Source organism: Nanorana parkeri, unplaced genomic scaffold, assembly GCF_000935625.1.
Source record: "Nanorana parkeri isolate BGI_ZX_2015 unplaced genomic scaffold, ASM93562v1 scaffold613, whole genome shotgun sequence".
Classification (NCBI taxonomy): Eukaryota; Metazoa; Chordata; class Amphibia; order Anura; family Dicroglossidae; genus Nanorana; species Nanorana parkeri.
The window spans coordinates 610,018-682,106 of record NW_017306881.1 but is presented as its reverse complement, the minus strand read 5'-3'; positions in this window follow the sequence as shown (position 1 = coordinate 682,106).

The window sequence follows — 72,089 nt, the reverse complement described above, 5'->3', positions numbered from 1 at the left end:
TCCTTTAAGGACTTGTTCATAGTATATGAGAGCACTGAACAACGGCAGTCACCTCTAGGGCACAGAGAAGACAATTGTTTTCTATGCGCCCAATTCATGCCACAATGTGGGTGTGATGAGCGGCACACTTCGAAAACATGCAAACATGCTGCATTTTTTTCAAAGCACACAGCGCAGCATACCACTGCATACCCACTGGACCTGTCACACCCTACTAGCCCGCGCACTAAAACTAGGCACTTTAGCGTGTGCAAACACTTTAGCAAACATGCTGCATTTTTTTCATACCACAGCGCAGCATACCACTGCATACCCACTGGACCTGTCACACCCTACTAGCCCGCGCACTAAAACTAGGCACTTTAGCGTGTGGGCTAGTGTGAACAAACCCTAAATCAGAATTTAATTCCAGCTCTTTTGTGAGCTGCTAAAGAAGTAAATTTAATGTTGATGCATTCAGGAAGCCTGCACTGCAATCCACATACTAAAGAGTAAGCATCTAAGATCTAACACAGAAGCCTGCAACACTGCCCTCAAAACTCAATGGAATGAAGCAATGTTGCAAAGAAAAGTGTGTCAAAATCCCTAACAACAGTTTAAGAAACTGATAAAGTCATACAGAAAATGATTACTTCAGCTATTGAATCGTAAGGTGTACTTAGTTTTTCACACTTGGCTTCTTCATTTTGGCTTTGTTTGTAAAATAATAATGACACAGTGTAGATGACTGACTGACTCACAGATACTGACTGACTGGCTTCCTGTTCCTATTTAACACACCCTCTGGGTGGTGGGTTAGCCCTTTGATTACCAGAACTGGCTGTAGTCAGGGATGGAGGCTCTGTCCCACCCAAAATCTCTTTGAGCCTCCGGATTCCGGGATTCATGTATGTTTAACATACAACCCGGAACCTCTCACCCTGCTTGGCGAGAACCCTGAATACAAAGTGACCTTAACGGGACCACCACCTTCGGCTGAGGCAGGTGTATATAGTTTCTTCAGGACTATGTGTCAAGATGGTGCCGGGGGGACTACAACAAACCTCATTGATTTCTTAGGCTTCGTGTCAGGAGGTTATTCCGGATGGAATGTGGATCATCAACTGTACATATTTTTCAAAGTTTAAATGGACTTTTTAAGATGGGATCGATTACAGTGGGAGCAGAGTTTTACTCCTTTGGAAGTCAGGCTCTGGCCTCATGCAATATACTTTGATATATACCCATAGGTATAAGGTAATGCTACTGTGGTATATATCCTGCTACTCCTTCTCTTCTCTTCTCGTTACAGGCAGGCGACTTGAGAACCTGAACAGCTGCTGTAGGATATCAAGGATAGGAATGTGTTCTATAAGGTTAGGATAAGATAAACTACTCAGACAGAAGTGGGGCTCTACTTCAAATGTTTACTGTGGTAATGATTCATCGTCAGCGTGTCTCTCACAAGATGGCTCATGGCCCAGTAATAGCCCTTAGTCTGATACTGTACAACTACTAAGCCAATTTGGTATGTATTATTTCTATAAGATATTACTTGAAAATATTTGGTAGGAAATGTTTAATCTTTCCCTTGCTTCCCTTTCCCATCCCATTTGTACTTAGACATCCTCTCTCAGGATGAAAGTACATTTTTGTAAATGCTTCAGACTCTAGAACGTAGTCTTTTAAGGGGAGGGGAGGGGGATGTGAATGTAGCCCCCATCACCTTTTTTTCAGGTGGCTACTAGGAATGTAGTGATTGCCAGAGCTGTAGTCAGTCTGGATGAATTATAGTTGGTATTTATCTGGTTAATTCCAGGTGTTCTGGCATTGATTTTACCTGCCTGAGTGGATTGTAACTCTGCTGCAGTGTGTGCAGTTCACCAGCCAATCACTGGGGCACTCACAGCCCATGCTGCATGCTGGAACAGGGCATATATACTCGAGGGAATTGCTATGTGATCAGAGTAGTCTGGCTCCAGCCATGGATTAGTCCAGGTTGTGGTGCTTTCCAGCCTGCCCCCCAGGTTAGGCCTGGGGGGTGGGAACACTTGCTTGAGTGCTGGAAGTGTTTCACTAGGCCTCAAGTCTGGAGGAGGCCTCTGCTATTGTTGGAGGAGGAGAACCAGGGAAACTGATGGCTGCTGGAGGTGCCTGGAGTATAGAGGACCTCAGGAGTAAGTCTGGTGTCTCTCCTACTGAAGATTCTGTGCCAATCCCTATTCAACCATGCTGCAAATGGATTTACACTGAATTACTAAATGGGACTGGTGAGTATGGTGTTTGTGTCTGCTCTACCCTGGATGTCTAGGCCCCTATACCCTCTCTCCCAGTTGGAGAAGTTAATAAAGTAATTCAGCATCATACTTTCGGCCTGGATCTCAGCTTTGTTGGTCACTAGAAGAAGGGTGGTCAATGCAGCCACAGGGCAGTTGGGGGCAGCCAATTGCTAAAAATCCCCTAGACAGGCTAATTAAGCATAAGTACTCGGGTATATTTTTGCGTCTCCTTCGGGGTGTGAACCCCAAGGGGATCTTGTAAACCACTGCAGTAGCCGCACTTTAAACAATGCTTTATAGCTATCTTCCAGGTCCTGTACAGCTGTGCTGTCACGTACCTGGTTGGAGACTGAATGTGTGAGGAGGCCTCCCTTGCATCTATTGTCCCAATGACTTTGGAGTTGGGGACAGAGTCTGAGTGGACAGCAAGACAGCACAAGTGCCAGTGGTGATCACACCATGCAAGCTGGAATCCAGGTGCTGGGTGAGGAGCAGAGCAGAATCCAAAATAAGGGTTAAAACGAGCCAAGATCACACCAGTCGGGCAGGCAAGGTACAAAAGAATGAGGCAGAGGGAAAGTCCAGTAAACAATCCTGCGTCAAAAGGCAGGCAGCAAACAAGAATGGTCACGATCAACCCGGGTCAGAAGTCCAAAACAAAAATGGAAGACACAGGAACACAGGGGAACTGAAAGACAATCCAGCAATTTGGACAGGCAGGCTTGGTTTAAATAGTGTAATTCATTAGGGCACCACGTCACTTCCTGTGCGCCGCTTGTAGTGCTTTCTTGTGGCCGTTCCGTGGCACATTCGCATGCGTGCAAGTGCCCGTCTTCCAGTGGTATGGAAAATGGGACCCCGCACATGTGCAATAACAGGTGGACTCTGACATGTGCTGTACACTTTTTCCAATGCTGTTAAACCACAGCGGGTCACTTGCTTGGCACAGTGGCCATTCAGCCAATGCCTAATATATCGATGATTGAATACTAGGTGTTTTTTTGATTGATTGATTGATTGAATGAAGGGCAGTGCCGTGAGGTCATTACTAGGCATTTACTGAATAGCCATTGTGCCGAGCAAGCAATCCGCTAAGATTTACCAGCAGAGGGGAAGCCGCTTAGTATAGAGGCTATGCAGGACCAAGAAGATCACTGTAAAGCACCGTAGTATCTTCAGCTTCTACAGTGTTTTACAGGATCTCCGTGGCCCTTCCAGGTATAAAATATATATACTTAAAGTGTACATTGGGCCAAGCTGGACCAATGTAAGTATATATAAATATTTATAAGTGTTGCTTCCTCCTCTTATAAGCATGTCCCTGTCATAAACTTCTAACCGTAGCTGTTTTTATATGAAGCACTCTAGGGATGCAGCACATTTAAAAAGGTTTTTGTCTTCTTGTCCAATGATAGGAATGGTCTTGGGTTACAGCATTAGGATGTGAGTAGCAGTTATCCTCCTGTAGACTAGCCTATTATCTGAACTCACCATTGTTTTTTTTAATTAAACAAATGCATAATTTAGTTATTTTAAGTTTTTGTTTTCTAAAATCTTAGGTTTTTTAATTAATGCAAACACTCTGATATTGCAAAGTCAAAAATAGTTCACCCTTTTTAAAACAATGACCTGTTGGTGCCAAAATTGTACCTTGGGTGGGTGGGAATGAACCTGACTGTGACCCTATTAAATGCCCAGTTTGATTATATCACTTCCCTCAAATGGTACCATCCCTTCATCAACTCCAAATAATTGCTGATGTCTAGAAACTACTGAAAATAAAATAAAATTGTCTGGCTTATTTCCCCGAGAAACGTATAAACAGTATTGAGATTAAAAAAAAGTAATACTATAATAATAATAGATTAAAACATATGGCATACGTTTACTTAGATCTCCAAAATATAAACATTTATATAAATATTAAAAATATTTGTGGTCACAGAGTATTAAAACATGGATATTATGTTTTGATCTTCATATACTTTATACTATATACTATATACACTATCCACATAAATGAATTGCAAGTGTTTGCCTTTACCATTCAGGTCCTTAATTCAGTCATCATGTATGTCATGTGAAATGAATCATAAACACTCTGGAAACCTTGTAAAGTAATTTAAAGGAAGGTCTGCAATACACTGGTAATCCCATATGACATAATGTTTTAAAAAGCTGAAACTGGACACCTAACAAATTAATTTCAAATTCTTTGTAATCTATACATTTATTGCAATAAACAGATTGAACTCTCATGGGTGAAATTAGTAGTTACAAATACTTTAAAAAATACATTAAGCTCACTGATATGCTACATTAATATAGAATACAATATATAAAAAAAAATGATAACCCATTGGCTCTACCTTAGGGGTATGTTTATAAAGCAGTGAATGTGACATTCACCAAATTCACTGAAGGGGTATCTTTCTGGTGCAGGCGTTTTAAATTACAGTGATGAATTCACACACAGTACATGTATGGGTAATGTCACATTCACTGCTTTATAAATTTGGCCCTGAAAATTGGCAAAACATGTTTAGGCCCATCAACCCTGTTGTGGTGTGTTAACTCCAAGAGTGTGGATCCCAGGCATGTTTGGTGCAATGCATTGAGGCACTATTGTGCAATAACTGTGCATGTGCAATTTTTATCGCATTCGGGTACATTGCACATGCAACCCATCGGACCAGAACAGATTGAGGGGAATTTATCAGAACTGGAGCAGAGAGACTCTAAAGCAGTTGTGTGTGGCAACCAATAAAATTCTCTCTTTCATTTTCAAAACTTAACTGAACAAACTGAAATGAGAAGCTGAGTAGTTCCCATGGGTAGCTATATACTGTATATTGCCACAAATTGGGACGCCTGCCTTTACACGCACATGAACTTTAATGGCATCCCAGTCTTAGTACGTAGGGTTTAGTATTGAGTCGGCCCACCCTTTACAGCTAGAACAGTTTCAACTCTTCTGGGAAGGCTGTCCACAAGGTTTAGGAGTGTGTCTATGGGAATGTTTGACCATTCTTCCAGAAACGCATTTGTGAGGTCAGGTACTGATGTTGGACGAGAAGGCCTGGCTTGCAGTCTCTGCTCTAATTCATCCCAAAGGTGTTCTATAGTGTTGAGGTCAGGACTCTGTGCAGGCCAGTCAGGTTCCTCCACCCCAAACTCGCTCATCCATGTCTTTATGGACCTTACTTTGTGCACTGGTGCGCAGTCATGTTAGAACAGGAAGGGGTCATCCCCAAACTGTTCCCACAAAGTTGGGAGCATGAAATTGTACAAAATGTCTTTAGTATGCTGATGCCTTAAGAGTTCCCTTCACTGGAACTAAGGGGCCAAGCCCAACCCCTGAAAAACAATCCCACACCGTAATCCCCCCTCCACCAAACGTTACACTTGGCACAATGCAGTCAGGCATGTACCCTTCTCCTGGAAACCGCCAAACCCAGACACGTCCATCGGATTGCCAGACAGAGAAGCGTGATTCATCACTCCAGAGAACACGTCTCCACTTCTCTAGAGTCCAGTGGCAGCGTGCTTTACACCACTGCATCCGACACTTTGCATTGCACTTGGTGATGTAAGGCTTGGATGCAGCTGCTCGGCCATGGAAACCCATTCCATTAAGGTCTCTGCGCACTGTTGTTGTGCCAATCTGAAGGCCACACAAAGTTTGGAGGTCTGTAGCTAAATACTCTGCAGACAGTTGGCGACTTCTGCGCACTGTGCACTTCAACATGCGCTGACCCCGCTCTGTCATTTTACATGGCCTACCACTTTGTGCCTGAGTTGCTGTTAGTCCACTTTGTTATACTACCACTAACAGTTGACCGTGGAATATTTAGTAGCAAAGAAATTTCACGGATGGACTTATTGCACAGGTGGCAACCTATCACGGTACAACGCTTGAATTCACTGAGCTCCTGAGATATGAACAGTGGGTGCATGAAAAGAAAACATACAACTGATGTATTTGATAATAAAAACAGTAACTTTTGAGAGACTTACACATAAACAATTTTCATATTGCTTTCATTGAGCCATAGGAAAAATAACATTTGAACAACTAAATTTGTGGTACCCTATAGCAAGCAGTAAGGAAATAGGGATGCACCTTTACCATTTATTCTAGACTGAGTATAAGTATCGATACCAATTACCTATACATTTTTTTTAAGTGTCATGAAACCTTTTTTCTAAAACAATACAGGCTAATGATTTTAGGACAGTGGTAAACAGCCAGGGCTGGTCCCAGCTGCAACCGTTGTGCCCCTGGTAGTTCTGCCACTGACTTCAAGCTGTAGAGGGACTACAAATCCCAGCAATACATTATGCAACAATGCAGAATAATACCATCAGCTACAAAGGACAACAAATTCCAGCGATACATTATACAACAATGCAAAATGCCATCAGTTATAGAGGACTACAAATCCCAGCAATACATTATGCAGAATAATACCACTATAGAGAACTACAATTCATTTTTACGAGTACGAGTATTGATGGAAATGTCCAGTATCAGCACCGATACTGATACTGGTATAGGTGCATCGCTAAATACAACTGTTCTTTTTTGACACACTTAAAGGCTGTTGTAAAGGTTTAGGCTATAGAGAAGGAGATTAGTTTATAAGTGTTATAAGTGTTATTGGGGTAATTGAGGTAATCCAAGCACAAGCCTTACCTCAAGTGAGAATACTTTTAAAATGTCCATACCAAGGAAGCCAAATTAAATACAAACGTTAAAAAAATGCAGCTATTTTTCTTGACACATATGAATAGTAATAGTTATTGTACATAGGATATATCATGTGTATAGTAATCAGTGATTAAAGATAGCCATACGTGGCTGAAATTTTGGCTAATCCCTGCTGAACTGGGTGAAATTCGAGCCATGTGTACCAACCGGCTTGGCAAACTTTGATAGCAAAATGGAATGAGCCAGGTGGAAAATTGTCCGCCGAACAGTGATCAGATGCAGTGACTGTTCGGTATTCAGACAGTTGGCATCGATAGCTGACAAGTGGAGATTCCTTCATCCACACATGAATGGAAGAATCTATTAGAATTGGTTGTCTTACATTGTGTGCAAATCCCCTACTGAACTCTATGTATTCGAGATGGGTCAAACCTTCTGCCAATTAATTGCACACTCATAGAGTCACAATTAACAACAACAAAAACAGCCCATTTCTTTGGCAGAGAGCACAGCATACATGATCTCAAGATTAAAGTACTGATAGAAACTTCAAATCACAGAAAGAGAGGTTGGAATGAGATTGTAAATGTATACACAAATTCAAAATGCTAGAATATGGCCTAAAAAGGGACAGAAATGTTATGTGCCACTAGGATTTTAATTGTAATCAAATGTATTCAAACATTTTAAAAGGACTCTCTTCCTCACTAATTTGACTGGTTTACCTGGACGCTATATCTCCTAGTCAGTTACCGAATAACTCTCTTAATATCTGATTACTATAGATATAGCCTAACTATTTACTATAACCATAAATATTCATGTGTTTCAAGAAAAATAGCTGAATTTTATTAATGGTTGTATTTAATTTTACTCCTTTGGTATATGGGCAACTCAGATGGCTCTTAATGCAGATGTGGATTGTGCCTGGATTTTTTTTATCTTTAATATAATTAACCCAATAACATTTGTAAACTGACCTCTGTCAAACAAAAAGTTTTATGTAAAAAATATATACAGTATATTTAATTGATCCTTCTTGTAACTCTGTGTATAAATCAGACATCTCAACTCTCCCAGATGTCTCGGGAGTCTCCTGCTATTAGATAGTGGCTCCCGGACACCCAGGAGAGAGAAATTTTCTCCTGGAAAGGTTTACTCTGCTCGATCTAGCAGAATACTAAAAAAAAAAACAGCAGACAGCAAGGGAAGCATTAGCTTCTTTGCTATCTGCCATAATTTCAGGGGGGTGCTCTCTTCCCTGTTGTTGCAACCCCAACCCCAGCCGGCCCGTGCGCGCGGAGAGGGGGGGTTGACAGAGGGCACCTTCCTGAAATGAGAAGGGCATCTCCCTGAAATGACTTATTTCAGGTTGGGATCCCTGATAAATATATGTGTTTTAGAACAGTTTCCAGAAATGTATAAAGCCTAAAAGATTAAATTTACCCTGGAAGCCTGCATCTTTAAAGACTTACAGGGTTATTCACAAAATGGTGAAAAGTTTGGGGAAGGCAGGAGAAGTGAACAATCTAGGTAAAAAAAAGATTGATGGGACTATTAAGTTTCTTTCTTTTCAGCTCACAGGAAGTGACCCGGACACTGCATTTCTGTCAAGATCAAGGGGTATTGTCTGTACTTTGTAAAAATGTTCTGAGGCTAAAAAAAGAAAAGTAATGCAGCCGCCACGTGTAAGATTTGGTAATCTACAATATATTACATATTTGTGTTTGGGTTTGGATAAACTTTAAAGATTTAAAAACATTTGTCTGTCTTTAGGTTAAACGTTACCATGAACACATTTCTTTGTGGTAAAGCAGGTGCTTCTTTGAACTTCTTCACCACAGAATCATGAGGATCAGTACAGATTTCAAAAAGACTATGCAATAGACTGTAATGTCTACCAACAGGGGGATTAGTTAGGAACATTAGGTGTAGGAAGCTTCTAGTTAACAAGATAAAAATATGGATAATACAGTATATAATAGCTGGGTAACTTTAATGCTACCATTTTATTTGGTAAATAAAATATGACTTTCAAATCCCTGTTTCCATGTCTTCCATCATAGTGATGCAGATCAAATGTGGTCGGGTTTGTATGTGAAACCAGTGAGAATTACAAGCAGTGGAATGTGTCACCTACAACAGTTAATAAAAAGAGGGATTTGCTGAGCCATACATTCCCTTCTTACAGCTGTGATAATGGTTACGTAAGGCAGAAATAATGACACAGCCACAGTGCATTCATAATCAATCAGTATTGCATTTCAAAATTACCAACTTTAGTCATCTATAGTTCGTGCTGATTTCTCATGAACATTCCATTCTTTACTCTTGAGAGAATACGTGAAACAAGTGTGCCATGATTACTTTCAACATTAACAGATTTTACAGTGTTCCCATGATGCTTACTAAAATGAGTGTATGAGATAAGAAATGCCACAAAGAGTTCAACTATTTTGATTGGATTTATTCCTAAATCCTTTAGCTCCAAAGTAGACAGTTATACAGTATAATTAAGTGGCCTCCTTTCTTATCTATGTGTCTTTATGGTGTGTGCCCGTGTCTGCTGCCAGTATCATAAGACCCAGTTGTGGCTGTCATCTCCATTTCCATCCCCCATGTGTGCCTAATGATGCTCCCTCATTGAGTCTGATGATGTCATAATGCTTGCAATGTCACGCATGTCACGTGTCATGTAATGACGTCACCCTACATGTTCTTGAAAGCCAGCACAGGCCACCAGAGATACTACCCACGCCCAACCTACAGAGGAGGTGGGGAAATGTCTAATTTACCCCAATGAGCATATTAAACCCCACCCAGATGGAGAGAAATTGGGTGAAAGGGTTGAGAAAAAATAGCTCAGAGGTGCTTCAAATGGGGGTTAAGAGAACACCCCACAACACACTCTGCCACAAATGCAGCCACTCTGCTCACAGCCCTGGTGAGATCCAAACACAGCCCTGGTGAGACCTGCATGTAGCCCTGTGAGACTTGCATGCAGCCCTAGTGAGACCCAAACGCAGCCCTGGTGAGACCCAAATGTAGCCCTGGTGAGACCCAAACACAGCCCTGGTGAGACCATACATAGCCTGTATAATTGCTGTATAATCATGGATTAATAGGATCAATGATTATACAGCAATAGAGAATGGCAACCGACTATAGGGGACTACAAACCTCGGCAATCCATGATTGCTGGTTGTCTTTCTCCATTGCTGAATAATCATGGATTGTTGAGATTTGTAGTCCCCTATAGCCGGTTGCCATTCTCCATTTCTGAATAAATATGGACTGAGTTACAGTTTTTTATAATTATAAAGAAACTGCCCTACAATCATTAGTCTGTATTGTTTTAGAAAAAATTTCACATGTCCCTTTAAGAAAAAGTATTGGTAATTGGTATCGGCAAGTACCTGAGGGAAAGTACTTGTACACAAATAGAAAGGTCATACGGTTTTGGGGGAACATTATTTATACTGTATTACCAAGCACTATTCATCATACAAATTATATTAAAAATTAACCACAAAAAGAATTGCAAGAGCAATATAGGTTTAGTAATTGTATGTGTGTAAAAACAGTAAATTGTTTTAGAAAGCGGAAACTAAGTCCTACTCTTATTCTGTATTTACATTTTTTCATCTTCATTCTACAGCAACCTGTTTAATCCAATCAACCTTCCCAGGAGTCTATGAGAGTCTCCATCTTGGAGCACATGGGGGCAGAAGATATCAAATTGGGTGCAGGTTTGTCAGGAGGACGCCCAACCTCCTTAAAGGTACAGAAACACACAAGGGATCCCGCACATCCTATTGGCAGCTGAGAAACCCCATGCGTCGCTGCACCAAATCAGTCAAGCAAAACAAACGACAAACGCACTCAACAATTTGTTACCAGTTATACAGTAAGGTGCACACGAAATGGGCCCCCATGTGCTCCAAGATGGAGACTCTCATAGTTTAGAGTTAGGACCGCACTATAAGAGGTGCCTTGGCGCGGCAGTGCGGCTTACACATCCTCGGCTGAAGACGTGTATCCAAACCTCTGTCATTGTCCTTAGTGGTGAGACAAGTTGTTTTACATGCTGGTTTTGTGAGTGTGCCATGATGCCTTTCTGCTGTTTTACTGTTCAAAGCCCATTTCGTGTGCACCTTACTGTATAACTGGTAACAAATTGTTGAGTGCGTTTGTAGTTTGTTTTGCTTGTCTGACGGGACACAAACCCTTAGTGGGACTTGAACCCACACCTCCAGGTAGGACTTTTCCCAGGTTTTACCGGGATTTGATCATGCTGTCAGCTTCAGACAACCACTTGGGAATAAAGAGTGACACCAAATTGTGTATTCACTCTATATTCAAAGGTTTATTGTTAAAACAAAAGGTTATATGTGAAACTAAAAGGGGGATGGCGGAGCACAGGTCAATAAAATTCATGCACGCATACAAAACTTATCATAATAGTAAGGATCATGAGACAACCTTGGGGGGATTTGCAAAGTGAATAACCAAAGACACAAACAAAGATAAAAGATACAATTTGCATAGACTAACATTTTAGAAACAACTCAAACTGCTTTCTGTAGAATATACTGAAGACACAAACTTTCAAACTCAGATATTAACTATGTATAACCAACTATGTATAACCTAGAAACAGGCCAATGAAACGAATCACCCTTTCATATTTGTTCTCACCCTTTAGTGGGTGAGAACAACTCTTGGGGCAAAGGTCTGCTGCTCTGTACACCAATACATTGGGACATGCCTGGCTTTACACGTGGTGCATAGATCTTTTCCTGTTTAAAGTAGGGTACACACAATACAGGTATCTGACATTCCCTTGAAGTAGCCCATGAGGCACGTGATACCAGTTCATTTTGACAGTCTGTTTTATGTACCACAGGAAAAAACTATGAATATTCTGCTTTTGTCCATGGAATATTCCATTTGCAAAAAAATAGAATTTTAATACTTGTTTTGATATGTTTTGATTTAAGATCTGCAATGTTTTAGTATTTTATAACTATTTTATAACTTCATATAATGGCATATGAACAGAATGACTTCTGTCTTATTGCTTATTGGCATGTTGTTAGAATTAGAACTATTTTATGAGTATTTTTTGATAAGTGAACTTTTGTCAGTCATAATTAGATGGTGATCAAAAGAGAGTTGAATGCATAATTGTTGAAAGAAAATTTTATGATGTTATTATCGGAAGAATCTACACACTCAGCAGGTTCCTTTTCATATCAGGACTGAATGCACTCATTATTGGAATGGACAGCTAATGTGTAGATGGAGTGATCTTCAGGAACTGGCTTTTAAATAACATTAATAAGCTCTTCCTCATGTCATTGTTGGACTTGTTAGATGTTAGATGCGTTTCCTGCTAAACAAATCTGTGTTGACAAGAGCTGCATAATGACCAGTTCTTATTCAAGAGAAATGTACTGTAACTGCTATACGTACGTAGACAAGGGAAACTGCAATTTAGATGAACATATAATACACACATTTGACTTCCGTGTGCATGGATATATCTCATTATGACTGTGAAATCACTTTTGAACATTTACTTGATGGATATTTACTTGTAGGGTAGGTGACAGGTACTCTTTATAGAGACATCAGGGATCTAGAAGACCCATAATGTGTCCCTGCCCTCTGATTCAGCCAATCAAGCACAGTTTATGCTTAATCTGCAGTGTACCCTGGTGTTCAACTAGCATTTTGAAAACTCTGTGTCCAGAAATAATTAGAACTGATCCCATCAACATTCAAACACTGCAGAGGACATTGGGCAATGGATGTCCCTCTATGTCCTCCCAAGCCTGCTTGTTGTGATCCCAGGCTCATGGGAGGAGTGGGAGAGCCAGGGAACCATAGGGGAAGGGTCCAGTGGGGAAGGCGGCACGCTGCTAGTCACATAAAGGTGGTTGAGGGGCTGTACAGCTGCCCAGATCATTTTAACTCAATAGCTGGGTGCTGGCTGATAAAATCAGAAACAAACTCATACCTGCTGATGCAGCTCCATATGTTCAGAATCCTTAAAGTGGAAATAAACTAAAAAAATGGAAGATATACTATGTTAGAGGGGACACCTAGAGGTGTTTATTGTGTCTAAGCAGTGCCCTGAAAATCTACCTATTGATCTACCTCTTGAAAAAACACGGATATTTCCTGGCATGTCAGACTGCCTTGGCACTTGTGCCTAAATCCTTGCAATCTGTATATCTGCAGTATAAGATCTAAGATACTGGTGCCTCTGACTGCTGTTCCCAGAAAATATGGAGTATGATTTAGTGATATCACTATTCTGCTGCTCACTATTGCTGACATAAGGAACCAAAGTGATGCCTCTACCATGATAGCCCCATCCATGTAGAGAAAAACAAGGCATGGAAACTCAATAATGGGGAAAGAGAAGCTGCAGAGAGACTATATACAATACTGGTGACTAGTTCTTCTTTAAGATTTTATTCACACCTTTGCATTGTGGTGGTTTCAGTAATGCACATGGGTTAATGCGTGTTTCTTTGTGCACATTAATGCATGTTTCAATATGGCAGCCTTTCAAGGGAATGAGCTAGCAATGCAGCACAATGTCCCAAAAATGGACAAATACAATTTTTGGCAATGCAGAGCGCCACAACACATGGTAGAGTGTTATTGTGTGTTGTGGGATCCTCTTGTACTCATAAGCTATCATAAGCCAAACACTGATCTGCTACCCTCAATTTGCACTGGACTACACACTACACTGGGAACTCCAGGATACTCAGTAGTACTTGTGTAATAGTCAGGTTTAATGCCTGGGTGAGCACCAATACATTCGTTATTTATTTAAGCTATTAAGCTAATATATGATCTGATATCTAATGACGTTTTTAAATGAATACTTAATGATTTTTAAACGAAATGCTATCCTTTTTAAGCTATTCCTCTGATGGATTGGCTGATTGTTTTGATTTACGTTTTTGCTATCTAATATGGCATTTATATAATGGAAATATTCGACCCAGAATTATGAACTACAATCCACTATTTTCTCATATAGAATTCCATGTATAAATCTAACTTCTCATATAATTTTATTACGGATGTTTCTATGAATGGGCTCTGTTTGGATTGACAATTTAATTGCATAATTGCTTTATTTATATATGATCTGATACCCAATGACGGTCCTTTTAAATGAACACCCAATGTTTTTTAAATGAATCCTTTGTAATTAATCTATTCCTCCGATGTATTGGCTGATTGATCTGATTTATGTTTTCTGTTATTTAACACTGTTTTTATGAATTGTTTTTATGGAAATATTGGACTCAGAACTATGAGTCACAATTCATTTATAATTCCTCACATAGAATCTCATCTAGTAATCTGACTTCCTATGTAATTTTACTATGGATGTTTCAGGGTAAGACTTTTTCTGCTGATTGGTTGTTCTTTAATTAGGACCAATTAGCAGAGTGCTTATATACCATCCACCTCATTGCTTTACATCTACCTTCTTTTTGAAAAAGTCAACTGACGAAACGCGTCAAAGAGGGCAGACGCTAGATTTGCACACGAGGGTTTTTAAAGTTTTGTTCCTGAGCTGCTTGTGCCGGCCGGATTTTTTTGCTTGTGTAAGTCACTATTTGTAATAAAGCTAAATGTTTTTGCACGCTACACTATGAGGGCTCTCCCCTTTTTTTTATTTTTTTTAATTTTTTTTATTTTTATTTTTTTATCTTTGAAATACTGCGAGACCACTGCAAGGAGTTTCGTTTGACACTGCGCCTGAGACGATCCAGCTTTACTTCTGGGATACAGCCAGCGCTACAAGGGAGAAAAACCTACCACTCACCTTGCAGGGACTGAGAATAAAAACAACTGGGTCCAAGCTTGAAAGCACGATTGCAGGCTCAAGTGTCACTAACAAAAAGCCTTTTGATCCAACTCCATCTGGTGAGTACCCACCCAAGGGGGCTGTCGGACCGCCGCCACGAAATACATACCACCATCAATATATATCATTAACAATTTTCTTTGTACACGTTTTTTACGTTTATTTTTCGTTGACCAATTTATTCCTATTTTTTGCACGGATCGTTTATATATTGTGACCTATTCGAGGTCTTTACACAGTGGTTGGAACTTTTTTATTGTCCCAATCATTTCTGTTTTTTTCACAGCACTATTGTATTATTAACTTTAATTTTATTTGTATTTATATATATTTTTTATGATTCTATGTAAGATATCACTTGTTTTAGGGCTAGACCCCCTAAACCTAAAATTTCATTATATCACTTGGTTATACTAAGTTTCTTTTTTGTTACAACTTTAGCGCTTTGATATACATTTTTCTCAACTGCTGATAGGATTCTTCTATCCCCTTTTTAGAGCTGCTTTAGGTCTTAATTTATTATATACTTCCACTTTAGTTTCCTTTCCAGAAGCGCGGATTATCTATCTCTCATTCTTTATTATGCTCTCCAGGCAGATCATCCAAAGTGCTTGCCATGCATCGCCTTAGCCTTGTTAGGCTGTTGGTTAGAAAGCCTACATGAATTCCAGGAAAATATCTTGCACCAGAAAAAGAAACTGCTCGCTCTAATACACTTTGAGCTGACTGAATCATCTAGAAGAGCAAGTATCCCCTTATATAGTATTTGGCCACCTAAACACTCCTTTTTGGCCAGAGGAGCCTGCTGCTTTCTCCTTCAAAATACAACTAATAAAACAGACCTTAGAAGGTTTCCAGAAAGAAAAAAAAACTCCTGAACTTGGACAGATATACAAAATCATTGTCTCTCCTGACACTTGATAAAATACGTTATTCCCTCAATTTATTTCTGCATAGACCACATTTTTTCAAAAACCCAGATAACATTCTTAATGTTTTCAAACAATTTGATCCTCAAAGTGCACATGTGCCTAGACCACAGACATTAACTTATTAAATATTTACATACAGTTAACAAGCAATAAAAGAGCTTTACAACAAGCCACCCCGAGCTGCTTTTAATGTGAAGTTAGTGTATTTGATCACAACAAAGAGTCCCAGTCAGTTTCTAACAGCTTAGAAACATGTCTAGAGAAAAAAAACTAATATTTTAGTGCCTCTGCTGTTATTTAAATGATTAATTTATCCACAATGCCAATAGCTACAAAGGTGAATGAGGGCTTATTCTAAAGTGCTTTTATGGCTCCTTCAGAATAAGTACATACTTTAGTTTGTATAGCCTGGACACAGGTTTACTTAAATACAAATATATCCACACATTATAAAGTAGAACATCTAAAGCACTGGTTCTCAACCTGGTTCTTATGGGTTGGACTTGATGATGGGTTGGACTTGATGGACGTATGTCTTTATTCAACCCCAAATACTATGTAACCTTTCTAGGGCCAGGACCCCATGGTAACATTTGCTAAGTTGTGGTGACCCCAGCGGTAAAATTTAGGGATGATGCGGCTGCTGCAGCGACATCTGGTGGCATGGCGGGAGAACTGACACTGCTGCGCTAGGAGAGGGCTGAGGAGGACTCTCACCTAGCACAGCAGAAATCACACAACGACTCACAGGTTGAGAACCACTGCTATAGGCAAAGACAGGACCGGGCTCTGCAACTGGAACTAGAAGAATTGGATTTAAAGTGTGTGGCTATATAACGTATGAGGTACATACTCCGCGGTACTGTCACTGACAGAGCAGCCCATAGAGTTCAGTGTAAACCGTGAGAGTTACCCCTGGTAAGATATACTTACTTCCCCTTCTCCAGTCGGTACTCATCCCTCCAGACTCTATTATGCTGGAGAACCTTGCGGTGTGTCACAATCATGTGACCAGCTCCTGGGGTGGGCGGGGCCGGCTGTGCTACGCCGTCAGAATAAAAAAAAATGGATGGAGAATTTCAGGTCCCACTCTGCTGATTGGCAGCAGCAGAGGGCGTGTGGAATAGCTAGTTTGCTATTGTCTATAGCCTGGTGAAATAGCCAATAGGAATCTAGCTTTGCATTCCTATGCTGGTTTTTTTTTTTTTTTCTGACTGACGGCGGCCTGCGGCCCCGATGTCAGGTAAAAATAATTAATAAACAGAGCGAGCAGAGTAAACCTTTCCGGGAGAAAGGCGACCCCTGGCAAATCATCATTCGACCCCCGACGGGGTCGTGACCCACAGGTTGACAACCGCTGATCTAGAGCATATTTGTAATATTTAGAATAAGTCTGCTTCTGAGAGCTTCCTCACTGATTAAACAAGAGCTAACCTATATACCTGTAAATAAGTACCTGTAATAAATAAATAAATAAATACATGTACTGTATTGTAAAAAAGAAAGGAAAAAATGGTAAGGCTCATAGAAACCAGACATTAGCTTCCATGTACTCCAAAAGTTTTAGGCAGAATCTAATTAGTTGTTATAGATTGCATAAAAACTTTTTGTTGCCTCAAACATTATGCCTGTGTTTTGTCTAAAGTCAGTGTAAACTAAAAAAAACGCCAGAAAAACATAACCTTTACATTCCTGCCAGCAAAAAAAAGCCAAACGAATCCTTAAAGAAGACTCAGTAGGACACAACTGAATGACTCATTCTAACACAGAAATGTTAGAAAATAAAGGCACTGGAGATGACTTATAATGTAATTCTAGCATATAATGACCAGAGTGCAGATGGACATCACAGTGAATGTTAAAAAAAAAGCAATTATAGGTGTTTAATAAATATTTATATATAATTTCTTCAGAAGTGCACACTGAAAATGTGCCTTCAAAGCACCACATCCTGTTTGAAATTAGTTTGAATTGTTAATTTAAAAAAAAGATTATTAAAAGCCCCTGCCATCAAATACTAGTAAGTGAACAGCCTGTTTAGAATAAGGTGTCCTGGTGATTTGTTGAGTGCCATTTCAACTCAATTCTTCCTACAGAGTTGTCACACTGAGGCAGTGAATTGTATTAGTTATAGCAAAATCCAATTTTTCTTTTTTTACAGCAAACCTGTATGTGTAAAGTTGATATAAACCCTAACTCAATCACAATTTTTTAAATAAAATAATTATTTTTGCCATATTTCCTCCTCCATTGTATTTCAGTGCTGTTGCAGGTTTCCTGATAATAACAATGGGCCATGTGTATGAAATGTGTTTTGAAACAGCCATTGGTAGCCTCCATTGGAAGCCATTGCAAAATGATTACAACCCAGATAGCAAGGATAACTTGCCACAAACTTGTGGCAGGGTTAAATTGTAATTCGTGTTAACTTGCTGCACACATTCCTGGCAAGTTGTAGACCTGCAGAACACTTGCAGCACAAGTTCTAGTTGACACTTTTTTTGAATTTGTAGCAAATTTGCTTGGCAAGTCTACAGCAAGAGTTCTGCAGGTCTTAGCAAGAGCTCTGCAAGTGTACAGCACTTTTGCAAAGCACGTTGATCTGGAGACTTGCAATGCAGACTTGCTGTAATTGTGCAACAAAATTGTGAAGCTTGGTATATCTGCAATAGTTTAGCAAGTCATTTTCAAACTTGCAGCTCAATTGCTTGCTATCTGGGAATGCACAAGCACAACTGGGAAACAAAGACAGAGCATTACAAATTACTAACAAGAAGTTCCTGAACAAGGACCTTCGTGACAGGATCACCAGGTACAATTTAAATGAAAGCTTTAGATTTTTTAAATATTGGAAAAATGACTTAACATGTTTAAACATACATAAGATTTGAATCATTGGAATTTACATAAACTTTAAAGAGAACCAGTACTTTGCCTATGTATTGCATGCAACTGATTCACTGTAACCCTAGATCTTGCAGCTGTCTTTACTTACTTTTCCTACATTTCTCTTCTTTGTTCACCTGCAGGAATGGAGAACTTTGGAGCATGTTGCTGTTGCTACAAAGAGACTTGGGACTCTATTCAGGAAACCATTGGATTTGCTAAGGTGTCCAGAGATAGAAATAATAGGCAAAAAGAAAAATTAAACTCAAAGTGGTCCTTTGGAGCTGCCTCATCTCACCTTCCCAAAGTACTAGCCCGCAATGTATGATGCTGTTCTATTTGAACTGCCCCCTTCAGTTCATATAAAGATGAATTAAGCATTCCTGATCTCACTGCATATACAGACATATCAACCTATGTCATAGAAAGTATAACTCTATTTTTTCTGACAAATGTGATGTTGGTAGTCAAGGCTGTTAAAGGTCAACTCCAGGGAAAACTTTTTTTGGGATCAGAACCTATTTTCATCTTATACTGCTTTCTGGGGGAAATTAACAAAGACAGATACATCAGTTTTGTGGTGTAAAATGGGTGCATTTTGCCAATTTATTAAGAAAAGTTCCATGTGGTTTTGCACCAGCTGTGACAAATGATGGTAAATGTGCTATGCGATAGTTTCTATGAATGTCTGATCACATACACCAAAATAATGAAGCCCTTGTGCCAATGTTCTAATTTAAAAACAGTTCTTAAATGCACACTGTTACCAGAGTGGTGTAAATTCAGTAGGGAGGAGGGGCAACAGCAATGTTCAGAAAGGCACCCAGGAGAGGACAAGGAGATTTCGGACGGCAGCAAGGTGCAGCAATGCTGGAAGTATAGGAAACAGGGAACATTCTAGGATGATCCCAATGGATGATTACCTCAGATTTGCACCACAACTTTGGGTAAAGGTGGCCATACACTCTACAACCATCGCAAGACTTTAGTCTTGCGATGGTTGTAAAGGGATTAAAAAAACGTACGATCTGCCTATCTTGGACAGGCAGATCGCACTCTCGATCATCGCAAGCCCGCCCTCCTGAGGGGCGGGCTTCCGATGACCGCAATGCTGAACGGGCAGTGTGCGCGTGCGCACACCGGCCCGTTCAGCATTTATCTTCCGAGCACCGTTCTAACCAGACGAGAATCGTACGATTCCAGGCTGGTTTTCGAACATGCTGGTTCGACAGAAGACGTGCGACCGTACAGTAGAAACGGTCGCACGTCTCCGTTCACACTGCTCGATTATCGTACGAAAACCCGATCGCATACGATTATCGTACGATAATCATGCAGTGTATGGGCACCTTAAAGGACCCGCAGTGAAGATCGGAGGACATCAGTGAAGATCGGAGGACATTCTCGGCTGGTTTTCGAACATGCTGGTTCGACAGAAGACGTGCGACCGTACAGTAGAAACGGTCGCACGTCTCCGTTCACACTGCTCGGTTTTCGTACGATAATCGAGCAGTGTGAACGGAGACTGTATGGGCACCTTAAAGGTGCCCATACACTGCACGATTATCGTACGATAATCGTATGCGATCGGGTTTTCGTACGATAATCGAGCAGTGTGAACGGAGACGTGTGACCGTTTCTACTGTACGGTCGCACGTCTTCTGTCGAACCAGCATGTTCGAAAACCAGCCGGGAATCGTACGATACGGTGCTCGGAAGATAAATGCTGAACGGGCCGGTGTGCGCACGCGCACACTGCCCGTTCAGCATTGCGGTCATCGGAAGCCCGCCCCTCAGGAGGGCGGGCTTGCGATGATCGAGAGTGCGATCTGCCTGTCCAAGATAGGCAGATCGTACGTTTTTTTAATCCCTTTACAACCATCGCAAGACTAAACTCTTGCGATGGTTGTAGAGTGTATGGCCACCTTTAGAGTAAGCAAGGTCAAATCTGGCGCACCACTACCACCATTTGACAACTTAACGAATAGGCATGTGCCACACTGTTCTCAGTGGGACATGTTTAGCTTTAGCTCCTTCCATCTTCCATGCATGGAGTCCCCGAGCAGTCTACAAGCATGCTGTTACATAGTTGTACAGACATTCCTCAGTTACCGACTTACCTGCTTTGCGACCACTCGCACTTACGACGGACCGCTGATCGACCTCCGACCTTGCGCGTCAGCGTCAGTGCGACGTGTCGCCGGCGGAAGTGATGTCCTCCGATCTTCACTGCGGGTCCCGGTAAGTATTTTCATTGCCCGATGTACAGTACACTGTTCGGTACTGTACATCTGGAACGCTATACAGTACTGTACTAATGCAGTACAGTACTGTATAGAGTTCCTCACTTAACGATCAATTCGTTTAATGACCTGGTCGTAGGAACGGAACTCGGTCGTTAAGTGAGGAATAACTGTATTAAAAAGCGATCTAAAAAAAAACAAACACCAGTTAATTCATGTATCAAGATAACTTTATAGCATCTCTAATTAGTCATGCCTGTGGACAGGTATTGGAGGCACTGAGGGGAATTTATCAAAACTGGAGCAGACAGAATCTGAACTTACCTTATTTGATGCCTCTTGATGCGATCATTTTCTTCATTCCACTAATTTTTGACAGTACCTCCAATGCCGGTCTTTGATCTCCTCACACTCCCAGTTGTGCCCATTCACTGTCAATTGTCTGTTTTCTGCCCTCCGCTCTACTGCGCATGCGCCTGCATACTTCATCCTTCAGATGTGTTCGGGAGGCAGAAGTTCTTCAGTTGGGTGCAAGCAGCGGTGGAACAGGTAAGTAATTAGATATTTGCCTAATTTTTTTATTTTTCTAAATCATGGGCATATATCTACTGCTTGCTAGCAGTAAATATATGCCAAAAAAAGAAAGACTTTAATTCTACTTTAACTGAACAAACTGAAGAGAGAAGCTGAGTGGTTACTATGGGCACCTACTCCAAATTTTGTCAGCTCCAGTTTTGATAATTCCCCTAATTGTTTCTAAAATCTGAAGGTATATTTGTGTTTATAGAATCTCTGGAGACAGGGCTTTCTACTCAGGATGTGCCTGCTTCTAGAGAAAAGAAACTGTAAGCCTAATGTGTGTGTGGAAAAACTTTTTCTGGAGCTTGCTGAATATCATATTTGCTCTACAGCTGATTGTGATTACAATGCTGATTGCTTTGTTACCGCTCTGTATATTCTGTGTTTGATCTCACTTGTTTGTTGCATCTGACAAAGGGGGGATTGTTCCCATGAGAGGTTATGTATTCTCGCTACACTACATCGTGCTGAGCTGAAGGATGGGATCTTTGCCCTAAAAAAGAGAACAGTAAAACTAGCCATACACCAGTAGAATGTCATGCAGAAAAAGTTGTTTTTGGAGTGTTCATCTTATTTTCTAATAGTTAATGGGGTTAAATTGAAAGGAGCAGGATGGAAAATTTGTCTCACATGAATGAAATTCTAACAGTGAATGTGGTTTTCATTCCAGAAACTCAATTATTTTCCAAAATCGAATGTGAAAATTGAATACAATTTTGAACAGCATTCTATGAGTCTATGATGATATAATTAAATGTTCTAATGAGATTTTTCATATGAAAGTTCAGTTTGAACACTGCTTGAGCTCCCCACTTTCTGAGCGCTAAGGGGAACAGCTCTAGGCCTATATACTCCTTATACTCTTGTATATATCATTGTGTTTTCAATTCTTTCTCTTTTTACTTCCATTGCCTCCTACTAGACTCTTCCCTCTCTACTTTCCCACCCTTCACCAAATGATTATTGGGTATTTCTATACCTACTTGTTAACTTGTACCTATGACTCTTTGAATGTTGTTAAATGTAATTATATTGTATACCTTCATTGTGTATCTGTTTTATACTTTATTCTTATGTATATGCTGTACTTTTGCTCATGTTTTGCCAATAAAGGATTGAACAATTAAAAAAGTTTGTTTGAAAATCTTCCAGTGTATGGCAAGCTTTTGTTTTGCCATTTATCAGTTGTTGGTACCTCAGGAGCCTGTGCATGTTTATGAGAAGAAACAGTGGTGTGTGTCAGAAATAGTATAAGGCAGACTGTATTGAAGGTAGCTGAAGATATACAGTATAATGCAGTTCTCAAGTACTTATATTAGTAAATACGGAATAAAAATACTAATGCTTTTCCTGAGGATTTTAAAAAGTGTTAAGCGAATTAGCTTTGTTCATTGAAAAATGAATTGGAAATATTGGACTGAAACTATGAATATATTGTTTCTCTACAACAAGGGCTCTTTATGCAAAAATGGCATTACATGTGAAAGGAGGCCGGGCAACATGATGACTTTCCATGTTTAGCCTAAGAAAATACAGTGAAACTGTGGAATAACAGGACAGAAGCTTGTGTGTTATGGAACATTTTGTCGTACTGCGTGCTAACTCTCATTCATTCAAAGCACCTTTATGAATCTTAAAGTTACAACTACCTGACTTGTGTATGGTTTTGTGTTTTTCTATTAAAAGTGATATATTGCAGGCTCACGTACAATGGGGAGTTTATACTGAACTCAGCCTTCTCTGTAGTGAGTTATCTGGAAGTACACACGCTACATCGATCTGTGCAAAAAGCAGCATTCATCTCGGAATTTTACAACCGCAAAACAGCCAGCTGGACGGGGATTTGTGCTTTTAATTAAAGCAAATGTAAACAAGAAACATGGAAACCAAGAGAGTGCTGCATGTAAAACAAAGTGATCACAGCGCTGGAGCCAAGGACATGAAGAAAGATGGATACTTCTTTAATTAAATACACTCTGTCCTGTTTTTTTTTCACTCCCAGTTTGTAACTGTTTAATGGGTGTTTTAGACATTAGGACATTGTAATGTGGTCATAATAGAGCTTTCTTAGTTTATGACAAGGCTGGACTCTGTAGAGTGCATTGGATCTAAACTCCACTGCTATAAATTATTTCTCTCTTCTGCTCATACTCAAAGGCACAATCTATTTCTCAGAAAAATAAATATAACTGTGGTAGCACTTAAAGATTCCCCCTTAAAGCAATTTTAAAGTCAAACTTTTTTTGTAAGCTTTCTCTGACTAAATCACTTACAATGGATGCTGTTCCTTGATGTTAAAAAGTTTTAGTTTACTGTAGAAGCAGATGATTCCCTGAGCACTGGCCTTGATCTCCTGTTGTAGGGTGGTTGCTTTCTCTTGCAGGGTCCTGTGGAACCACCTGTGTGTGCGCTAGTAAGCTCTATGTGACCCCAACAAACACGGAATTGCACAGCAAGGAAACCCTGCTCTCTGCTCTTGGTTCCTCGCTTCTTTTGTCGACCCTCACTCTTCTCTTCTCCAAGCTAGTAGATGAACAGCTGCTGCAGACTGCTCCATCCCTTGTGATCTTGTCCTGGACAAGAAGTTCACGGAAGTGGAGATGAGAGTTGGAGCCAGCTGTTTGGAAACCTGATGACTGTAAGTGCTTGGTCAAACATTTTAAGACATACTTTGCTGGGCAATGCGTATGTGTTTGATTCTGATTCATTATTGTAAAATAGATTGAGAGTTTAATACTACTTTGATTCTTTATTATTCACAATATCATGTAAACAATTGGCTTAGGTCCCATGCAGAATATACTGTATCTCCCCATACACACTCTCTTGTCTACCATTAAGTGTGAGGAAAATGTGTTCAATATATGTTTAACAGTTCCGCTTTCACATGCGCAACAGATATCATCTAAAAGATCTTTATGGATCCTCAAATTATGTCAAATTGTTCTTAATGCTGGCAAATATCATTGATATTGCCTAATTTAAAATATTGATATAGATTCATACTTTCCAGCTTTCGGAGATGGGATAAAGGGGCACCTTTTAGCACAAAGTACTGTATAAGCATGTAGAAAAAACGCCCTGGCTACACATCTAGACAATGAAGGATGAATATGCCAGAAATCATTAGTTAAACTTATAGGTACTATATTTCATCATTACATTTACTTTATTCTTGCAGAGGAAAGATGAACAGGGGAATTACTTCCAAAAGAGGGACTGTCTATTCAAATAAGTGACAGTTGGGATATACAGTATGAATAGTCACTCCACTGTAAAAGTTGCTGGCGCCGTAGACACCACAATGTTGTGTCAGTCTTATTCTTATGTCAAGATAGTCCTGCGATGGACACCTGTGAAAATATTGCAAAAGGCTTTCTATGGACTAGTCCATCCAGTGGCCTTTAAGTGTTCCCATGCCTTGACCTCCTATGCTGCTCTGCATGCTATTCCTCTTAGCCCAACTTCTCTGCAGGGTCCACTGTGTATAATGAGATGTTGCACACTGCCAACAAAGGGTTATGTCATCTGCTGAAGTCAGCTGGGTGAAGCTGTAGTTACATCATAAAACAATCGATTTTTCCCCAGTTCGCTTTTACTAACACCACCTGTTGCATACATTCCTTTGGTTAAACACTTTTGTATATCACATTTAAAATAAATAATATTTAAAATTTTAATAAATATAATATTTAAAATAAATATAATATTACAAAACTCATGTTTTTGTATTCATACATTTGTTGTTTTACTTTTTACAATAGAAAGAATTTAAGTAAATGTATGGGCAGTCTGCCTCTGGAGCTTTGCAGCCCTAAGCCAGGTCAATCTGGCCTAATAATCTCTCTTTCTCTGATTATGCATTCTCTTTACTTCCTTGAATTTTTCTTCAGAATCCTTTGGTGGTTCTGTAAATAGGCAGGCAGGCATAGGTATGAAAACTTGGCACAACATTCAGTGATACATCTGCTGCATGGCATGTGTTATCCATGACATATTTTGGTTTATATTTGGCTTGTCCTTAGTGTTCTTTTTAAATAAGTTATACATCCATTAGGTGTATCAAAATTATATACAAAATACAGCAAGATGTACAAACAGAACTTTAAACAGAAATCAGTTAGTTTTACTAATAACTTAAATGATAAATATGACATTGTTGTGACTAATATATCAAAGGAACAGCCAGAAATCCAGCTACTCTAATCCACACCTGCTACTTTTCTCCTGTTTAGCTGGTGTAGTACATAAAGGAAGAATGAAGTGATGCCAAACGTCAGGAGGAGTGGAGAGGCAACACTGTACCAAGAGGAAGATGGCTTTGCTAGGGGTAATGAGATAAGTTAGAAAGAAGACATTGAACAATGAGAACAATGTTAGTCAACTTGAAAATTACAGAGGGCATTAAGTGAAGCCGCCTACACTTACACAGAACTGCACAATAAAGGCACATTTTCGTGCATTGAGATGCAATGGGTCAAAGTAGGCAGTCCATTCAAAATACATTAGTGCCAGTGGTCTCAATGCATGCACAGTAATTAAAACCCCCTGCACTTGTTTCAGTGGAAGCAATAGTAACCCCCAGCATTGGTGTTAGTGGATGCAATCAAAACTGCCAGCAGTGGTGTCAGTGATGATAACAATAATTTTCAGCATTGGTATCAGTGATTGCAATTATTGACCCTAGCACTGGTGGCAGTCACCACAATAATAAGCCCCAGCGTTAATGTCAGTGACCACAATGATAAACCCCAGCATTGGTGCCAGTGGCAGTATTATCAACTCACTCTCCACAGTGGCAGTGACACTAAACTCAGGAGTTAAATCTTAAAAATGTATTCAAGTACCTTAACTATTAACAAAATGTAGCTTATTTGTGTATCACTCGGCTGTAGATCCTCAAATCATCTTGACACTGTCCTTCCTTCTGGAGGGTGGCTACTTTTGTTCCCCATGGTCCCTGTGTGTGTTGTAAAGTAGTAACCACTCCAAGCTCACTACCGTGATGGACTACAATTTCAGTACAAATCAGTAGATGAAATGTGAGAGTGTAGTCCATTACGGGAGCGTGTTTGGCTTGGCTTGGTAAGTGATGGCAACTGATAATAGAGACATTGCCCTGGTCACAGATATATCATATTCTGATTTGAGCATTACAGATAGGCTCAGAAATAGTCATCTCATGTCTACAAGTGGCTTAACATAGCGTTATCAGAACACATTTATACATGCTCTGTGTATTGTAACGAGTCCACACAAATGTACTCTGATATCATTATCGTACACTAATCTATTTACTCTATCTATCTATCTATCTATCTATCTATCTATCTATCTATCTATCCATCTGTCATTCAATAAACTATTGAGTCAGTATCGTACTTGATTACAGTAAACTTTAATATGTCTTAATAACTGTGTAAAACCATGTGTACATTGCACAAACTTTACAGCTCCCCTATAGGGTTGGTATGAATTTAAAGTTCAAAACTCTTACCAGCAATTCCTGGATAAGGATAATACGACACAGTTTTGTAAGAGGAAATCTATAACAGGGAATACATTTTGAAATAGAATGAAACAGGAATTAGATTTTGTAAAGGGTTAAATTTGGCAAACAAATAGCATTGGTAACCCAATAATCAGTCAGGCTTTGTGTTATGCTGTGCCAGCATGTAAAAGATACATTGGTAACAAAGGCATACATAAATTTAGTCTTTTTTTTCATTGCCGTGCTTTTCGATTAAAAAAACACAAACCGCCTTACTTAAAAAGCCATTGAATGATATGTAAATTATCCCATTCTTGCAATATTGAAAGCATACTTGTAGTTAGTGCAAGCATAGTAAACTGCCACTGGTATTGAATAACAGGCAGCTCCACATTCATGCACATTGGCTTACCTATCTCCTGGAATGCATTATATACAAATACTTAATAAAGGATATTGACCATTAGCCCTGCCTGCTAATGCCTCCTGCATTTTAGTATTGGCCTATCAGTTGGCCTTACTGGCCAATAGTGACGTGCGGGAGCAAAAAAGTAGCGGGCCTGGATCTGCATTTCTAAATGAAGATGGCATTTGCAACTTAGAGCGTCCAAGGCCCTAGAAAATAACCGAGACTATATGTTGGCACTTGGAGGTGCTTTACCATCCCTGTGGCAGTTGAATGTACATGTACTCACTACAGGTACTTTTCAAAGCTTATAATGAATCCCTAAAGGTAAATAGAGCCTTCAGTATTGTCTTATAATTTCAGACTCTGAGAGGGCTAAGGAGAGGCTGATTTCTCTTTTACTTAGTGGTATTACTGAAAGTGCACTGTGTGTGTCAGTATGAGTGTTGTTCTCACAAAACTAACTTTACTTACATAAATAACACCACCAGTAAGAGATTGATTGTGATTGGTTGCTACAGGTACCATGCTTTGGAACACAAAAAAGCGCCAAAAAGGACTACTCCGCCAGTATGGACCAATATAAGCACAAGTGTAATCAGAAACAAGTCTGTTAAAAAATATATAAATAATAAAAAGCACGTGTGTAGAAAGGTCTGCAGGATGCTGCCCCCAAACCAGCCAGGGAGACCGCAAAATCTAGGGAAAAAAACAGACAAATTTGACAAATTTATTAAGATCAGGATCAAAGGTAGATAAAAAACATACTCACAAAATTCAGCATGATAATGATATAAAAAGTAAGTCCATGGACCCAATAGAAAGTCTACGGAAGCTGCACAATTGTGTCTATGTGTCAGCAGAGGAGACTGTGTGATGACGCGTTTCCGGGGTCACGCCCCCTTCATCAGAAGGAAAGGGAAGATAAGTATCAGTCTCTAGTGGGGCTTTGAGTAAAGTGAACCTGTTGCTTTGGCAGAATAGGCAAAGTACAGGTTTCTCTCAGTTTGTCTTAAATTGTAATACCTACACCAGTCAGAAAATAAATCTGTTCTCCTAGGTGCTAACTAAACATACAGCTCTCCATTTTTCACTTCCAAATAGAAATACGCTAAAATCCTTATTAGCGTGCACAAACACAACATAACCCCACATTTAAACATTGTGCTAATGCAGAATTCACAGTGCCATGTGTAGCTATGCCATTAATTTTAAATAGCACCATCAATGCACCTTACCAGTGCACATAAATACATGTGCGTATTAGTGCATCATAATAAACAGATGGGAAACAGATGGTGTGCTGTGTAGAAAAAAGATTCACATCTGCTTTTTGTGAGTTATGGTGCACTGGCATCTGATGAAAAACAATGAGTTGCTGTAATACAATACACAAAAATGCATTAATTAATGGAGTTAAAGAGAGATTGTCACTCTGCCCATTTAGAGTAAAGTGACAATATGTGTGAAAAATCCCCATGACTTAGTCATAATAACATATTCTCTCAATACCCTAGTGCTCCTTCCTCTATTTCAGACACCATCGAAATACCCAGTGTCAGCAGATGTCAGAGGCTTGAGGAAACAATTACATCGCCCCTCCATCATGTGACAGCGCTTGTGCCTAGCGATTGGCCCTGATGTTTTCGCTTTGTGAAAGAGAAAAAGATCAGAGACACAAAGTCCTCAGTCTCCTTCTCCCCTACTGTCTGGCACTGACTAACACTGAACATCGAAATGGTCAGTACTGAGCTCTTCCATGTTTACTTGCAAACTGAAAGAGATCAGTAAACATGAGAGGCACATTTCTCAACCTCCTTGTTCACCATCTTGAATAAAAAAGTCTGTTATAAGACTGTCATAAAGCCAGGATGCTAATCTTATTGCCAGTAAAATGATTTGGTAGAGCACCACTGCAGGAAGAGGGTACCCAAAGGAATCAGATGAGGGGAAGTAATGGCAGAGATAGCAGGCAGCAGACAGTGATGGAGGAGGGCACACTGCAGGGCTACCATTGCAGAGGGGAGCGCTCACATTTTTATTGAATGGCTGTGATAGGAGACTTGTCAGTTGCCGATAACAATTATTTATGAATTACAATGCACTGGGGGACTACTTTGCTATTAGCTCATGGTCACTTCAGAATAGACTTGTGCGCCGTCAAAAAATAAGTTCCGTTTCGTTTCGTTCCGTTTCGTAATATCCATTATTTCGTATTTCGTAATTTGTATCTGAAACTCAATTCGGGTTTGTACGAAATACGTATTTTCGTCAGTTTCGGCACATTTTCGTAACTTTACGAACATTCGTTATGATGAAGTTAACAAGCAAAAATACCTTTGTTAATATTGGAGTCGATGTGGTAGTTGTTTTTTTATCCGAAATACGAAATTCCGTTGACGTATTTTCGTTCCATTACGAACATTCGTTATGATGAAGTTAACAAGCAAAAATACCTTTGTTAATATTGGAGTCGATGTGGTAGTTGTTTTTTTATCCGAAATACGAAATTCGGATACGGAATCCGTTAACGGAATTCATATTTCGTTTTGGTTGACCAATCAGAGGTTCTCTTCTGCTGCTGAGAGTTGCATTACAAATACAGGCAGGAAATACGAAATTCCGTTGACGTATTTTCGTTCCATTACGAACATTCGTTATGATGAAGTTAACAAGCAAAAATACCTTTGTTAATATTGGAGTCGATGTGGTAGTTGTTTTTTTATCCGAAATACGAAATTCGGATACGGAATCCGTTAACGGAATTCATATTTCGTTTTGGTTGACCAATCAGAGGTTCTCTTCTGCTGCTGAGAGTTGCATTACAAATACAGGCAGGAAATACGAAATTCCGTTGACGTATTTTCGTTCCATTACGAACATTCGTTATGATGAAGTTAACAAGCAAAAATACCTTTGTTAATATTGGAGTCGATGTGGTAGTTGTTTTTTTATCCGAAATACGAAATTCGGATACGGAATCCGTTAACGGAATTCATATTTCGTTTTGGTTGACCAATCAGAGGTTCTCTTCTGCTGCTGAGAGTTGCATTACAAATACAGGCAGGAAATACGAAATTCCGTTGACGTATTTTCGTTCCATTACGAACATTCGTTATGATGAAGTTAACAAGCAAAAATACCTTTGTTAATATTGGAGTCGATGTGGTAGTTGTTTTTTTATCCGAAATACGAAATTCGGATACGGAATCCGTTAACGGAATTCGTATTTCGGATATAAATTCGGAAACTGCCATTCGGATTTCGTATGCGTGCGAATCTACGAATTTCAGGAAAATTCGTACGTGAGCTGGGATGCTGCAAGCGGTTCTGTCCCAAAATAGTCCTTATGTCAATGTCAGTTAAAGGGTTATTTCTCTCATGAGAGAACTACTTAGGCTGCCATTGCTAATTTCTATTCATTCTGAGTTACTGACCCACAAGTAGTATGCAGCAGGGAAGTCAAAGTCAGAATCAAAACTCCTGATCCAGATAACAGCATTTTCAGAAGGAGGTCAGCGGTGACTGCCACTGTTTTTCTGTCATGACAGACTCCCCTAAGGAGAAGACTAGTGTTCTGGATGTTAAACTGACCGTGCACTATCCAATATAATTGTACAATCTCCTCTAGATTAGCTATGTAGGCCAAGGGCTCACCTGATTTTGTACAAATTGAATGGATTGTTAAGGCGTGTCCTTATACTAACTTATTTTGGTAAATCTAAAAGGATATTGTGCAAAGATTATACAATCAGATTGTAGAGTGTATGTCTATCTTTACATGGACATTAATACAAAAGATAATACAAAAGCAGATAGATTCTGTGTATTCGATCACTTTGAAATACTCCCATTATTCAAGGATTTTTATATGTATTTGTTTCCCAAAGTTCAACTCCAGACAGGTATAAAAATTAACGCAGCTCTGAAATCACAAATACATTCTTAAATGTATATTAAATGCAAACAGTGTAAGTATTGTATTTGACTGCCACTTGCAGTCTCTCTACAGCAGAGCTCACTCAGAGAGGTGGTGAGAGAAACAGTTAATGAGCCAAACAGGTGTGTTGTAGTGTAAGGAGCATACTGATAGGAGGAGAAAGTAAAGTGTGAGAGAGATGAGCTCTTCAGTCTGCTGCTTCTTCTTCACTGTCCTATCACAAGTTAGAGGAGAAGGAACTGCAGCAGGAACATATTATTTCTTATCCACTGCCAAGCATAACTGTGCAGTTGGGCAGAGTTGTGTAAATAGTCATAACTCATCCATTGACCTATGAAACTCTGACTACTGGAGTCTCATCAACAGTAAAAAGCAGAAACAATCAATAGCCTTAGCTTAGGAACACCTACAGAAAAATAGAAAAACAAAGCTCAGGCTGGCTACAGCCCAGCTGTACCTGGCGGACCCCAAATAAACTAGGGATCTGTGCTTAAAAGAGAACTATGAGGCGAGTGATTTTCACTCAGCCTCATAATCTGAGCCGAGCTGTGACAATGAAACTGTCACAGGTCGGCTCAGTAGATCGGGAAGTGAGCGAACACATACCGTTGCTCGCTCACTTCTTGATCTATCCCTGTAGAGAGCCGTCACTATCACTCACGGCTCCCAGCAAGGATTCCCCCCCTCCCCCTTCCGTTCCTCTAGCGCTGACTGACGAAACGGACGTGGGAGGGGGTGGGCACAGCTGGCTCGACCTATCCAGAGGTGTGTCAATCCCACAGCTGGGTGGATCCAGACAGTATTGTCGGGATCCGTCGCGGCTGCGGCGTCTCAGTATACCGCAAGCTGTAGCTCGCGGTATACTGAGCTTTGGGTTACGGGAGTATGCTAGTTTGTGTTCTCCCGTGACCCTTAGGAGAACTATGGGGAAAAGCCCTGACCACATAGTTCTCCTTTAAGGCAGGACCCTACATAATGAAAGGTGTCCATATCAGGTACGATTTGCAGAAGTGCAACGCAGGCCAGGGTTTAGTGCTGCGTAATTGTAAATGGGGCAGTCCACTGCATTTTGTGTTTTAACATATTTTGCACCGGAAAAATGGTAGCTGTAATTTTTCTTCTAGGGGAAACAGACCTTTTTTAGGTACTTTTAATTTACTGTTGTCTAACCTTTGAATTTGAATTCTTTCTAATGAAAAATATGGCTCTTTGGGGACTAGCTATTCATACTGCCTTAAAAAATATTTTTATTAAGATATATGTTGTCCTTGTATCAATTGTTTTGTATAAACTTGTGCAGTGCCTTGAGTGCTATTGTTCCAAAAGCGTTTTCAAATTACATGATCCCAGTCAATGTTATAAAATGGTTGTTTAATCACAGAACAAAACAAGAAGTGGCTTCATTTTTTTTCAATCATTCAGTGATCCTAATCCATAAAGACCTTATTCGTAATCCTGTTCTTTGTTTTACAGCTGCAAATTGTTACAGACTGACTAAGCATTAAGTGGAAAATGTAATGTTCTGGCATTTGAGGAAAAGAACATACAACATATTCAAATGCAGGCAGGTTTTCCCTCAGTCTATAAATATTTTTCTAAAACAATGACAGCATGAACTAAATATAGAAATTCTAAAATTCAGAAAGATATTATGTGCTTGCATTTTGCTTTTCTAATGATGCGTGCTAGGTTCTTGTATTATGCTTTTAGCATACACCGGAGTTGTAGTAGTAAGTACTTTTTCTGAAGTAAAAATGAAAGGTCCGCTTAATATTAAAGATGAGTTTTGGGTATGCTGCTGTTATGTGTTCAAAGCGAATCTTGCAGGTTTAGGATTTGCCATCCCAGCAAATATATGTGCAGATTCACAAAGAAGAATTTTGTTTCTTAAATCTGTTTATTTGGGATTAATAAAAGTACAAAAGTGCACTTTTAACAACTTAGACTAATTATGGTAATTTCTCAGTCTCTGGTGTGCAAAATAAACTCTGTGCAAAACTGAGCTTTCCTTGGCCTCTAGGGTGTAAAATAAGCCCTGTGCAAAATTTTCAAGTGGATCAATTATTCCCTGACAGAGACTAGGGATTTGAAGGGCGCATCACATATATCAGTCCAGTCCAGTTTCTTCAGTTTTGCTTAAGATGATGTAGGGAGGGGAGGTTTTCATAAGAATGTGCTTATAAATGGAGCAAGTAGGCTTGGGTAAAGAGGAATAACACATGAATGTTCAAATCAAGCAGGCTCAAGAAATGCTGGTTGCTACATTGACTGCTGTAGGCTTGGGCAACCTGCAGGTATTTGAATAAGTAGAAAGAGAATGTATAGCTCCGTTAAGTCATCAAATGGAACCAATCTGCCATTGGTTAACATAAGCATAACCTAACACAGTCTGTCATGTGTTATGTCCACAGGTTTTTTTATGTCATGTTTGGCCATGTTTGGTAGAAACTCTGCTTGTCCTGTGAATATCACTAGGCTTTAGGCGAGGTGGTAATAACAGAGAAGCTTTTGAGCTTCTAAAATGGCATAATCTAAAGGCATCAGTGGAGCTTTAGGTTGTGGCCTCTAGCATCTAAACTGGATTGTTCATGTCTGGGCTTAGCCACCAATTCAGTGTTACAAGCTGGTCAGCCTTCCCAGAGAAAGCTAGAAAGTTGGGAGGCAAGGGTTTTATAAAAGGATTTAAAAACCAGATGGGAAAATCTCTGAGTAGATATGTGAAGATAGGCAGTATGTTCACTTTGATCAAATTGATACATCTTATTAGAATAACAGTAAGACGCTCTACACGTTCAGGTTAGTCTTAACATTATTTAAAACAGGTAATAAATTCAGCTCAATATAATCAGAAGGCTTCACAGAAAGTTTAATGCACATATAGGTAAAACTAGAGACTAGAGTTGGATGGAGGTGTCTGGCCTAGCCTGAGAGTCAGCATCTATAGGGAACAATATGGATTTGGTCAAATAACTGTAGGGCCTGAAATTTTGGTGAAAGTTTTAAGAATCTGGAGTCCTCCCCATAAAGAAGGACCAGCATAATGTAAAAAGAGGATAAGATTTTCTACATACAGTGCTATCCTCTCCTCCAGCCAGCCAGTCTTCAACGTCACAATGTGTGGTGATACCCTGAGAGCATCTGCAATGGGTTCCAGGGCTCTAACAAATAGTACTGGGGAGAGAGGGCAGCCCTGGCATGAACTCCATCCTGTGTGGGGATAAACTGCCTCCTAGTTGTATGGCGGCCTTGGGTGGAAGGTTAGTGATGTGTGGTACCTCATATTCCGGGTGAGGCATTCCCCTGCCCCGTCCCCGCCGACCGAAGCCCCGCCCCAACCCATCCCCAAGCTAGTGTGAAGAAGGAAGGGAGGAGCCTCCCTGTCCCTCAATAACTAGCTGTCAAAAGCCAGATTCAGGGCTGCCTGTAATTAACAGGCAGCGCTTCATCCATGACAGGTTACACAGCGGGGAGGATTTCCCTGCTCTGTAACCTGTTAGACTTGAAGCTGACAGCGTTTTCCTCCATAATTCTAGGTGAGGTGCTGCATCATCTGCCTCCCCTGACCGTACGTCCCTGTGGAAGTTAGATGAGCTGGATCCAGTTGTGGGATCTTCTACTGTTGTGGGATCCCCATTTTCATCTGGAGACCTTGAAAGCTTGAAGTTTGGTCAGGTTCTATTATGTATAATTTGGTTAAGACTTTGGAAATCATTTTAGAAAGGATTTTTATATCATAGTTCAAAAGTGTAATATAGAGTGGGGATCTTGGGTGGTTTTAAAATAACAGTAATATGGGCTTTAAACATAAAAGAGGATAGTGTCCAGGGCACTACCTTTTTCTATCTCTATGTTTGAAGAAAGCATGTCTTAACTTCATTAAATTTGTTATGGTGGTATCACTAAGATGTAAATAAAATGTTCTCCTAATGTCAATGAGATTCATATGAGTCATTGCTAAGTGTGTTAGAATAAGCAGGCTTTAATTTATTTTTCTCGATTTGTAATAACTGGGTTTGTGCAGACTCTTCCTTACTAATAAGGGAGATAAGGTATATTCTCTTTAAATGCATGCAATAAGTTTAAAAGGTAGCATGGAACATCAATGGTCTTTGGAACTCTGGAACTAAGAGTTAGGCCACTGATGTTTCAAAACATTAATTTCATTTTTTACTGTACAACAATTCTACATAAAAGTAATTTAGAATGAGCCATGATGCATTTTTGCATAAGGTGTGCCTTTAAGGAGATGATGAGATAAGTACTCTATAAAAACACTATTGTACACAATGCATACATGAACAGATAAACATCTCCAGAAAACATGTCCCTGCTGCTTTCTCCTAACTTCTAAAAACCCGAAAAACCTGAAAACGGCCACAGGATCACATTTTACCAAGTAACAGTAACAACTAGAAAACTAGGTGCAGAGCAGTTTGATGTGGGGTGAAGATCTGGAGCAATAGTGGGAACATGGCCTAAAGGAAGCCCAAGAATGGTTTCTGGTGTAGTAGAATAACAATTTTGTGAGCTCCTATATCTGTAGCATACCCATTTCAGAGAGTGAACATATGGGGGTGAAGCAATTAGAGACACCAGAGGGCTAGGTTGCAAAAAAGGCATGCTTATACTTGCGGTCAAGGTGACTTTTGACACCCATGCTAGGATAGGTTATAGGCTTTCTATCCAATCAGTCAGCTGTGGCTTCTAAAAAAATTTGGAAGTGCCCCATCATGGATCCGGAACCTGCTGGGGAATATGAGTCTATATTTGGTGTCTGTTTCTCAGTGCCTTTTGTGGATATCAGTGATGGAGTGGTGGTGTTGCTAAATTTTCTGGTAGTAGTCAATGAACAGGAATATCTGGGTGTATTCAAAACGCAACTCCAAGTGCTTGCAGGCTTTAGCGATGATCAAGTCCCAAAATTATATCTGAGTTTTTACTGTTTTTTTTATTAAAACCTGCTATTATACTGCACAACAGTGGCGGAACTACCGCCGGTGCACCAGGGCCTCAGCCTCAGCGGGGCCCAGCACAGTCCTGGCTTGTGCATAGATGGTATCCAGCGGCCGGCAGGCACCCCGTCCCTGCGCCGGGAGTGTCGGATCATCCGTTCATCTGACACTCCCGACACAGAGATGGGGGCCCGCCGGCCGCTGGATACTAATGTCCCCACACTCTGACGCGCTGAATTGGGGGAGGGGGGGCGGGGGCCACGCGCACGCCCGCCGGATACTGATGTCCCCACACTCCAAGTCCGACGTGCTGAATTGGGGGAGGGGGGGCGCAGGCTACGCGCACGGCAGCTTGCCGGTCTTTCGATCGATCACCGGATACCCTGTGAGGACGTAGCCGAGGACATGTGAGGACTGAAGACTGCAGGCACATCGGATGGCTACCCAGCAAGCAGGAGTGAGTACCCAGCAAGCAGGAAACAGACACTGGGTTTTTCTGCCTGAATCCCCCACCAGGAAACAGCAGAAGACCAGCCAGAGAAGGTAAGGGTAAATAATTAATTAAAACAATTATTATTTGTAGCCTGCTGTAAATTACTGCTGGTATTTGTAGTGCTCTATAGCAGGTGCCATTCTGCATTGCAGCAATGCAGAATGGGACCCTCTATAGAGGACTAGAAATCTCAGCAGTACTTTATACAGAAATGCTATAGTTGTATAAAGTATTGCTGGGATGTGTAGTCCTCTATAGCCTGTGCCATTCTGCATTGCTGTAAATATTAGGGACGCACCGATATATCGGCCGCCGAAACATCAGCCGAAAATGGCACTTTTGACTAAATGCCTTAAGTACCATTTTCCTGCCGATACAGCGGTGCATCTCTGCTTTCTTTCCTCCCCTCTGGGAGCTGCTCTGTGTCCCAGCGGGGAGGAGAGAAAGTGTCACAGACGGCCGAGCGCTGTGGGAGGAGAGCGCTGTGAGCAGCCAGTGTCTCTCATCCCACACCGCTCAGCCTCCTATCACAGTCCGGTGTTCTGTCGCAGATTGTGACTGCGTTACAATGTGTGACCGCTGACGTCATCACACTTTCTAATGTAATCACGCCCATTTTTTCGGCGGTAGAATGTGTAACTAGGAAACAGGGACACCGGCACTCCAATGTTAGTTCAAATATAAAGTATTTTTATTGTAGAAAAAACTACATGTCACAAAGTTGCGACGACCCCGAGACATGGGAGACAAGCGGTCAGGAGTGCGATGGGTTCATGGATCTAGAATGTGTGACCAGTCACATGGTCACACATTCTAATGTAGCCACACCCATTTTTTCCCGGGGTAACAATGTGTGACCGGCAAAACGTGTAGAATTCAAAGCTTTCTCCACTGTTTCTGGGCAGATCGGCATCGCAGATGGTATGTGCAGGAGAACTGATCTGCTGGGAACAACTGATTGGTCCTGAAATCTCACTTCTATCTGACTTTGCGAGTGCATCATCTGCAATGCCGATCAGCCTGGGAACAGCGGAGAAAGCTTTGAATTTCACACCTTTTGCCGGTCACACATTTTTCCCCCCGGAAAAAAATGGGTGCGACTACGTTAGAATGTGTGACCATGTGACCGGTCACACGTTCCAACTTAGTCACAATTTGTGATAGAAAACCTGAAGAGCGTTGTGTGGGTGGAGACAGCCCGCTCTGTCACAGGAGGCTGAGCTCTCCTCCCTGCACCGCTCGCTCAGCCTCCTGTGACAGCGTGTCGGAGAGGAGAGCGGTACAAACACTCAGCGATCAGTGATCGCTGAGTGTTTGTAGATAATGGAGGACATGGTATCTGTACTATATCCTCAATTATGAATGATTGGGAAGTGATCTATATCCCCTCCTGTCCATTCATAATTGTGGTTATGGTAAACATACTCTGTCCTTTCTCTGTAATAAATACATATGCTCAACTATTTTTTCGATCTATTTTTTTCTATTTTTTCAACTTATTTTTTTTTGGTTGCTTCAGGGGATGTGGATTGGGGAGTTTGTGTTTTTATTTTTTAGGTGGGGGGGCCCCCCAAAAAATCTTGCATTAGGGCCCTTTGTTCCTTAGGTCCGCCACTGCTGCACCTAATACCAGGGGATGTGGATTGGGGAGTTTGTGTTTTTTTTTTTAGGTGGGGGGGCCCAAAAAAAAATCTTGCATTAGGGCCCTTTGTTCCTTAGGTCCGCCACTGCTGCACAATGAGGGATTCTGTTTATTCCTATCTCGATCTGATGATCTGGGGCGAGCTCTGAATGACGGAGGTACTGAGGGCAGAACGCTGAAGAAGATTGTTGTACATCGGGCATTTGTTTGGTATTAGAGCGCTAGCTGACTGTCAGTTCACAGTCAGTACTTTGGGTGAGTGTCTTTTCACGAGGAGAATACCACATTATTGTGAAACACGGATTGGTGCTTTGGTTTAGTTACACGGAATTGCATGTGGAAACCTTTAATTCACTTGGGACAATTTTTATCGACTTATTATTCACTGGTTTCAGATTGGACTGTCCTACTTGACTTTGTTTCCTCTCATCAGTGTACTATTTATATTTTATATAATTTGTATTTACTATCATCACTGTTATTCATTTTCACCGTTTTTTTTATATGTATTTATCACAAACAATGTTACCCCAGTGGTGTTTAAATACCAACAAAATAAAGCTCTATCTGTCCCCCAAAAAATGGTGTAAAATTCATTTCAGTACAGCGTTGCATAACGGAATAAACGTCAGTCAAAGTACCGCAGCGATGAATACTGAAAAATGGCCTGGCCAGGAAGGGGGTCTAAACACCTGGTCTTGAAGTGGTTAAAGATGTAATTTATGTTTGAATAGAGGTTTCTAGCGCTGTGCAATGTTTTATGGGCAAAACATGTTGGGTATGGGAGTATAGGGAATTTATTCGTTAGAGGGAGGGAGAAATAGTAGTAAAAGAAAAGAAAATATTAAAAAATTAAAAGTTGTACCTCCCTCTAAAATGTATGGGTGCCAAAGAAAAAAAGGGAAAAAAATTAACAATTTGAAAAATGGTTTGAATAAAGGTTATATATGTTATACAACTCTAAGGGGATGATGCACAGTTGATACTGCAGAATTTTGAAGATGTCTAAGAACCAGTGAATCAACAATCATTTTTTTTTCCCAAGCTTGCTCCTGTGATGTACTCTTAATGCAAATTAGTAAACTAAACGTGAGATTGTAGTCCATCACAGGATCGAGCTTGGAGCAGTGGCTACTTTACAACACACACAGGGACCATGGGGAACAAAAGAAGCCACCCTCCAGAAGGAAAGACAGTGTCAGCACAAATTCAGAGATGATTTGGGGATCTAAAGCCCAGTGATAGACAAATAAGCTGCATTTTTGTTATTAGTTAGGCTACTTGAATTTCCTTTTAAGCTTTAACTCTTGAGTTTAATGTCACTTTAAAGAAATGAAACAAGAACCGCTGAGCAATAAAACCAGTAATGTGGCCCATTCATTTTTTTGTACTGTTTCCTATTTCTGTAGGGGTTTGCAAGTGAAGAATGCCAAAGGATGTATTTAACTTACCGTGTCTGTTGCTAACTGTTAAATGTGGTGGTTGACCCCTAATGGTATAGGTAGCTATCTTGTTGGAGTCATAGGTCTGAGGATTGGTCTACATAATTATATAATAGCCAAAGAATATCAAGCTAATGTAGGTGATCAAATGTAGCCTATCGTGAACTGTTCTATCACAATGTTTGCATTTTCAGTATGTTTCACTGCACTCTACTAAACATGTTAAAAAATCAATGTTATTAAACGCCTTGCTTGACTTTTTAGTCACCAAATCTAAACACCATCAACCTTTATGGGAAGCTGTGGAGAGCTCAGCGCTAAGTAGATTTTCATCCTCTGTATCCCTCAAAGAATTTTCCTTTTGAAATATAGTGCCCTAAAAAATAGTTTATGACTCAGTTGACAGATTTACCAGAACAGTTGAAAGACTTCCTCTTTTCTCTATCGGCTCAATTAACAAAGCTAACACACCAGGATAAGTGTACTAATTTAAAAAAAAAGTGACAATTACAGTATTTTCTGCTGAGTCCAATTACATCTGAAAATTGTAGTCTTGAGGCTATCATTGAGCCTTATCCTTATGTAAAAGCTGATTTCTGCCCAAAAACTAATTGTATACATTTGCACAGTAAAAATGCAGTGTTCCTTATATCTCTTACATTAATTTAGCTCAGACTTTTATGTTGGCATCGGATATTTGGCACTGAGATTTCTAGTTCTGGCTGTAGTACACTGATCACATTGGGTCACTCACTTTACACCCGCATCTCCTCTAATCTCAGAACATCTTGTGCAGACTGATCATTGTTTACTGTAAAGTCATGTTTCAATGGAACCTGCATCTAGATACTCAATTGTCATCTCATCAATCCAATAAAAATGAAGAAAAGAGCATGCACACAAACTTTTACTGCGTAAGTTAAAGTTAAGGTTATGTTTATCCTGACTGTAGATAGTTTCAAAGTGTGATAATATTCTTCTACTAACATTTCAATGAAAATCACAGCTAAAAAAAAATTGATTATCAACTTTGACTTGATTTTTCAGCATAATACTGAGACTTATAAGCAATATTTTATTAGTATGAACACCAAGGTTCACACATAAAAATAATATTTTACCATTAAGTGAAAATTAGATTTTGCCTTGTGAAAAGTGATACGTGACCTGATCTTATTTAGTTGGCTTTGAGTTTAAGATATTTACTTTTAAAGGAAACCTGTAGTGATAAAGTATGGAGGACGCCAATGCTCATCCATTATTCTGAAAATACTGTTTTCCTGCTTGTCATACTGATCCAAAGCCTTCAGTACTTTTAAATTAGGACTCAGATTAAGTATGCAGGTTAGTACTTCTGACTTCTCATTTCAAGTCAGGATCTCAAGCTTTTAGGGCCTGTTCACATGATTTTAAGGGCCTGATCAGGTCCGGATCAGGCGCGGATCTGCAGACGCGGTGCTATGTGTTTTGCCGCGTTTCTCGTTTCCGGACCGTTTCCTGACCGTACAAAATGTCACATGCAGTATTTTTACTGTCGTAACCTGAACGGATTGCGCACATGCGAACTGTATCCCATAAAACACATAGGGATACATTGGGATGCATTTTTAGTGCAGGAGCGTACGGATCAGGTCAGCACAGAACACGGACGTCGTGTGAACAGGCCCTAAAAGCCAGGGTTAGTCAGGGAACTAAAATTTTTAGAAGAAAGTCAGAATTGGCAGCCTCCTTATTTTTATATAGGTTTATTTTAAAACACTTAAAAACTGTCAAGTAAACGTCTTTGATATCCTGAGCTTAAATTATAACATGTTTTGTCTATATTAATATAGCCTGCCAGAAGAATTTAATAACCTTAATTTATTTTATTTACAGGCTAGCAAATGGTATGACAATTTAGCCTTTTTAATCATGTTACAATAAAAATGTAAACTGTAGATTTGAAATGTTTTATAGTGATATATAAAACTCATAAGATCTTTGATGTAGAAATTCTTAGTGCTTTATTGAGTGTGGCACCTTATATACAGCTTGCATATGTGTTATACAACAGGAATATACAGACTGCATATGTGTGCCATTAGTATTGCCATATGGTAAGACTAATTACCAAAGCATTTTTTTCTGTTTCACCCTGAAGACCAGATTGGTCTAAAATTAAAAAAAGCAAGGCTTCTTTCTTCCATATCTAGAGGAAGTCATGAATGTGTTAATGGCTTGTTCCCAATACCCGATTTTGCAAATTATTCCCAGGAGTTTCTTGAATGTCAAGAGAGATGATAGAATCAAACACACAATGGAAAAAACACAATCATATTTTCACAAGGGAGACAAATTAATTACTGTCATAATAATTGCAAGGCCCATGTAAAATTGATGAAAATATATGTTCTGACCTTTTTGAGTATTTTTTTGTGCATTTAGCTTTAATGAGGTAGTGCATGAAGAGTATAATTATATGAGGAGTAAGCAATATCCATAGCAATATCAAACAGGTGTTCAATAATGTTTGTGCACCTTTTTAGAAACATACAGAATGGAAGACCAGGTTTCAATGACACAGTGTGCCTATGTAGGCTGCTTTATAGTGCCACAGTGCAGTTTCATGCAACTCAATTAAAATATTAAAAATAAATAACATATATTAGTGTAATCTGCACGTACAAAAAAATTAAAGTATCCATGAAATGTAACCCGCTCTACCGACTTCTTTTCTCCTTCTCCCAACTTGTTCACCTCTATTTTTCCCTATCCCTACTGCTTTTCTGTTTAAAATCTTTCATAGTTTTGTTCTTTGAGTAACTTTTGAAATTGCGACCCTCATTGACATGTCAATCTTCCCACCTCATTTTATGGGTCAAAAATAAACCAAGTCACTGAGCTGATCTTTGACTATTTGCGTTATTTAAATTGATGTTATCGTGAGAGGTAAACAATCCCCTATCATATAACTTCTTGGTTAAATCTGTTGTACATTCTGTATCTACTTTAATAAGTCTTTCGGGATTTATAAAAACAAAACAAAAACAAAAAAACTAACACCACTCTGTCATAATGGTTAGCAACTGAATTAATGAATGAATAATGAAATAAAAATCAGCTCATATCTATCAGGTTTAAAATTCCCTTATAATCAATTTCAATATGCCTTAAAGTGGACATACTTGTACCAACAACGCCTTTTACTACACAGCTGAATATCCTGCATTGTCATAAGATCCCCACATCATGAATCCTATAGTAAATACTTTTACTTCAGCGCATGCTCATGTGTGTCAATGTTAAGTCTTCTCAGCAATAATCTAAATTGTAAGGCTCCTGGTGTGTTGCATGTCACAGCACATCTAATGATTTTTCTAGAACACTCCAGCTTCTTCATTAGAACAGCATGGCGTTGCAATTTAAATAAATAATTTTAAGGAAAAAAAAATGTTTCACCCATAATAAGTTACAACATATCCTTTAAGTAAAGGTTTCAGCAAATATTACAAAAGCATAACATTTTCCCCTTCTAAGCTGTACTGGATGTACTGGATGATCTAACATCTCAAAATATTTACTTCTGCAAAACATTTGTATTTTTGGATGGCTGAATTTAGGCCCGGCCAAAAGAACACATGGCACATGGATGTATTTCCTATGAGATCATTTACTCGATAATAACAAACTGAAATGTTTCAAAACATGTCATTTGCTTTTTCTTACAAAGTTATATAACTATATACTAAAATATATACAATGTAAATGTAATTTGTAAAAATCTCATGCAAAAAACCTATCATGTTCATTTAACTGACTACCTTTATGTATTCATTCAGGACAGTGCACAAAGAAAGCACAGCATTTGTATTTTATAACATTCTTATTCCAATTCTGGTTATTTTTTCCTGATAGTGATGTGAACAAGAGTTTTGCTTGCTGCACGGCCCTTTTTTAAGTTTGGCCAGGTATTGTGTTATTTCTTGAAAATGTTAAAATATTTCTTGTTTCATATTGAACATTCAATGTCTACAACATGTTTTGGGAAGCCTGTACTTTCCTGTTGTATCATCAGTGAAAGTTAAGGTTGGAGAGAACAATCTGAATAAAGGTGCCCATAAGCGGATGTTGGCCTCGGGATCAAACTGACACATCAAGCTCATGGCAAAGGGAAGCTTAGCAAATGAAACAGGTTGGAAAACCTTGTCAGATCTATATATTTTCCACAATAAGCCAGTACCAGAGTGGCCTGCAGCACCCTCCGTTTTCTCTCTGCATAAACCGAGACATGAGGGTCACCTAAGGTAACTATTATTAATTAGGCATGTGCAGGCCAGCACAGATGCCTGAAGGCATCAAAAGTCTGTGGCCAATGTAAGCTATTTAAACGAGATCAACTGGCTATTATGTTTAGTGGAACATCAATGGCTGGGACATTTTTCTCAATAATACAATAATGATACCAGTCTTTCCATTGCCTTGTAGGGACATTCATATAGCACACTGTGCTTCTTTATAGCAAACATATGTTTTTTTACATTTTCCTCTCTACTCTAATTTTCTAGTGTCTATAATGTCCTCATAACAGACAGTTTATCTCTATTACCAAATGACTAGTATGCTTCGCTGGTGTCTCACATGTTGCTGTTGAACTACAAGAACCAGCATGCCCCTGCTAGTTTGTCTCTTCGGTTTGTATATCTACTAGTTCCAGCAAAAATTACCGCTGCTGCATATGTCTCTGTTAAACCACAAGTTCCAGCATGCCTGGACTAGTCTTTTGTTGGGTTTCTACATCAAGCACCAGGATTCCCCACTTTGTGCTGTCTTCTTTTCCTACAAGTCCCTGTATGCTACCTCCACAACACATACAATCACAGTTGTACTTTGATGCTTTTATAGGGCATGCCAATTCAATTTACCTTGGCACTGCAAATTATGATGCCATAATCAATTCCATATTAATAATTCGGCAGAAGTTAATACAAAATGAACGTTTGCAAAAATATTTGATTGCTGGGCACAAGAGGCTTAAAAATCTTCTTTGTCTTTATGTGGATTTGTTTCAATTCAGGTAACTAAAGCAGTTAAATGATGGTTAGATCATGCCTACACAATACAACTGCAGAACAATGATTTCAACTAAGCTATTGGTGTGTAAACATGTATACTTATATTGCCAAAACCTGCATGTTTATGAACCATTTCTCTGCGAAATCCATCTTGGCAGGTGGGTTTTTCAAGACTTTAAATTAATGAATAAATTAACAATAAATCACAAGTCTGGATTGCACGAACAATGGCCTACCACCTTTGAGCATTTTTTTTACTGTATACTGCAATGATACAGTCATTAAAGGACACTTGTTTGACAAAATGAAGAATGGTTGGGGCATACCAGAGTTTGGTCCAAATGAGGATAATGTCAAGATAGAGCAGCTCTTATTTTGTCTTCATTATAACTTTCCACTTGCTTGGTTCTTTAGTTAGTCTGTCCTGCCAGGTTCCAGGAAAAATAATTGCTGACCTGGGGGTTCACCAATCTCATGTCATTAATCCAGCAATTCATTACAGATTGACATAAAATGTTCTAGATCTGTGTGTCATGTAGCTTGATTTTCATAAATAATTTTATATTATGTTTGTGAAGTATTGTTGAAAGCATTGCAGTTTTAGAGACGCTTTTAGATACGTTTTTGCTATGTCTGGTTTGTTACGCAGCCAGAAGATGGGTGTGTGTGTGGTCTAAATATTTGAAATTATTTCTGTCCTACTCTCAGGGGGTCTTCCTGTCTAATAAATATGGAGGGGGCAAGTTAGTGTGATAGGAGGTAATGCAAAAAGAGACATGCTGTGTGTAGACTTGTTTTATTTATTCCTGGAGATGACACAGATGAGGAATGTGTTTCATGATTATGTCCTGGAATATCAATCCTGTTTCCAGATCTTTGACACTGGTGGCAGTGGTGGGATTCAGTGAGAAATCCAGGTCAGATCTCAAAGGAACACATACTGCATAAAACTGAGCAAAGTGTCTACAACAAGTCAGTGGTGCTTGGTATTACAGGGAAATGGCCATAGTGGGAGAACAGGCTACTCCAGATAATAAGCAGGAAGGGTAGACCAGCGAGAACACACTTACTTTGCACTACAGATGGTTTAAGCTGAAAAGGAGGCAACTTACCACTAGTGTTAAAATTTTCAGCAGAAAAAACTTTATAGTAGATAGAAAGGCAACTTCTAATTAAATGCTGATATGTTACCTCATACCTATTGTGTCCACTCTCTTATGACTAATTTGTTCACTATTAAAATACTTACGTGTTTCTAGTTTTTGGACTATACATCTTATAGATACAGGCTATGAAACAGTATGGGAAATAATACTGTCATATTATGCAGTCATGTCAGAGCTCTCCTGTACCCAGTTTAGAGGCATGCAATATAATAAGAGTGGGTCATTTAAAATATAGTAAACCCACAGGTTGACCTTGACCTCTTGCAGATGATTGGAACAGGCATTTACTGTTGATAATCTCTCCAGACATTTTTAAAAGAAACATTTTATACTAAACGTCCCGCAGAGATACGTGAATGTGAGTTAAAGGAAGGAAGCCAACCACAGCCGGGAAGAATTTTGTCAATTAGGAATTCACAGAAGAATTTTGTCAATTAAGCCTTGTTTAAAAATGTTAATGGACAAGTTTCCTCACAAAGTAAATGTCCTCTTCCGTCTCTCTCTACTGTCACAAATTAAAGTGTCTTTCAGTCCCAGTATGCACAGTTTCATCCTTATGTCAAAGATTGCCCAAAACAAACAATGCTATGTTTGCGGCTAAAATGGACATACAGTATACAATTATATTATCACTCTAGAAGTCATCAGATGGTTGAAGGTCCTATCCAGCATGTAAAGATCTCACTCACAGAAGACAGACCATCACCCACACTGCACAGGCATCATGTAGAGCTCAGCTCAGCATGCATTCCTTCTAGGGATTATGGAATTCATCCATTCATTAATAACCAAGGTCAGGTAAGCACACAGAACATGAAAAGCCTTCTTCCTCACCACATGGACATTATCCTGGACCCAATCCGTTACTAAGGCCACCGGGAGTATATGGAGTTTACCCTCTTGAACCTGATCACTCCAACAAGAAAACCTCATCTGCAACATTTAAGAATTAATGGAAGGTTTCAAGGAGAGTGGAACCTTTCTGGCAACTTTAGTGTTGTTAGACTACAGTCCATTCAGAGTGGCTCAGGAACTATACTTATAAGTAGGGCTGGTAATAATTAAAATGTTTGTGTTCGATTAATCAAATTGTTTTTTTAATTGATTAATTTCGATTAATTATAACGCACATACAGATCCAACTACATTGGCCTATACACATACAGCACAGCAATGAAGTAATAAAATGAACTAGGATCACACTAATCCAGCACGTTATTAATCTCACGTGCCCCACTCAATATGGCCGCCGCTTGAATGGGGCAACTCAGAATAATAACATGCTGGATTAGTGTAATTCTAGTTCATTTTATTACTTCATTGCTGTGCTGTATGTGTATAGGCCAATGTAGTTGGTTAAACTTGGTAGTAACACTAGGTAGTAACCGAAACAGTTCATAAGTCACCACACAGATCGTGAGTAATATCAGTATTAGTAGTAATTACACAGCTCAGTAATCCACAGTATAGGGTATAGGCAATAATCATCAATGGTTATCTCCAGGCATTTATAGCATAGTCCAGTATACCTCATAGGAAATAAGCAGCAGGCTCTATTAGGAGTCCCCACTAGGTGGTGCTGTTCTCTAAGCAATCCCCACCTCTAGTTATAACGATCAGGATAACAATTGTAACGGGACTGAAGGTAGGGTCAGACAACCCAGGCTACTTGCAGTTTCTGGATGTCAGCAGCGTGAGACGGAAACCCACGATGCAGGAGGGGTTGAGCTGGAGACTGAGAGCGGCGTCTTCAATGGTGGAGAGATCCGTGACAGCAGGAGAACCAGCACAGCATGCACTGCACTATAGAAGGATGTCACCGGACTCCTCCCCCCTTCCCTTCGTTAGCCTACGGAGCCACTCGGGGAAGGGGGAGGAGTCTGGTGACGTCACGGACATCCCGGTAGACCCGGAAGCCGGCGGAGAGGTGAGTAACAATCAAAAAAATTTTAATCGATCCAAAAAAATTAACGATTAATCGAGGAATTAATCGTTAATTTCCGCAGCCCTACTTATAAGTAAACTTCGTTGTGGGACACGAAGAAGTATATTTATTGCAAAAGTACATGATGTGGATAACTTTCATTGTGCATTTTAGGTGATTTTAATATGCTTGTAAATAACTAGATAAGCAACCAATGAATAATACTACTGGGTTAATTTCTTCAATGATTCATTCCTAGGGATTTTGCAGATGAGGATTGTGTTTTGCATTTAAGCAAACTGATGTTCTATGAAAAAGAAATAGTACTTAATTGAAAATGTAATTAAATAATGCAAACAAGTATTCAGTGCTTTCTCTACTAGCACTATAAATAGCACTTCACTACTGACAAAATTAGCAGGCAGCTGCATTGCTTAGTCACTTGTTTCCTTATCAGCTTCTCAGATATTTGTTAAAAGATAAATATTGGCCAACTTTTTTTGGCCATAGTTCTCTTCAGGGTCACAGGAGGACATATACTAATGTCCTTCGGTGACCCAAAACTATTATATTGCCAAAACCTGCTATTGCCCACTGTATGCTGAGAGCGCATTACACATCACTTCCGCATTCACAGTACGGAGGGAGATCAGCAAGGAGGAAGATGCTGAGCTCCCTCCCATCTTACCTCCTGACGCCCTCCTGAGCCGGTCATGGGCCGCAGATGGGCTAGCAGGTGAGAGGTCACGAGGGGTCGGCACTCATGGCGGCAGCGGCACTCGAGGAGGGGGAGGGGGGGCGCGCAGCCAGCCAGCAAATCCATACGATCGTCAGGCTATAGAGCCGCCAATCGTATGTATGTCAAACAGCCGGTTAAGGCTGTAAAGAACGGGCGGGTTTTTTCTGCCTGTGTGAGTCCGCCTTCTGTCTGTTTTTTCACAACGGGCGGACGGCAAGACGTTAAAAGCATTAGAAAAGATAACACTTTTATTGAAGGCATTCTGTGACTTAGCTGTTGTATATTTGCTGAAGCTTGCGTTTCATAGCAAATTGCAATTAGGTAGTAAAATCTGCATACATATGGAATAGGCCTAACACACGCATATGCACACTTGGTAGGTTCATAATAAAAACCATGAGGTTGTCCGTGTACAACTGATGCATTGTCATATGCACATAAAGTAAATCAGCCCCAGTATGTAGTTGTATTCAGCACAGAGACTGTTGCAGGCAGGGCCGGATTTACTCTCCCTGCTGCCCCAAGGCCAGGTATCTTTTTATTGTTTTATAATTTTTTATCTTATTATTTTTTTTTTTAATAATCATTTTCTTATTATTGCGAGGAGAGACGTAGGTGCGGGGGGGGGGGTGGGGGGGTGGCAGGGGAGGACGGACATGCAATGTTATTACAAGTGAGCTTGGCAACATCGCCGAGATCACTTGTAAACAAACAAGCGGCTTCCCTGCTCTACATTTAGCCCTGCTTGTCCAAAGCAGGGTTAAATGTAGAAAACAACTTACCACCCAGTGCCCGGACCTGCATGTCCTGGGCGTCGGGGATTCCACACCCCTGCAGCCCCTCTGCTCTCCCGAGGCCGGGCCCCAGTGGCCTTGTGGCAAATCCGGCCCTGGTTGCAGGTAGATGTTAGGCACTGCACAGTATTATTGTTACATCCAGTGCTTAGCAGAGAGTCATGATTTCATCTTATAAAGACCATTATAAAGACCATTTTTTTCAACCTGTCTCAAATATGACCAGTATGAGCCTTATTAGATCTTAATAGACATGGAAGTGTATAATTGTGTCAGTGCTAACCCCTTTCAGATCATTTATTTGTATTCTACATAGCAAAAGTCTTATTATGAATATATGTTCATCCACTATAGGTCATTCAAAGTCTTTCACAATACTGTAAATGTATTAGTTTCTGCATTGGAACATTTTTATGCAATAAAAGTCTATTTCTGAAACTGTACAGTAATACTTGTTAAAAATGCATCAGATTCAGTTGCATGAGAAGGATGCTCATCAAAAATTTACTTCCAGAATGCCAACACAATCCAAATGTTTTATTTGTTCATTGATCAATATTTAATTACACAGTGTGCTGTTATTTTCATAGTAGGATTAGCCATTAGAATCACACTCATTAAAATTCAATAAAATAATTTCTACTGAAATGTCTACTGAAATTAGTTGTTGTAGTAATACACTTCTTGTACACTAACTGCTTAGTGGCCTACTATAATCTCATGGCAAGCTTAAAATAAAACAAATCTTCTTGCATACTGATATCAACCGTATTAACCATTTTCTAAAACAACTGTAAGCATTCTGGGGAGGGAGAGTGATAGGATCAGTGCAGACTAGCTAGGATAGCAGAGGATGCTTTGAGCTGCCAGCGGCAGTGAAATAGTCTCTCACCAAGGTATGGACTTTGGAATTACCTGGTCCTGACCAGAGCTATGGTTGTTGGTTTTTTATTGTGCAGTATACTGTGCAGTATACTGTGCAGTATACTGTGCAGTATATTGTGCAGTATACACTGCCAGTCTGTGGTCCTTGCTAGGTACTCACTAGCTAGAATAAGATCAAGGCAGAGTACTAGGGATGAGTGAACCGAGCAAAGTTTGATTTGCATATTCACCAAACCCAGAGGGAATTATGCAAACCATGAACATAGTGCCCAAATCCCACTGTAGTCTAGGGAGCCAAATCTTGTGATTAGTTTTTTTGGCCAAAAAACAAGCAAACTGTAAAATATACCATTCAGTAGGGAGTGTGTATTTTAAAGAGGTTTTAAGGGTTACAAAAACATAATTTCTTTAAATAACATGATTTGGGGAAACTCTAAACCTTCCTCATGCAAGGCCTAGTCCCCAATCCCCACATCGCTGGTCCAGTGAATTAAGTTGTTTGTGGTGGAAGGGGAGGGCTTATTGGAATCTACAATTTCCATTTGTATAAGTGGACCCCTAGATAACTGCCCCCCCTCTATGTAAATTAGTAAGGGGTACATAACCCTTAGTTACTCATTCACAAAAAAAGTTAAATAGTAAATAATATATTAGTAATAAATATATTAAAGTATAAATAAGAAAGCAGCTGGGGATCCTGAGTGACGTCATAGACCAAATGTGGTTCATGAAGTCACTAGGGAACTCAAACAATTTGTTGATGGTCTAAAGTGGTGAGTGGCGTTCCCCAGGGTTCTGTGCTAGCCCCATACTGTTTAACCTGTTTATTAATGATATTGGGGAAGGTGTTTATAGCCATGTTTCTGTGTTTGCAGATGATACTAAAATTGGGAAGTAATGCATTTTGAGCTTAAAAACAGGGAAGCAGAATAAACATTACTGGGTGCTCCTCTAGGGAAGTCAGAGCGGTTACATTTTGGAACTCTCTGCCACAAGCAGTGGTATCAGCATAGAGTATTGAATCATTGAAAAAAACAATTAGATACCTTCCTCAGAGGCCTTAACATACAGGGGTACAGCTACTCTTAAAAACTAAGACCACAAAGAGACTCATGTAGACACATGCACGCACTACACACACACACTTACACATAAAGGTTGAACTCGATAGACCTGTGTCTTTATTCAACCTCAAATACTATGTAACTATGTAATTATATTCAGCAGTTGAACAGAGAGCTGTCATTTGAGATGAGAAAAGCGGAGGTAGAAGCAGGGGGAAAGCAGTGGTAGTAGTGATGGGTCATCATAGTGTTGTTAATCATTATTGATATTGGATCCACATCATTGGCAATGTGATTGACGTTGGAGTTACATCTGGGAACAATGTTTATTTTATTTATTTAGTAAAGGACTTTTTCACAGCGTCTGTATGCCTGCATCATTTTATCACAATACACACCAAATGCAGCACATTGGAGTGAACAGGCTCTTTACAAAGCAACAAGGCTGGTGTGAACGTTTCCTTAAAGTCTGTATCAAGTTTTGACAGAGTCGAAAGGAGTAGAAAGTCAGGTTTTGTACTGCTATCTGGGGCTTCGTTAGAGAGTTTTAGTCTCACTTCCTGTCTTGTTGATGGTTTTGCCAGACAGTGAGTTAGAAAAAATCTGCAACAGTAACACAAACAGGAATAACAATCTGACAGTGGCTCTAACATTCCCATACTCCACTAAAAAAATTATTTTCTTTTGGTCTGCTCTGTTACACAGTTATCCGAACTTCTTGTTTGATAATGGGGATCCCATACACGGTAACTGTGTTTTTACAGACAGCCACACGGGGTGACTTATTGGAATTGACCTCCTCTGATATAATTTAATTTCCAAATTCAAATAATATACTCCTTTACTGCTAACATAGAAGACATAAATCCTGACATTGGTTTGAAGTATACTTTATCTTACAAATGAATGAAATAAATCAGTTTTGTATTATCGAAGATGTGTCAATAAAACAGTTACATGGGTGACTGAGATAAATAATCAGGATTCTGTTAAAGATTGTAACGTTCAAAATTAATGAATTAGCCCACTGGCATTCTAAAAGCAGTGTTTGTTAGTGGCATTAAGATTAATTGCAATGCTTTCACCAATTTAAGAAACACTGCTAGCCTATTAAGGTGAATCTGGAAATATATTATACATTACATTCAGCAGTACTGCAAGTGAAGATGAAGTATTTGTATTGAGCGTTATTCAGGAAAAATGACACATGACAGATGGCTCTGTATTGAAGGCTACACATTTTAAATGTAACATTTGTAAAATATATATTCCATTTGGCTTCCAAGCCTTTGTAGAATTGCACAAAAAAAGCCAACACGGGTTTGAACCTGACATAAATGGGATAATAATAACAATAGAGGTCCAATGCAAAGACACTGGTTGTTTTATTTGGCTCTGAAATAAAACATAAATGTATAAAGCTATATTGCTGTAAAAATGTTTAAAGGGGTTTTCTAAAGGAACCCCAGACAGTGTTCAAAACAAAAACAACTGTCTACAATGCTTAACCTGGAAGGATAACGCAGACTAAAAGTGCAGGGAATCATAGACCCAGTGGTGTATCCAGGGCATGGCATTTATGGCCAAATAAAAGCAATCAGTGCTTTTGCATTAGACTTCTATTATTATCCTAGTCCTGTCATGTACAAACTGTGTTGATTTTTTGTGCAGTTGTACAAAGTCTTCCTAGCTAAAAATAAAAAAAATTTTAAGCATGTATATCTTTATTGAGTTTTACAGAATACATAACCATTAAAGGGATAGACGAATCATATACAGGTAAATATATTCCTGTGGCCAGCCGGCCTTCCATGCAGAGACGTCTTTGAATCTAGGAATACTTGATAAATAAGTACGATATGTAAAGCCTATAGAACTTATAAAACATCCATTGTCTAGGTTAATAACATCTTAACATCTTGTTATTGTGTTGAACAATGCTGACACAAAATTGCTATAGGATGTGAAACAAGAGGTGGGAAACAATATGAGATAATATACCCCTAGACTGTGTGTGTAGTAAGAATAAGATGGACTACCAGATATAGGGTTTAGGATGTACCAGAAGAGTCGGATGGGAGGAGCGGATTTGGAAGGGGGGGTAGGGAGGAGGATAGGGGAAGGGGAAGGGAGGGTTAAGGGGGATTTGGGGAAATAAGTTGTAGACTCGTTGAGTCAGGACTATCACTGGAGTGAACATGTTATATGTATGTACAATGGGAGAGCACTGCAATAAAAACCTGTTAGTAGTGGGGAGTTTACCGAAATGTGTACGTGAAAGGAAGGAACTGATAGAAGTGTCATCAGAGTTGTGCAGTTACCCCCATGTCTTGTACCCCTTTTTCTTGGTAAAATTAGATGTATTATATTACATGGGTACCCATATATTGATAAATAAATCATACGACGTCTAGTCCCCCTAGAGACCCCCAGATTTAGCAAAAATACATTTTAAACAAATGTTACATTTAAAACATGAAGCTTTAAATACTTGTGTGCACCTAAAGGCCATTTTCACATGGTCCGAAGGGGTAACCAGATGGAAACCGACACCTGCCCATTTAGATTTGGCTGCCCCTACACTAACATCAGGCTTTCTCTCTGAAAAACTGACCTGATTGGAAAACCCGTGTGAAAGGGGCCAAAGAGAAATACTCTTTTTAAAAGCAAATGTAAAAATAAGAGTACAAATATATTTAAAATGTAAAAAAAATTTAGGAGCCTCCACAAAGCTCAAACAAAACTAACAATGCGTTTTGCCAAATTGTACAAATTTTTGCCAAAATTTCAGTGAAATGAGAACCCTCACTTGTTTTAATTCTTAGTATGCATTTGATAATCTCTTAGTGGCTGGCATGTGCATTATTACAGGTCTATCACTGGAAGGAGAGGGAAGTGTTTTTGTGGGAGGTATGGCAGCCAAAATTAGAAGAACAATGTAAGCTGCAACTATACTATACTATACTTTGCTAGTTTGCCCCCACTTTCACACAGTTTTAGCACTTATAAGAGTAGCATCCCTGCTGGCCTCCCCATAATGTACTGTAAAAATTTGCTGGATATTTGCAGGCTGTCACATTCACTGAGTACACATTCACCACAATATAGACGCAATTAATGTGACTGGCTTTGCACATCGAAGTGTGTCCTCTATAAACACTTACCAGGGAATATTTATAAATATGCATGTTAGTAGTTATACAGTATATGTCTCATTTCTTTTGACTAGTTGCATAGTTATAAATAGCATCCAATCCCAACTTTGTTATAATCTAAGCCACGCACAGTGATTTTTTTTACATAGTGTATGTCAATGTTTTATTTTTTTTTATTATCTCCGAGCGACAAGTGTCCCGTACCTCCTGGATCAAAAGGCGAAAGTCTTTTTTAGTGGGAATGTGTTTAAGACATTCTCGCCATGAGACAAAGTCATCTCCTTCTGCCTCTGAAGAGGAAGGAGAGGAAGCCGAGGATGGAAGCTTACGTTTTTGCGGGTCTGGTGACACACGTTTCCCCAACCCTGGTGATGGAGAGTCCTGTACTATTTGTGAAGGGGATATTTGTGGCACTGAGTGTAGGATGGTTGAATTCCCATTGTATTGTCCCCTTGATTGCTCTAGGGGCATCCGGGGATCCCACTTCTGCTTGACCACAGGAAGGGGTATCATCTGAGGCCCGTCTAGCTGTTGTAGGAGTACCCTTCCCCTCGTAACTCACATACCCCGTCATCGTTGCTTTCCGCTCTGGCCCGGTACTCCTCGGTGAGCGATCCGAGTCCTGCTGTAACATCCCGATCGAGGAGGCGATGGAAGCCTGAGAGCTTGTCGGGGTCACATCTCCCACGGATGATGAGGCCTCCGGGGACCGCGAGGCGAATTTGGCCGTAGAGCGATCCGGCGCCATCTTGACTGCGGTCCCGCCATCCGAGGGGTCAGTCTGTACAAAGTAAGGTTTGATGGACGAGGTTGGGTGCGGTTTTCCCCGCGGAGGATCCAAAATAATCCCCTTGGAGGCTTTATTCTTTTTCCCCTTCTTTTCTTTCTTTTCCTTCATTCTGTGGGCTAGTTATCGCTGGATTAGTGCGGGTCTAGGACGGAGCTCTCGTGCTATGCGTCCACTCACGTTGCCATCCAGCCACGCCCCCTTCCAATGTTTTATTTTTAATGGTTAAATGATTTATGTTTTTATAACTTTCATTCTGTCTAAAATTGTTGTTACTATCCTTATGTTTTTATTACCCTGTATGCTATAGTTGTAATCAATTATATATTTTCCAATGTGAACTATCCTGTGTAGTACTGTGATCATTGATTCCTCTGAAAGATATGGGTACTAGAAGCCTCTTGATTTGTTTTGAGGTCTTTTAATAAAAAATACCCTTGACCTGTCTGACCTTCACTTGGTTTGATGTGATGAAAAGACATTTGTAAAGATGCGTTGCTGTGAATATCACAAAATCCTGTGGAACTTTCTTGATACTATTTTACAACATACTGTATTCCTAGTAAAAAAAGTAATGTTATTCCTTTACCATACAACACATAAAATCAATAAATAATGACATGTTTTAAGGACAACATATAAATGTTTTCACAATATTTCACAGCCAGCTCATAACTGTTGACATATCATTGCAGGCTGCGCTGTACATGTCAATGCATTTCATGGAACATCTTCCTCGTCATCTTAAGGAATAGCAGTTACAGTAAATGTCGATAGTATAGATTAGGTATGTGGAGTGTTATATATTGGCCTGCTCCAACATTAAGAGATATGTTGTTGTTGCCAGTCTTGAACAATGCTTCCAGCTTAGACCTTAGAAGAATTGAAATTAGTATTTACAATATTATAATTTGATTGATATTTGCTGTGCAAACATTGATACACATTTAGATTATTATTTTGTGCTTATCTCTAGTAGGGACAAGCTGATATGTGCATTTCAGAGTTTGTGATACTTGTAATCTGGTTGCTGGCCACTTTGCTTGTACAGCAAGTTTGCAGATAATGAATGATCCACAGTGCCATGATGTGTGCCATCTTGCTACCAACATCTTCACCCACCCACCAAAAAAAAACCTAGATCACCAAAATATCTAAATTTAAAAGTTTTCATGGCATATATTTACCAGTGAATCAAAGAATGAGCAAATTTCACATATTTACTAATCTCTAGCCACCTTATCTGAAAATGTCTGCTTAACCAGAAGGCAGAGGAAACCAGTAGTACACAGAAAAGCATGGCCTTATGTATTTTGCACTTCCTGTAGCTGTAACTTAAAGTGTATTTCCACTTTTGCAGTCAAATTTCGGAAAACCCCTTTGTATGTTCGTTATGTGTTCCTATTCACACAGCATACTGAAAAATAACTTTCCAAAAAAAATTCTTACCTTTTAGATGGTTTGTTAAATCAGACAAGCTGGCTAATTCCAGGTTTTTCTTAGCCCATTCACAGTTGTCTGTCCCAATGGAAAGTCTTGGGACTGAAATTTGAGGATTGTGTTTATCTTATAAGGTTAATTAACATACAATGGACAAGCCACCTCCCAGTGGACAATACCCCTTACCCCTCACAGCCCCTCCTAACATTTCAAAGGAATCGAAGCTAGAAGAAATTTGAATCATTAAAACTCTAACACAAGTTAAAGCAATTTAAACTGCAAAAAGCATTTTTTTTTTAGCTTATGCTATATGAATAGGAACATGTAACAAATATAAAATAGGTGTCATCCCAATTTGGCTGTGAAAGTGGAAATACACTTTAAGCCCTCAAACTGTAGCTTGAGTCCTTAAGTCCTTAGCTGTAACTTAAGTCTTTACTTAAGTCAGTCACTTTAATAAACCCTTCAACAAATAACAGTTTATTCACCTTACACCTCTCGTAGAGTTGCAGTAGAGTTTGTACACCTTGCAGTAGAGTTGCATACATTTGCTGTCTCTTCTTCTGTCCTTCCAGAATCCAACTGTGGGAGGGTTTCAATGTTGTGACATGTGAATACCCTTCTATATCTAGTTTCTTACTTCAGTGAGCAGAGGCATAACCCTGACCCTGATAACCAATGGGTGTTTTCATGTAAGTCTGTGCTCAAAAGAAGAGGTTGAATGATGTTAGTCATCATCCAGGAAGTGATGTAGCAAATAATAAAGAACAAGGGTGCAGAGATTGAGAGTGAATTTGGAATAATTAACACAAAAATTAAAAATGGGGCTTAATCACACAAACCTTAAAAATGCTCTATGCAGAAGCATACATCATATACACTATATTGCCAAAAGTATTGGGACACCCCTCTAAATCATTGGATTCAGGTGTTCCAATCACCTTCATGGTTTCCTTGCTACTAAATATTCGATGGTCAAATGTTAGTGGTATCATAACAAAGTGGAAGCAACTGGGAAAAACAGCAACTCAGCCACGAAGTTGTAGGCCACGTAAAATGACAGAGCGGGGTCAGCGCATGCTGAAGTGCACAGTGTGCAGAAGTCACCCACTGTCTGCAGAGTCCATAGCTACAGACCTCTAAACTTCGTGTGGCCTTCAGATTGGCACAACAACAGTGCATACAGAGCTTCATGGAATGGGTTTCCAATCCCAATACGTTTAGCAATGTAGTGTATTTTTGTATGCATCTGTACGTAGCAGTGTAGAAGTCTATGGGCCCATTTACACAGCTGCGTCCAAGACCATAATGTTGCGCTGCATTCAGCAATAAAAAATAAAATAAGGCACAACTGTACCCGGGGCCATAAATTTTAGTGTTTTTTATACTTTACACATGTAAATGTCTGTGTAAAATTTACATGCATACAAGCATACAACATTAATGCAACCTATATGTTTTCATGTCAGCCCTGTGAATGACCCATTCATGCACCAGCGGTGCATGTACAGAATTACCTCCACCTTTAGTCATTCACAACTGAAGGCCGAGTTCATTCCTTGCATTTGCCCTGCTGGCTGAAGGCTGAGTTCATTCTGCGAATTGAGTCATTCTGGTGCACAAGTGAGTCCTTCACAGGGCTAGTCTTGACTGAAGGTCGAGGCCATCCTATGCATGCACCACTCGGTGAAGACCAAGGTCAAACTGTGCATCTGCCACATAAATGGTGTCATTCACAGGGCTGACATGTAAGCATCAAAAGTGAGTAATCACTGACCTGTGCTGCCACTGACTACACATTGTTGACATTACCATATCCGTTGGCAGCAGTCAATAGGCTGTATTAATGCTGTATGCATGAACATATGTATATGTTACACAAATCTTACATGGGTACAGTGTATAGACAACTAAACACAAGATCTTGTTGCCAGTAAGATCCTGCGTTTTTTTTAGTTTTTTTGCTGTTTATGTCCATTCGAAACATTATCCTTAACCTTAATTTCCTTTGTCACAGACCCAACAAGAAGTGAGAGGAGATCTAGCCATAATAAGACACATTCTTAGACTGGTTTCAACGGAACACATGTCCTGTCACAACTCAAAACCTGAATCTTCTCCCATTTTCAGTCCTGTTGAAAATGGTCATAGGTCAAACAGACAGAGTGAATTTCCCAAATGCGACACGGACAGCAATTAAAACCTAAATAAAAACGGGGCACTGGATTCAAACTTTCAGTGAGTCAGTTATATTACAAGACATAGTGGCTCTAGTAAGGATGCTCTCCACACAACTGGACACCCCTTAAAAAATGGAACCCAGAGTTGAGGATCCACATGTACAAAGGGCAATAAGAGCAACACACAAAAAGTTCAAGAGTCCAAATTCATTTAATATTAGTACCTTTCAGGGACCCTAAAAATCTCCCCCTTCTTCAGGGCTCATGTGGTAAGTGATAGGACTCAGAGATGGCATAATCACCAAAAATAGTTCTTACAAGATGCCAGCAGTCACTGTGTCGGTAGAACGTTTTTATTTTCGTGTCGAGAGAGGAAAAAATATTAAAGCTTTTTTTCAGGTCGAATGTATAATATGGAAAACACCACATTATGTCCACTATGTGGATCTGAGGAGTATAGGAAATAAGTATTTATTTTTTATGCCCCTCCGTTCCATCTAGTGGCCATAATATAGTATTTTCTAAATATTACATTTACCTTAAAAAAAATACTAAGAATGTTCCTTTCTGCCTCCATTCGCAAACATCCACAGAGGGGCAAAATACTCTGCAAATTGTTTATAAACAGATCTCAAAGAGCTTTCTCTATATCTGGTGTGCAGAAAAGGATACATCATGGAAGAGGTTTTTTTAAATTACATTTTGCCCTAAAATCTCTGTTTTTCAATATTCGCCATACTTCTTTTGTCTCAAGTATACTTTCAGGCCCAAATTTGTCTAACACATAGCAAAGCTTAGAGGGAAAGGCCTCTATTCTGACCTCTACTGAAGTGCTGTCTGAGTCTAGTGCAAGCTGGAAAGCCCTGGAGCTGCCAAGCCTACTTATAGAATACTAGTGAAAAAATGCCACTTGCACTACTGCAGCTGCTGCCAGTCTGCTTCTTTTTTTAGGTGTCTGACCAGGCTGCTGTAGCCTATTGTGCTCAATCTCTTTGCAAAATACTCTCAGGTTCTATCTGCTCAATGTGGAATTAGGCAAAATTGGATAAAAATGACAGGTGGATCCTCATGCTAGAATTAAAAACAAAGTTTATAGCCATGTACAATGATCTAGAGAATCTTGGCAGCAAAGAATGCCCTTTTGCCATTTTATCAAAAGAGTATCAACAGAGTACAAAAAAGGACCGTGTCTTAGCAAAGTGTTAAAATTGCACAGTATTTTTTTTTTAATGGACTGGTGGCAACTATAATTTATGTCAATTTTAAACCAACATGTAATGGGAAAACATACTTTCACGTATGTGAACTTCAAATAAACTGGGATATGATATATTACAAAAGAAAGTTCAAACATCAGTAATTCTGAGCTGTATGAAGTGCCATTCTAGTTAAATACACCACATAAAATATTTTGTTAAACTAGAACCACTGCCTGAATAAATTAATTCTTTAGAAAATCCATTGGTGCTAAAATATAAAATCTTAAATATGTGTGATAAGAAAACATATGGTGTAACAAATAGACAACTGAATTTTTTCCAGTACAGGTCAATAAACAAAGGAAAAAAAGTTGTTGTAGAAACAAAACCGACTTAGGGGTGTATTTATAAACAATTTGCAGTTCCATTAGTGTGGCAAAATCCTGTGAACATTCATTCTGTGTAAATGGAGGCACAAATGAACGTTCTTAATATATTTTCTTTCCATGTCCAATGTAATATGAGGTACATATTGCATTATGGCAATTAGATGGAGCAGAGGAGCACAGAAAATAAGTATTTATTTCCTATACTCCTCAGCTCTAGTAGCTATAATGAGGTATTGCCATGATATTACATTTGACTTAAAAATAAAATAAAATATATAAATACTTTCATTTTTGCCCCCAGCCTCACACAGAATGAATGTTCACAGGTGTTTTGCAGGATGAATGGGTCTGATATTTGTTTATAAATACACCCCTTAGTGTTTTAATTTGCTCCAATGCATTTAAGAGCATCCCTAGGCAGTAACCAAAAGCAAACAATGGTTGATATTATCCAGAAATAATACAACTGACAGAAAGCTTACTCACTCTACCTTTCCTCCGAGATTTAAATAATTGATTGATACCATATTGGGAAAATGTTCAGTATAGCCTATTTATTTAAACAATTTGTAAACCTCTAATTAGTGACTACATCGCTGCATATATGTATAGTATAGCTGCTTCCATTGTAGCCCATGTAATCACATTATCTAGATTCAATCCAAAAAGTATGGAAAGCTTTAGGCAGGATGCGCATCTGTGTTGTGGTATAATGCATGTTACTGCACATTTTTGCAATGCAAGTTAATGCAAAGCACTCTGTGTCATGTTTTGCAGTGCAATTTATTTAGAATGGCATCTCAATACAAAAGTACAGTAGCCGCCCTGCATTGTGGTGCTCTTGTGTTACAAAAATGGTGCAGTGATGTGTAATGGTAGTCCATTAGAAATCTTAAAACTTTTAAAATAAATAGGCTGCCTTCATGAAACATAATTTAACAAGCAAACTGCAGCATGGAATATGGTGTATCCCATGCACAGAGCCAAAAAGTTTGAAGGGCCCTAAAACTTTGCTTCTGCATGCGCATGACCAAACATTGCCATACATAATGAGCTCTAGAAACTCAAGTCATGTAGGACTATTTGTAAATGGTCTGTTTCACTGCATTGGATAAATGGCAAAAGCCCACAACCCGCTTAAAGTATATAATTTCTACTAGAATAAAAGGCATCAAAATAATCACATGGAAAAGGTGCATGTTTCAGGCATTGGAACTGTATTCATGCCACATAAGAACATTTCAAGTCTAAATTACCGCATTTTTGGATGTTTGCATCCAATAAAATATAGGATAATTTAAAACATTCACATCTGAAATTTTAATGAACTGTACATGTGACTCAGAGGGAAAAAATAGGTTTAATATATATAAAAATGTGAACTTGCATTACCATAGTACTACACAGAATGGTTTACAGCTGCTAAGAAAATATTAGAAGCGTAAAATCAGAATGCAGCTACTAGAATCAAAGTCATATTTCAAAGTAAAGTTAAATCCATGTTCCTGAAAGTTGGCTGTGAACTAATATTTTCTTTAACAGTAATACAAATGGTAAGTGGGTTGAGGCATCATGCATCTGTTAGTTTATCCTCTGTTAACTGCTATTCCAGATGTTAAAAATAGGCATCTGAGTCCTATCTCTTTGCTGAAGAAACTATTTTATTAGACAATGAGATCATGTCCTATGTGGACCAGTTACTTCTGCCAGCTGCATAAAAGATAATTATAGGCAACACGGGTGTATCATAAATATTAATATAAAGGTATTTTAAATGTTTTATCCACATGACATATGTATTTATTAAAAAAGTTATATACTCTCTATACTGTATATCTCTCTATTCTAGTGAATACAATTAAATTTATTTCAATATTAGTGCAAACTAAGTATACAATTCATTAAACTACATTCTTCTTAAAGAAATGTTATGCCTTAGTTGTTTCCATGCATTCTTGAACTCTTCGATACAAAACATTTCAGCAAAATACCGGTATAATTCTTTTTTTCCTGCTATCATCCTGAGGCCCCTAGTAACAAAATTGCCTTTATAGTAGAGTGTAGAAAGGCTACAACCTCTGGTTTCCCCCTAATGCTGTGTCAATTCAAATTATATATGCAAAATCATACAACAATTTAGCAGAAGTCAGTTCAGCTAGTCTGGCCTAATTTAAACTATTTAACATATAGGTTTTTGTTGCATACATCTGCAAATACATGTGAAGCCACTTTCCAGTCAACGTACCTCTACAAATTGTGGTCCCTAACTCAAAACTACACATATACCCCATCCACAATTCTTTCAGTCAGTGCTTCCTATACCCTCCCCTCTGCTCAAACCTGTGGAAGGAGCACATTTTGCACAATATGCAGTGGATTCCTGATGCCTGACAGACAGACACCAGACAGACAGACAGACTGGCCTGTGTTCTAAATAAAATGTAAAGTCCTAATGAGCCAGAGACTATCATGTGACCCTTGTACTGTTGTAAGCCATCCACTGTAGTTAAGAATAGTCTATAAGTTGAACTGTCTGCTCAAAAGGTAATAGCTTAGTGATTATAGTGGCAACCCCTATTGAATAGTTCCTTTCTGCAGGGGTTAGATTTTGGCTGAAGTATTCTACTGGATGTTCTTCACCGTTATTTCCTGGGACAAATCTGCTCTCAGGTCAACATCAGAGACATCGGTTGGAATCTAAAACTGCCTGAATCTTCTGAAGGTCTTGCATAACTGTATATTATGGTTTCTAATAACATTTGGTAACCTAACACATTTTGTGTTGTGTAACTTTGTAGTATGGGTTGTGGTTTTTTTTTGTAATGCGTGTTATTGTTCTTACTCTACATGTGTAATGTTTACCACTGTTTGTAAGATGAACTGCATATAAGATGAAAGGAACTAGAACTGGTAATGTAACCTTGAAATGCTCAGTTGGCTTTGCCACCATGACTTCCTGAAAAGAATACAGGGAATCATCCTAGTCCTATTAAGCTGTGCTCCTTTATGTCATATTTTTAAGGTTAATATTTTCCATGCTGTTTCCCAAATCATAAGCTTGAAAGAGAGATGCCACACAGCTAAAGATATAACGGCACACATCCACCAGCAAATTTACTATTACTTTGTTATGAACAATAACAAAAATGTAATCTCTACATTGCTACAATCATGCTACATTTAGGAAAACTCTAACAAGCTCCCTTGAGTGTTACATATGTTTCTAAAACATTTTTCAGGGTTAAAAAAAGAAATGAGTGAACTGATTTACGGTGCTAGCAGATTGTCCCAGTTTTAAATTAACTTATTAATTATTGCTTTGTGCAGACCGGTTTGTTCAGTAAACTATTATAGTGGCCCACAGTGGAGCTGAATGAGAAAATGTACTCATCCCATCAGATTTTTTCACTGCACAGAATATCAAAATCCACATGGGCAATCATCAACCAATGGGATATAATGAGTTTGCTAAAGTCTTAACACAACATAATGCCCAATATTACTAAAATCTTATTTATACCAACCCCACCTAGACCACTCCCAGATAATTGCAACCATGGCCAATATGTAAGTAATGCCACACCCATTTTTGGTAAGGACTCCTTTTGAGATTCAAAATGTAAATGGGCGCTTTGTTGGAAGAATTTAGCTGTTACTGGCTATATTCTTACATGCTCTTGCAAATGTTATATTTTAAATGTTTTTCTTCCCATATTGTAGCTATTAGTTAGTTAATAGTGCTTATTAATGTTCTGGGAGTACACTTTTCGCCTCAGCTCACCTCTCAAAACTGCACAAGGATGAATAGATGCCTAAATACATAAAACTCTCATTTAGTCATTTTTTTTTTTCAATTAAGCAATACCTTTCCTTTACCCTCTAATGGACTGCCACTGGCTGGAAGGTCATATACAATAGATACAGTAGTCTTTTCTTAGATGCTTTGGAAAACATCCAGTGTTCCATAAATACAAGGTCTTGTGGGATTAAGTCAAAGTTTGTCTAACTGAAGCCATTATTCCTAGCTCTAACAGAGCACATTTGTGAAAAAAGGTTACAATTGACATTCTATACCTTATTTAAAGTGAAATGGAAATACTTTTCCTTAAATTAGTTTACTTTAGCAGGAACATTAGCGTTTATAAATAGTTCTTTGTATACATACAGTAAATAAATGTAGATTTAAATGTGATTGTTAATTATTCCTATATATTACAAAATTGTCTGATATTTATTCTGTAGACCTAATGAAATATGTTTTTTTTAAAGATCTACCTATTGTTTGTTAGCTTTATATGTATATTTAAACCTTTTTTTTAGTTTTCGATAGGGTAGAGAAAGAGAAGAACTCCTGTCTAATTTTTATTGCTCTCTGTCTCCCCCTTGGGTATATTAGACCTCTTTGTCCTAATGATTGTCACCAATACAGAGAATTTTGGTAAATCCAAAATATTACAGATGTCACTGGAACAAGAGTACAGGGGGAATATTCCAAATGAGACACCTGTTCCTGTGACAACTGTCTAACAGGGGAATTTCCCTTATTATGGAGAAAATTCCCTTACTTCCTGTTGCATGCCTGGGACAGGAACTTAAGGGACATCTCATCAAAGGGGCCCAGACAGCAAAAATTAAACACATGGTTTTAACCCATTCCTTCTCTACCCAAACCTAAACACAAGACTTTAGACTATACATAGATTTTAGTGTCAGTTTTTTTGATTTACCTAAAAAATATTAGATGTACCATATTGAAGACATACAATCCCACATCTGTAATAATGATTTGTAACACCCTAGGAATTGCTGGAGACATGTCAAAATGGTGAAAAGACAGCCACAATGCAAATGTTCTATTATAACAAAAATATAAACCTTTATCACTGTATTGGATGTACATATTATTAAAGTGTCAGTAAACCAAAAACTGAATTTTTCATCAGAGGCTCTCAAATACATTTGCTTCTTTTTATGTAAATATATTTTAGTTAATAACAAATACCTGCTACCCAACTACCACTTTTTAACCGAGAAGGCCAAAGCTGCAGGGTCCAAAAGACAATAGACACATGGTCGAGCAAGTATGGCTAGGGACTTTACATCTCTTTTACTGTAGACTAGAATTTTCTGGCACCTGGGAAGGATGCAGGATGGGGCACAGCCCTGGAACTGGTGGTGCTATGTTGTTTTGCAGCTGGTATGCCTGGGCCAGAAATTTCATCAGCTGTTCAGGGGGGGACCAAGGGGTGGCTAACCACACACAATATTTTTCCAAGCAAGGTGTTCTGTGACACTAGCACCAACTTGCCTTGACTGGCATATATCCTGAACCTGGTGGTCCCTAGATAGGTACTCTGGATTTCCAGAATGCCCTGCAGCAGGCCAGAAGAATGTGTGGCCATTTAAAGAGATCATACCCAGTGAGTGTTCTCACTGGGTGAAATGCAACAACACAATGGGGTTGATTTACTAACCTTATAAACACACCACGAACGTGTATACACCTCTGTAGTGTGTTCCCTCCCAGCATGATCTATGGGTGGAATCTAAACACCTTTGTAGTGTGTACACACCCAGCAGGTGTGTTGTGCAAAGCCCTGCAATGAATTACAAGGTGATGTTGTGTAAATTAGCTCTATGTTGTGTTGCTTGCGTTGATGAATGCAGGAATGTAAATGCATGAGCTCACCATTTTTGTCTAAACTGTGAAGCAGCATTATATATGCATCATGTGCATCATTTTTCCATATATGGCATTAGTGGAAATATGCTTTTAGAGACTTTTTGGTTGATAAATACGTTTTGCTGTGTGAAAATCACACGCTCCTGGTGCGTGCGTGTGTTTAGGTTAGTAAATCACCCCCAATTTGTCTGCCAATGCACTGGTAGCCAACATGCTGAAACTTGATGTAGCCCAAGCTGCAGTGGCTTCACCTGCAGCAATTGGCCATCAACAAGTATGTGTGTGAGTATGGGATGAGGACAGTCTCTGGGATCTGTGTTAGATATCAGTGGCTTCTGATTTAGTATGCTTGTACCATCTTGTCACCATTGGAAGAGGCGGCAACTAGAATGGTAAGCTGCAATGAGATGGGGAAGGCCATGAAGGAGAAGGACCATTGCTGGCTGATCACCCTTTTGGACCCCTGTTACAAGGGGAAAATGTCAGATCTCATGCTGCCATCCTAGAGGGAACATAGAATGCTCCATTTGGAAGAAGTGCTGTGCAAGAACCTCTTGACTGCCTTTCCAGACCAATGGATCCTCAGGTCACCGAAAGGAGGAGAAACCTCAGTGTTGCTTTAAAGTAATTTTTGACACATTGGCCAGAACTAAATCAGACAGCACTTAAATTATATGATCTAGTATTGCCTGGTGTTCAGGGTGGAAGTGGAACTTCGGACCTTCGGCCAGTGTGCTATTAGAATCTTGGAATCTAGCCCCAAAATATTATTAAACTGTGCACTATTACCATCCCCTGCAACTGCTGCTGGCCTGCCATTATTACCAGCTCCTTCTATCTCTGCTGGCCTGACACCATAACCATATCCTGCCACCAGTTCTGGCCTGCAATCATTACCATTTGCTGTCACTACAGATGATCTGTTACAGTTACCATTTTGTGTTACCTCTCATGCTCTATTCCTGTGCTCTGGCATTGCAAATGGGCCGTACATAATTTTTCTGCAACTGGTCCTCTGCTACAAAATGTACAGAGTTTGCTGCAGGGTCTCAGTAATATGTTTTCACAGTATATTACAAGAAGATTTGAACTGTAAAAGATGTGCCCAAAATAGGTAAGCAGAGGGCAAAAGGACTAGTCACCAGTATTGCCTGTGGTCTCCTTGATTTTTTCAGTTGCTGACTTACAATACCTTGTTCTGCACTGGGTCTCTGTGTGCAGGCAGCCATCTTGGTAAAAGAATAGGGCTTTGCTTCCTCATGTCAGAGCTGCACTCCTGATGACTGTTGATTGACAACTGGTGGAGAATTGTTAAACAAACAGCAGGAGAGGTTCCATAGATGATCACACTGCAGATGAACAGCTATGAGGATGAGTACATAAGTACTTCTCTCTCTCTCTCTCTCTCTCTCTCGTCAATAGCAGGTTGCATACCATGACCTGCAAGAGCAAATAAGGCCTTAAAGATGGCTTCTAACTTCTAGTCCAAATGGTCCTTGAAAACAGAAGCATCCTCTACAGGGACCAATAAAATAGAAGAAATAGTTTGATCTACAAGAGGGTCAGCCCTTTTAAGGAGGCAGTTTTATATAGGGTATTGCTGAACAAACCGTTTAGGAGGAGTAAAACATTTTTTAGGGTGATCCCAGTCACTGTACAATACCATCTGTTAAAATTGAGTACAGGTAAGGTTTTTTCCAAAAGGACAGAAATTGTGTTTTTTTAAAACTTGAAAGAGATGTCAGGACACAGGTTCTCTTCCAGGGCTGAATCTACTGAATTGGAAGCAGTCCCTTTTTCTTCATCTTTTCTTTATGAAGTGTACAAGCAGAAGGAGGTCAAATGAGGTCTGAAGGGGACAGAACGAGGCCCACTTACACCCCATACGGTCTAAGAACTGTAATTGTGCAGATTGTCTCCGTAAATTTGACTATTACTGCAGTAAACTCTTGTCTGGATAGGAGGATAGAGGAGGGAGCCATGGAGGATGTTAAGGAGGTGTTGAGTGAAGGGGAGAGAACCAGAACATAGGGCTAGCAGAAACAGTGTCCCCAGAGGTGACAGAACACTCCCCAGAATCACTGTTAGGCTGTAAAGCCCAAGAGCATTTTGCTCACTCACCCTGAACCTATGATTCACTATTGCCTGAGAAACTTACCCTAGTATGCACTATTGTGTTGGTGGAGGATGTCTTTTATCTTCTATAAAGATCTATCTCTCAGGTCAAAGACACGTGCCAGAAAAATACTAATTTTGGACTTTTTCTTATCTCTGATCTATCCTCTTTTCTGTCTGTAAAGTGCTATCAAAGGCTTGGATACTCTCATATTTTAGACAAAAATCCAGACAAATAACTAAATATACAGTTGACATAAATAAATATTTATTGGTTTGCCTACTAAAGGTTTTCTAATTCTCTACAGCCAATATTGTGATTTCACAAACATCTGCCACACTACACAGCTAGGCAGGTGACACACCTATTTCCTGATTCTGCAATGGTGCTTCCTGTATTACCCCTCCACCTGTAGCTCTCTAAAATGTTAGTCTCCTTCCCCAGGCCTTCCTGGGGGAGGCTGCTGCTGACTGACTGAACTGGCTAGGCCTGAATCTGTGGACTAGCCTTATACTGACACTGAGGCCTGAATCGGAGGCTCAGTGGTCAGCTACTGTTACTGGAGATGAACAAGGACTTCTGAAGTGCTGCTTTGTCTGATGTTCTCTGCACAGATTGCCGTGTCTGGCTTAAAGGTCCTAGTCTGTGATGGCAGCAGTTACTCTGTTCTATTGCTTAAAGGAGTCTACCTCGTCCTGCATGTGCCTGACCCTGACCCTGAAGTTCAGCAATAAAAGAAATTCAGCTTTTATCTACTGTCGGGACATTGCTTTGTCGGTCGAAAGTCAATTCGTTTTGGGATTCGGACGAAATTCATCAGCGGTAGTCCGTATGAAATTTTCGTGTCCGTTTCGTTTTTGTTTCATTTGTTTCATTGCAGCAAAGTGACATTAAAAAAATTATATTTGCTGCAACGAAAATTCGTCCACAAACAAAATTTCATACAAACTACTGCTAATAAATTTCGTCCGAAATTTCGTGTTCGGAAATTTGTTTTTGTTTTCATGCATCATTTCTGTTATTCAGAAAATCGGATACATCCGAATCTCCGATTAACAAAAATGCATCCGAAAAACGAATTTTTCCAAAACTAATCATACATGTCTAAGCGCTACACTTACTTTACAGCAAAAGTTCATTTGACAGGTAAAACAGCAAACATAAGTAAATGTGACATTCATTTTCAGCTGTGTTCCTGGTGTTTCATTTTATATATTCTACTCTGGATCCTTGGCTCAGGATAACAAATTAAAAGTCCTACTCCTGGCAGTATGCCCCACCACCCTTTCATTCAACTTTCATGTCATAGAGCCTCACTGGCCAAGATAGATTATAGTGCTTGACTGCTGAATGCTAGAAGAGGGTGAGGATTAACACTTCCTTGAAAAGTAAAGGCCCTGTATACAGTCTGGACCAAGGATCCAAGGTGCTCCCAGGGCACAAAGTAATTGATTTGATAACAAACTCTCGCAAGGCCAATTTTCTGTTTCACATTTTGGTTTTGGTGCTTTTCTGCAGTCTATAGCATCTGGTTGCAGGCTTTGCTGGCAAGATCTGCTCTCAGAAAAAAAGCTGAAACCTTCCCCAAAATGATGCTACTGGGTTGAAAGCACACAATAGCTTAAAATTGATCACTATATTACCCCAGTGGATTTAACATTCTGGTTTAAACCCGCTCACACAGAAAAACGGCATATGATCTTGCAACATAATGCAGATGCCAGAAAATGACCTGGAGAAAGCTTATTAGCTTGCTGGCTGTCTGTATCCACTTGTTTCCAATCTGTGTACTATACTCTGAGGTTAACATTTATCCTAATAAGGTGGTGTAGTCTGCATTGCTGACAGGGCACAGAGAGAATTAATTTTGGGAGTTGTTCAAGCAAATGTTTATTGGAATATAGCCATCTGGTTCATACATATGTACATCAAGGGATTTTGAAATTTGATGAAGTTCAGACCTTAATTAAAATTTGGACCAAACTTGCTTTGTGTGGTGACTTGGCCACTGATGACTTTTCATTGCTTTTTACGCTTGCTCAAGATGAATATCTAATCTGTTTGCTGGAAGCTGATGAAGGCTATAGCTATGCACAATATTGTAATATTCCAGGGAGTTCTTTGATTTGTTCAGTATATTCCTTACATTTTTAGGGGATTTCAGCATCCAATAACTTTCAATTACTAATCAACAACTAGTCATATTTTGCCAATTTCAAACCCTCAATCACTATAGAACAGCATTTCCTGTCTTCTGTTGTCATGGACAAGCACTCCCCTTCTGTCACTAACAGCAACTATACTTGTAGTCCAGTTCTCCACACCTTAACCATTCCTGCCCAGTACTTTGCAACCATGCACCTGTCTTCTACTTAAACATCCTCTGCTAATCAGCTCCCCAAATTTACTGGTACTGTGGCCAAGTTTCTTGATGCAAATGTTTTGGGGTCCGTCCTTAATGTTTGGAAGGGCCATTGTGGGATATCTTTGCTCAGAAGGTCCGCCCAGTGGGCATTATTATGAAGTGAGAAGTATCATCACCAATATATACCTTAACCTAGCTCATTGCAGAACACATTAAGTATCTTATAGTATCTTCTTCTGGGTAGCCATCCCACCATGTTGGTTGACTGGCTCAAATTCCATTCTCTTTTCCGTCTTACTTCATCCACCTGCACACAAGTTATTTTATAGCAAGGCTGGGAGCAAGGAACAAACCACCACTCTTATGTGAAGCTTAATTGAACTCTCCGTAACACTTTGATCCAGTTCCAATATCATTCCCTCATGGGTTTTTGAGAATCAGTACCTGGTGCTACACATTGCATCTTTCACAAATAAAGTGTCTTATAATCTCCTCAGTTGACATCCAGTTGTTGGAGTCCCAAGGGGAACATGGTCACTGACCTTTGCCCCTGGAACAGGGAGCACACGTCCCACTTACATGGTAAGGTCTGGTTTTCTTACAGTTTCAAAGAAAAGATAAAACATTTCCTCCACCCAGCAACCTGTGTCTTTTCTGTAGGTTGGAGGAAGATTCCTTCCAATCATAAAACAGGATCTCACTTACACAATACAGTGGCAGGACAGAAGCCAAAATGCTGTAAGCATGCCTTGTATGCATTTCACCGCTTAAATTACCACTTTTGCCTGGCAGCAAAACTGAGCAGGTAGGCTATGCTTCCTGTAGGCATCTCTAATTTATTAATGTATTAATTTTAAGTGTGCCTTTAACATGTAGATTGTACCAACTCTGTGGGATTATACTGACTGATGAATATTCTTTTAAATTCTTCCTTTGTTATTTATCACAGGATGAAAGGAGAAAAAAATGAATCCGCTGTCAGCAACGCAATCAAATTAACATTTTGTCTGTGCATAAAACATTCATTGCATATTTGAGCAAGTGTCAAACTTTGTTTATCTTATGGCATTCAAAAGTTGTCTATGTATTTGGAATCCAAAGTTTGCCCTATACATTCACATTGTGCATGCTCAAGAAAGAAGAATGGAAAAAGTTGGCAGGCATAAATGGCTTTATAACAACAAAATGTTTCAGTATTGTGGGCATGCAGGAGACAGGATGTGTTTGTGAAAACATAATGGGATTGGTCTATATAGTAGGACAAAATAGTTAAT